Here is a 72089-nt window from a genome sequence, read left to right as displayed (position 1 = left end):
AAGTTTGATAAAATTATATATATGTATATTAATAAATATTTAATACAAAAACAGTGTTATTAGATTGAATGCGAAAAATAGTGAATTTTGAAAAGAATTTCTTACTGGGAAAATAATTGGGGTGGGTGGGGGGGTAAGGGTTATGTCGATAAAAAAAACAATGTTTTTGCAGAAAATATATAGTCAACATTAAATTTAATAACACTGTTTATTTAAATTTGATATTATTTTATGTATAAATATTTAGTATAAAAACAGCGTTATTAGTTTGAACAGTGTGGATGAAAAACAGTGATTTTTCAATAGAATTGAAACTTCAATAAGGGTTGTGTATAAAAAATAATGTTTTTGCAGAAAATATGTATATAAGGTGAGTTGGGGCAAGTGCGGCCACTTTTTGTATTATTAACACTTAAAGAACCAATATTTTTTTTTTAATATTTTAAATAGGGCAGATAGTTTTTTTTGTATATTTTTGGAATGTTTGTAATCAAACTAACAAATATTAAATAAAAACCAAACATTTTTTAATAAATGCAATTTTTTCATTGTCATGTCCAAAATCGCTCTTGCCCCCTAAAAACGGGGCAAGTGCGTTTTTACATGCTGCCGACATATCTAATGCTGTGGAACCTTTGTTGGGGGAAGACCGTTTTTCTGCACATTAAGTTTTTATGTGGTTTTTACTGCTTAATTTTATCTTTTACTGTTACCATTTTACAAACTTTAAAAAAATTAAACTAATATTTTTTTTTACAAAATTAACAATTTTATTTCTAAATTCACAAAACTTCAGGAACTAACAAAAATAATTAAGGAACGTAAAAATTATTTCTAAAAATATATGTTTTTTTTAAACTATCAGTAAATGGTTAATTTATTGAATATTGTAACTGTCAAACGAAATAGCAAAACTTTACTTCACCCCTTCGATCAAATACTGGAGCAGGCTAAATCGAAATAATATCAGCCTTCTGAACATCTGAAATATCCTCAAGTATTTAACGGTAACCTCATCGTGTTCTACCTTGATTACCTGAGCCACATAATGTTTAATAATTTTTTTTCCTAAAAACTTTACAAGCACCCAGTCATTAGCTTCTACACTAGAAATGACTTTAGAAAAGGTAAGCAAGTCCTCATCATTTTGTAAAAAATCTTTAAAAGATTCAATGTCATCCAAGTCATCTTCACTTAAAAGAGGAACATCACTTAGGTCTTCTTCAGAAGAGGTATCACTTAAAGCACGTCTTTTTTTTTCTTAAAGTCTTAATATTATTTTTTTTTGTTTTTATTTGCAGGTACTCTTATAAACTTGGAGAGTGGAAATTCGTCTTCAGCGTCGAACAGTTTCTGAGGTGGTTCTGATCTGCTGGTTTTTGTTTTTGCTTTGTCTTTTAGACGTCTCAACACCTGCTCACTTGTTATAACTTCTGCACTATAACAAACTTTCTTTTTTCTCTTTTTTTCACCTGTAGTGAATTTTGAAGAGAATTTCTTACTGGGCAAATGTTTGGGGTGGGTGGGGGGGGTAAGGGTTATGTCGATAAAAAACAATGTTTTTGCAGAAAATATATAGTCAACATTAAATTTAATATAACTGTTTATTTAAATTTGATGTAATTATATATATGTATATTAATAAATATTTAAAACAAAAACAAAAATTTACTAAAAAATCGTTGAATAATTATATATTTAATGATATCTTGATCCGTCCCTGTTTGCCAGTAATAAATGGTCAATGGAATAAATTCGAAAATAGATTATTTCTAAATTTGACAATTTTATTAAGCTACATTAATTAAATAAATATAAAATATCATTAGGAACATTATTTTTACATATATTAAACTAATTTAACCTAATTGGATTATCGTCCAGGAAGTACACCAGCCTGTGCGGCAACACCGGTATATCCAGCCACGACATCTAAATTTTCTCGTGCCCTATCACGTACTCTCCTTACTCCCTTTTCCTAAAATTTATTATAAAAAAAATATTTTTTTAAGATGTTTATGACATTTTTGATAAATAAAGACACATTAAATAAATAATAAAAATTGTTTACATATATCTCTAAGTGGTGAAACAATAAACAACAAAATGAATATACAGCTGTTAAAAATACGTCCGTAAATAATGGATAAAAAATGTTATAAAAGTGATTGGCATAAATTATTTTCAATTGTCATAATAAATTTTTTTGTGCATATTTTACCATATGACTAAGATAATAAATTAAAGAGTACTTACTGCTTTTTTAAGTTGCTTCTTTAACCAACCACCTTCCGTGATACCAAACATGGCAGATAAAGCAACAAGCACAAACAAAAATACGACAAACAGTTTCATCTTAATGTCGATGGATAATCGATTGAATTATCACTGTAGTTTGTTGTAAAGAAGTCAAATAGAGAACTGATACAAACAGCATCGGTCTTCTTTATTTTATACTTACTTAGGCCCTCGCAAAAATTGCAAGGAAGTACCGAACAGTCGTCTGCAATCCCATAATAAGGTACTTCCCCTTTTCTTCGAGCGTAATTATTAAGCGCTAGGCATTTATTAGCATGGCTTATCTTTCGCAGTAAATAACTCAAAGTAGTGTTACAATAATCGTAAGGTTTTATGTCACGATACTAACAAAGCGGATAATTCCAATAATGTATAAATAAGTCAAGGTTGGGCGCCTAAAATTGGACTATCAATGAATTGGTCTTTTCGTAGCTTATTTCAATTATTAGTTAACAAATAAAATAGGGGAAATAACTTTTTTGAAATGAAACACTTTTTCCTTATACGAATTTTGCTTAGGAAAATTCTTTGTAGTTTATCTAGAAATTACGCATTTGTCGCACACAGAATATATGAATATTGGATAAAAATTTAAAAAAAAAATTACATAAAATATTAATATATGCAAAAACGAAATAAATAAAATAAAGACCCAAAATTGATTTGAACTTAGAGAATAATAGCGTAAAAAATCAATGCATGGAAAATACCTTGCCTTGTCGAAAGAAGATTAATTAAAATTAAGATTAAGTCAGGAAATATGTATCTGGAAAAAGAGGGTATTAAATGTGCTATCCAGGATCAGGAAATCCTGATGAAAATTTATCAAGAAAATTTAAGAGAAAATTTGCTTTAAACCAATGAACGAATATGCAAGCAGATGAACACGTAATAGTTGGATGTTTAGAATTTTCACCAAAACAATAATTGTGGAAAGCCATAATAAGGTTGCATCTAAAATAAAAGACCCATACTACTCTTAAGAAGCGTTATCAGTCCAAGAAAGTAATGATTGCTGTATTTATTTGAACCGAAAGATAATTACAAATAAATTAATTCTAAATAATGTTCATGATGTTGTTTTGAACTTGAGAGCTAAAAAACGGGTTTTTACTATAGATATAACGGTCCTTTTAAGATACAACATAAAAAAAAGGATATTTGCTATAAAAAGTTGTACAACTATTGCATTTTTTTCTTTGGCAATTATTTTTTGCAAAAAAAACCGTTTTTTATTAACCCTACCCTTACTCCCCCACCCACCCAACACAACTTACCAGTAAGAAGTTGTTTCCAAGAATTTTTTTTTTTAAATACGCTGAAAAATAACTGGTTTCGTCGTTAATATCCAATCTAAAAACACAGTATGTTTATTTAAATTTGATATAATTATATATATGTATCTTAATAAAAATTTAATACAAATATAGTCATATTAGATATGAAACGAAAAACAGTGATTTTTCAAAAGAATTTCTTACTGGGCAAATATTTAGGGTGGGTGGGGGGTTAAGGGTTGTTTTTATAAAAAACAAAGTTTTTGCAGAAAATATATATTTATTTAAATTTGATATAATTTTACATATGAATGCTTACTATAAGACAGCATTATTATATTGTATAACATAGACTAAAAACAGTGATTTTTCAGAAGAATTTCATATATAAAACTATTATTATTTGACAAATAAAATAGAGAAATTTTTTGTTTGTAACTAAAACACTTTTTCCTTATACGGATTTTTCCTAGGGAAAGTCTTTGTAGTTTTTCTAGAAATTACTAGAATATTTTTTTTTAATTCTTTGATACCTGATGTACCTCGTTTGACTGGTGATTGAGCTGAACCTTGAAATATTTTAGATTTTAAGGTTCACTCACCACGGTGTCAATTATTGTACTCCGATTATGAAGACTAAATTTAAATTCCTTAACCAAGTAGCGACTTACTACTTCAAATAGCGACATTTTAACCACATTTAACAAAAAAACATCCAATGCACTACTTTATTGTCCATAAAGTGACTTAAAGCAGCATGCTGTTAGAATGAAATGGCAATCTATTTGAATAACACTTGACGCGTACTTTAAATAATGGTAGTTTAGGATAGCATTTATAACTTCTTATGTGTGCGTAGATTTTAATATGCATACAAATTCATGTGATGGGTATTTAGGAAAAAATTTTTTTTAGGTAATTTTACAGTAGCACTACTGTCAAATGCTTCTAAAAAATCATTAAAAATACTTTGCTTTATATAATGCAATTGATTTCATATGTTTGTCTTTAATAGTTCCTGAGGTATTTAGGTTCTAGTGTTTTTCTTGGAATCTGGATTGGAAGCCAGATAACATGGAATGTTTTAACTGAATTGTTTTGTATCTTATATAGTACTCTAGGGAATTCTTTTTATGATGTTGTGCTGTTAGTTACATATTTTTGTTTTTATTAGTTTTTTAGATATTTGAGTTTTAGTAGAAGTAGATCAGGCAAACCCCTCTTCGAATCTCATCTGGAGTAGGAGTTGGATAACTCGGAAAGTTTTACTTGGATTATTTTTTGTTCCAAACAACATTTTTAGAGCGTTACTCCCTTAATCTAATGCTAAAAGTTTCATAATTCTTTCTTTGATAGTTCTTGAGATATTTAAGTTTTAGTAGAAGTTGGTCGGGGGTAGGGCTACTTCACCTCAATTTGGATTAGAAGCCAAATAAGTTTGGAAGACTTACTTGGATTTTTCTTTATCCTGAATAGATTATGTAGAAAATTCTGTCGATAATAAAATTTTATTAGTTTCATAATTTTATTCTTAGTAGTTTTTAAGATATTTCACTTTTACTAGGCATAGGTCTATTATTGAGATATCTCTTTTAGACTTTCATCTAGATTAGGACCCGGATAACTAGGAAACTTTTATTTGTATTGGTTTTTACCCAGAATAAAATTTATAGAAGGTTATTTTCTTAAACCAATGCCAGAAGTTTCATGTTTTTATCTTTAGTAGATTTGAGATATTCCAGTTTAAATAGAAGTTCGTTGGAAGTAAGGATACTTCACTTCTGTCTGGATTAGAAGCCAGATAACTTGTATTTTTTCTTTATCTTGAATAAAATATGTAGATGATTATTTTTTTTTAATTCTTTAATTTCATGCAGATTTTATTTAATTTTGACTATAAAAAATTAGCAATAACAAGATATTTAGGCGTCATATCCATTAGTATTATGTTTTTTATACTTCCTTTATAAAATGGAATTTTTGCTACAAGTTCATTCAATTTAAAAATTTGTTGCTTTTTTTTTAACTTTTAATGATAATAATAATTTTTTATAACATTTAATTTAAAGAGAATAGAATAAAATGCGTGCCATGTAATTTTACTTAGACATTTCCTTAATTTATTGCTAGATAAATTAAAAAACATTTAAAGCATAAAAAATTATTTAAAAAAAAATATATAATTTTATAATAAACAAACAAAAAAAACTGTACATTATTCTTATCATTTAAATACCTTAAAATAAATGAAAAACTATTCAAAAATTAATTTAATATTTAAATAATTCATACGTTTAAATTGTGTTGACAAAACTAATAACATAATTTAAATGAAAATATACAAAAAAAAACAAACGAAAAGCACAACACAGAATATAATAAAAACATAAATTATAAATACATACAATTAATGTTTGTACGTGGACAAAATACAAATGAATACATAGTTTTAGTACAAATAAAAAAATGTCTATTTTATGTTGCATTTGAACCATAAAAAAACTATATTGTGACGAACAATAAAAATATAAACCTGTACATTATTAATATTATTTAAATGCGTTATTATTAATACGTAATTACTAAAAAATGTCCATTTAAATTATGCATAAATTATTAGAAAGTTCATAAAATTTTATGGTATAATTAGGTTATGCATGAAATTACGGTCATAATTAATTTTTTGCCCTAAATAAAATTTGTAGAATGTTATTTTTTTGATCCAATGGTAAAAGTTTTATGTTTTTATTTTTGATAGTTTTTCAGATATTTTAGTTTAAGTAGAAAATGGTTAAAAGCCAGATAACTTGAATACACTTACTTGGATTTTTCTTTCACTTGAATAAAATATATAGAAGGTTATTTTCTTAGTTCTTTAATTTCATGATTTTATTAAATTTTGATAAAAAAAAATTAGCAGCAGCATATAATTTGGGTATTACTATACTTTTCATACTTTCTTTGCAAAATGCGCTACAAGCTTTTGCAGCAAAAAATTAGCAATTTTTCTTTAACTTTTAATGATAATAATAATAATAACTTGTTTAATAACTTTTAATTTAAAGAGATTAGATTAAAATGAGTATCATGTTTATTTAACTTATGCATAAATCATTATTAGTAAGTTCGTAATATTTAAATTTCACTACTACTAATTACAGATATCCCAATAATTAATACTAGTAAACTAGTACTTGAAATTAATACTAGTAAATAGACATCTGTTGTTATTGATTTTTCACCTACATATAATTTATTTAATTCAAACTTTTGACTACATGTAAATCTCTAGTGAGAAATCTCTTCGTGTAAATTTTTTGTTGGGCGCCACAATTGTGCACTTAATAAAAATCGTTTTGTTATTAATCAAATTGGTTGCGATAGTGCTATCACTTCCACTCTCATACTCGACCGTACGATATCAAATTCATCAAAATTCCAATAAAGGACAATTAGACAGAGTGCAAACGAGTAGAGAAGAAGGTATATTTTTTCTATTAATTAATTAGATTGAAAAATGTGAGCCAGTTAAACTCTTTGAGTTAAAATTTCATAGGAGTATTGGTAGTTGATTACTCACCTTGCAGAATGAAGATTTGTTAAGTATATTTAATTTGGGTTAGTTGTAGGTACTATCTGTAAAGCACGTATGATCATACTTCGTTACTAAGGGGTGCAACAAAGTAAAATTTAATAATTTAATAATTAAGCCGTTTTTGCATATGTACTGCATGAGACACTATGAAGTAAACCAAAGATTTTAGGTAATTTGATTGTGATTCCTATTCTGTACATTAACTTCTTTAACGATTTGGCTGCAAAGTATTGAATCTTGACTTACTTTACGTAATAAACTTGCCCCTAAGTAGAGTTAAATATTGAGTAATTGAATATCTAATTATGTAAATAATAAACAATCATTATGCTTTAAAAGTTAAAGGTTTAAGTATTAAGTATATATTAAATATAGGTATTTGTGAAAAAAAAATTGCGCAACTAGTGCAATTTTTATAGTTATACGTCTTGCTTTCGAGAAATAAAATAGGATCTCTCACATTTTTCTCGAAAACCTTAAGGTTATGTGAGAAAAGTGTAGACCCAAAATTATAGATTTTTTTATCACCTATAAATTTTCTAAGAAGGATTTATTTCTTAGGCAATTATTTTTTGCAAAAAAAAAAAACATTTTTCAATAACCCTACCCTTAGGCCCCTCACTCACCCTACACAATTTACCATGAAGAAATTGTTTTTTAAAATAACACGCATGAATAATAGCTGTTTCGTCGTTAATATCCAATCTAATAACACAATTTGTTTATTTAAGTTTGATAAAATTATATATATGTATATTAATAAATATTTAATACAAAAACAGTGTTATTAGATTGAATGCGAAAAATAGTGAATTTTGAAAAGAATTTCTTACTGGGAAAATAATTGGGGTGGGTGGGGGGGTAAGGGTTATGTCGATAAAAAAAACAATGTTTTTGCAGAAAATATATAGTCAACATTAAATTTAATAACACTGTTTATTTAAATTTGATATTATTTTATGTATAAATATTTAGTATAAAAACAGCGTTATTAGTTTGAACAGTGTGGATGAAAAACAGTGATTTTTCAATAGAATTGAAACTTCAATAAGGGTTGTGTATAAAAAATAATGTTTTTGCAGAAAATATGTATATAAGGTGAGTTGGGGCAAGTGCGGCCACTTTTTGTATTATTAACACTTAAAGAACCAATATTTTTTTTTTAATATTTTAAATAGGGCAGATAGTTTTTTTTGTATATTTTTGGAATGTTTGTAATCAAACTAACAAATATTAAATAAAAACCAAACATTTTTTAATAAATGCAATTTTTTCATTGTCATGTCCAAAATCGCTCTTGCCCCCTAAAAACGGGGCAAGTGCGTTTTTACATGCTGCCGACATATCTAATGCTGTGGAACCTTTGTTGGGGGAAGACCGTTTTTCTGCACATTAAGTTTTTATGTGGTTTTTACTGCTTAATTTTATCTTTTACTGTTACCATTTTACAAACTTTAAAAAAATTAAACTAATATTTTTTTTTACAAAATTAACAATTTTATTTCTAAATTCACAAAACTTCAGGAACTAACAAAAATAATTAAGGAACGTAAAAATTATTTCTAAAAATATATGTTTTTTTTAAACTATCAGTAAATGGTTAATTTATTGAATATTGTAACTGTCAAACGAAATAGCAAAACTTACTTCACCCCTTCGATCAAATACTGGAGCAGGCTAAATCGAAATAATATCAGCCTTCTGAACATCTGAAATATCCTCAAGTATTTAACGGTAACCTCATCGTGTTCTACCTTGATTACCTGAGCCACATAATGTTTAATATTTTTTTTCCTAAAAACTTTACAAGCACCCTTCATTAGCTTCTACACTAGAAATGGCTTTAGAAAAGGTAAGCAAGTCCTCATCATTTTGTAAAAAATCTTTAAAAGATTCAATGTCATCCAAGTCATCTTCACTTAAAAGAGGAACATCACTTAGGTCTTCTTTAGAAGAGGTATCACTTAAAGCACGTCTTTTTTTTTCTTAAAGTCTTAATATTATTTTTTTTGTTTTTATTTGCAGGTACTCTTATAAACTTGGAGAGTGGAAATTCGTCTTCAGCGTCGAACAATTTCTGAGGTGGTTCTGATCTGCTGGTTTTTGTTTTTGCTTTGTCTTTTAGACGTCTCAACACCTGCTCACTTGTTATAACTTCTGCACTATAACAAACTTTCTTTTTTCTCTTTTTTTCACCTGTAGTGAATTTTGAAGAGAATTTCTTACTGGGCAAATGTTTGGGGTAGGTGGGGGGGTAAGGGTTATGTCGATAAAAAACAATGTTTTTGCAGAAAATATATAGTCAACATTAAATTTAATATAACTGTTTATTTAAATTTGATGTAATTATATATATGTATATTAATAAATATTTAAAACAAAAACAAAAATTTACTAAAAAATCGTTGAATAATTATATATTTAATGATATCTTGATCCGTCCCTGTTTGCCAGTAATAAATGGTCAATGGAATAAATTCGAAAATAGATTATTTCTAAATTTGACAATTTTATTAAGCTACATTAATTAAATAAATATAAAATATCATTAGGAACATTATTTTTACATATATTAAACTAATTTAACCTAATTGGATTATCGTCCAGGAAGTACACCAGCCTGTGCGGCAACACCGGTATATCCAGCCACGACATCTAAATTTTCTCGTGCCCTATCACGTACTCTCCTTACTCCCTTTTCCTAAAATTTATTATAAAAAAAATATTTTTTTAAGATGTTTATGACATTTTTGATAAATAAAGACACATTAAATAAATAATAAAAATTGTTTACATATATCTCTAAGTGGTGAAACAATAAACAACAAAATGAATATACAGCTGTTAAAAATACGTCCGTAAATAATGGATAAAAAATGTTATAAAAGTGATTGGCATAAATTATTTTCAATTGTCATAATAAATTTTTTTGTGCATATTTTACCATATGACTAAGATAATAAATAAAAGAGTACTTACAGCTTTTTTAAGTTGCTTTTTTAACCAACCACCTTCAGTGGTACCAAACATGGCAGATAAAGCAACAAGCACAAACAAAAATACGACAAATAGTTTCATCTTAATGTCGATGGATAATCGATTGAATTATCACTGTAGTTTGTTAGAGAACAAAGTTAAATAGAGAACTAATACAAACAGCATTGGTTTGCTTGATTTTATACTTACTTAGGCCCTCGCAAAAATTGCAAGGAAGTACCGAACAGTCGTCTGCAATCCCATAATAAGGTACTTCCCCTTTTCTTCGAGCGTAATTATTAAGCGCTAGGCATTTATTAGCATGGCTTATCTTTTGCAGCAAATAACACAAAGTAGTGTTACAATAATCGTACGGTTTTATGTCTCGTTACTAACAAAGGCGATAATTCCAATAATGTATGAGTAAGTCAAGGTTGGGCGCCTAAAATTACACAATGAATGAATTGGTTCATTTTGTATACATATAAATGAAACATAGTTCATTTGAATTGATCATTGACAAATGAAAAAGGGGAAATAATTGTTTTGAAATAAAAAGTAAACTACGATTAAACAGTTATTCTAGAAAAATACCATTTCTAGGACATATGTATAGGTAAAGGATTAATTAATTAATCACCATAAGAACACTTAAAAAATATATTTTTAAAACATTAATATTTTATGCCAGGTATTTAGATCATAGATTTCCAGGTCAATGGATCTGAAAGAGAAGATGTATTGAGTGGTCCCCTGGTTCGCCTGATCTAACTCGTTTAATTTTTTTTTAATGTTAAATTATTCAATATTACTGGAAGATCTGCGATAGCAAATGATTAATAAATGTCATCAAATCATATCATAGATACTTCTAAAAAGTTAAAAGCATTTTTTCAATTTTTTTCCAATTAGATTTCAGTGATGAATTATTCATTATTGTTGTAAGTAATAACAAAAACATATGGTAAATCAATTAAAATCTTATGTTTTTAATACACATGTACACAAATATTATCTGAACATTTAGAGCTTGTTCGTGTTTTTAAAAATTATCGTCTTCCCGGAAGTAAGCCGGCTGCAGCTGCGACCCCTGTGTAACCAGCTACAACATCCATGTTTTCTCTCGCTCTGTCTCTAACTCGTCGAACATCCTTTTCCTAAAAAAACAATGGTTTAATTTTTTTTTCTGTATCCTATACAATTACCGCACATCTTAGTGTGAATATTTCTTAAAAAAAAATCACTTACCAATTTTTTAAGCTTTTTCTTCAACCAACTCGCTTCACTACTTCCGAAAATAATACATAGCGCAAAAAGAACAAATAGAAAAATCTGAAGTAGTTTCATTCTAAATAATCTGGTATCTTAATAGTAAGTACAACCTACATTGGTTATCCTTTATATATAATGGCTTGGTATCTTAAAATCTAGATTAAGGCCAAAATACTTATGTATGCTTAAACAAGACAAAGGATATAAATATTTTTTTATTGAAGACAATCGTTTGTTGAAAAACATATTATCAGTACTGCAAATCCTCTCAGGAAAGTTGACGTACAAAATCATTATTTTTAAGTCAATAAACATAAGTGAATCTGAAGAAAATGAAGGCTTAATTGGTATAAGCTTATATGAAGGCTTTATAAATGGTAGATGCAGATTAAGAAAAGGGTAAAAGAGTATTATACTGTCACCTTTAATATTTATTGTGCACCCCACTAAAATTGTCGACAGTTTCAAATCATAATACCTCGTACAGTTCCAGTAAGGTTTAGATAAAAAGACTATTAGTTGTAATGGGATGGTATATACCTAGAGCTTTTTACTAACATGAATTAATTTGATGTCCCCTTGTTTCATATTATACAAAACGAGGTGATATGAACCAAATACTCAAATAATAATTACATGATAAACGTATTCCTTTTCTGTCAAAAATTTCAACTTGATAAAATTGGGTGGAACTTTGGCGCCCAACATGTGGGTATTTCCAATAAACCATATTCCACGAATATCCTAAACAGTATGAGAAAGAAATATTCAATTTTTGATTTTGAAACTATGGGCGATAAACCCTCTCTTCCCAGATATTGGATATCTTAAGGACTAGATCCATGCATTAAAGGACAGACATAATAAAAGTGGAAAACCTTTAGGCTGGTATATTAAAGTTACTGTACAACCATCGTCGACTTACGACTACCCACTTTTCACTAGTTCACCTAATTACCTAATTTCTTACTGCTAAGTTATGTGGGGGGTGGGGGGGGGCAATGCTAGGGTTAATAACTGCTTGAAAAAAAAATGCTTTTTAAGAAAATTATAGGTGATAAATAAATCTATAGTTTTGATATCTATATTTTCTACATAACACTTGACAAAAGTGGGTGGAACGTTGGCGCCCAACATGTGTGTATTTCCACTAAGAATGGTCAAGTCATTTATCATAATCATTTTCTGATAGAGCTTGGTGCCACGATACATGATATGAATGAAGTTTAAATTCTTTTTAAAAAGACCAATTTCTAGATAAAGCGAAATTTCTCTCGTGCTTAAATGCGGTACAGCTTCAACGTATGTAAGAACGTTCAACACGTCATTGTCTTCATGGTTTCTTACCACACGCCTTCTAGTTGGAGTATTAAGGGTTTGAACACTTTCCGTTATCCTTAGACCTATTGTTAGTCGTCGAAACACTTTTCTGCTGTAATGCCTTCATTTAGAATAATCTGTAGCATAATCATGTGCCTTAATAGAAGCATGTACATTACACAAAACATTGAAAATATACGGCGAGTTTTGGCACTGGTGTTATTTTAACAATGTAATATCTTGAATATCATTTATATTAATTCAAGGTATATATGACACAAACCCATGTCACATTTAAGTGCCTGAAAAAAATTAAAGTGGCCTCAAGTATCTGGATATAAATTTTAAAATTTCTCCCAGGCAGTTGGATAATACTCACTCACCATGGGTTGTAACTATCTATAAACTACTTTTTTTAACAAAAATTCGATATGAACTGTATTTATGTAGGGATATCCTTGGGAAATAACATTTTTTTCTGGTTAATCCTGAGATAATAAATATATTTCGTTCCTGGTAAAAATTCAAAATTGCTAAAACTGAGTGGAACTTTGGCGCCCAACATGTGATTATCTTCAATGAACCACATTCCAGGAATATTCCAAACAGTTTGTTTAGCAGAGTTTGTTTTACTTAAAATTCATGTTATTTAATACTAATTGATGAGTACGAAATTTGAAGGTAACCTTTTTGTTTATAAAAGGGATAAAATGATCGATGACTACACCTCAAATATTTGATAAAATTCTCCTGAAAAAATCACTGTTTTCTTGTCCATATTATCTAAACTAATAACGCTGTTTCTATACCGATTATTTATTTATAAAATTATATCAAACTTAAATAAACAATGTCATTAAATTAAATATTGCATATATATTTTCTGCAAAAATATTGTTTTTTTGTCAACACAACCCTTAACCCCCCACCCACCCCAAATATTTGCCCAGTAAGAAATTCTTTTGAAAAATCACTGTCTTTCGTCCATAATCCAATAGCACTGTTTATGTATTAAATAATTATTAATATTCCTATATATAATTATAGAAAATTGAAATAAACAAACTGGGTTATTAAATTGAATATTAACGACAAAACCAGCTGTTATTCATGCGCATTATTTTGGAAAACAGTGATTTTTGAAAACAATTTCTTACTGGTAAGTTGCGTGGGGTGGGTGGGGGGGCAAGGGTAGGGTTAATAAAAAACGATTTTTTTGCAGAAAATAATTGAATTGATAAAAAAAATCTATAATTTCTATATCGATACTTTTTTCACATAACATTTGACGAAAGTGGGTGGAACTTTGGCGCCCAACAAGTGAGTATCTGCAATAAGCTATATTCCACAATCATCCGAAATAATATGAGAGAAGAATATTCAATTTTCAATATTAAACCTACAGACTATAATCCCTCTTCCCCGACTCCTATTTAGCATCCTTATTTTATTGAAGAAAAGTAATGTTTTACATAATTAAACCTACTACAATAAATTAAGCAAATATTTGGACTGTATATGATATATTCTTTTCTTGCAAAAATTTTAATTTGACAAAATTGAGTGGAAGTTTGGCGCCCAACATGTATTTACAATGGACCATATTCCACGAATATCCCAAATGGTATGAGAAAAACATAATAATTTTCGATATTTATAGTATAGGCGATAAACCCCCTTTCTTCAGGTATTGGATATGTTAAGGACTAGTTCTACTTATTCAAGTCAAAATACACCCATCGTCGATACATAACTACTTTCTCTTCCCTACTTTACCTAATTACTTAATCCTATTATGTATACATCTATATAATCTTAAATACCATTTGAGTTTACTTCATATACTTTAATATTAATTTTATTTTTAAAGCTTCTCTTTTCTGTACCCACATTCTCTGATGCATCATGTTCAATCTGTTCCTTTAATTCTTTCATTTCTTCCATTAAGTTAAATATAGATTGTGCCGAACTCATTTACTATTTAATAGGGATATTTTTAATATTCGCTCAACTTAGACTCTTACAATTTGTTCTGATATAAAGATACTCGACCTAATTTGAAGTTCTTTGATAATCATAATTATGATACGAGAGCTAGGTGCAATAGGCAAATTAAACTACCTCTAAGTACTGATAATCTTATTCTAAGATATATAAATTATTTTGGGTCTAAGCTGTATAACTTGTTGCCCAGTAATGTTAGAAGTTGTACCTCCATAAAAAATTAAATTGGCATGTAAAAATATAATCGCTAAAAGCACTCACTAATTTCAAGGGTTTTTGGTCCTAACAGAGTAAAATATCAGTTAGTTATGTCATAATTTTCGACACTAGTGTCATTTTAATAATGCATTGTCCTAAATTATTATTAAAAATATTTGAAAGTATATATGATACTTAGCCATGTCATATTTAATTGTCTGAAAAAAATAAAGTGGTTTCAAGTGCCTGTATATAATTTTTTAAATTTGTTTCAGGCAGTTGAGTAATACTCACTCACCATGGGCTGTAACTACCTATAAATTACTTTTTTTAATAAAAATCCGATGCGAACTGTATTTATGTAGGAATATTCCCTGAAGAATAACAATTTTTTCTGGTTAATCTTGAAATAATAAATATATTTCTTTCCTGGCAAAAATTCAAAATTGATAAAAGTGATAAAGGTGGAACCTAATTCATTATTTCGTTCCAGATGACATAGAACGGGCTTCTGAAAGTATAAATAGAGACCTAAGCTTAATCATGCGCTACTCCAAAGAACCCAATCTTAATATGAATGCCAATAAGACTAACGTTTTACTTTTTGCCAATAAAAATCGTCGTGCTAACGTTGAAAAAATAAATACATTCAAAATGATAATAACCCCCTGGCTTTTGCTAAGAGCGCCAAGATTCTAGGTTTAACTATTGATTCTTCTCTAAGATTCCAAGGACATATTAGTGTTGTCTTGCAGAAGTGCTATTTGTGTATGCGTTTACTCTATGCTAACAAACATATTTTAAATTTTAAGACAAGAAAAAAACTCTCAGTATCGTTAGTGTTATCGATTTTAAATTACTGTTTTATCGTTTTCTATCCTTGTATTGATAAAATAACCCAGCAGAAACTGCAACGTGTATAAAATACGTGTTGTCGATTTGTGTGTGTCATATACATCTATCGATTGCAGTGGCTAAAAATGTCATTTCTTTTTAAGTTTCATTTTCTTACATTTATGTATCGGCTTTATAAAAACCAAAAGCCAAAATATCTGTTAGAGAAATTAATTCCAAGAAATGCGATTCATGATAAAGATATAAGATACGAGACTCTGCCATTGCCACACCATAGCACAGCTCTTTTCTCACGTAGTTATACTTATATTGCCGTAACAATTTATAATTGATTTAGAGCTAATTTTTCAATTCCAATATCTCTCTTTAAAAATTATTTTAAAAGGTTGTTCTTGGAGGAACAATTGCATAATTAATTTTGTTCTCTGCGGATTTACAAATGTATTTAAATAATTTTATTTCTCTCAATTTGTTCTTTAGTTAATTTTTATATTACTATTACTGCTTGTTTGTCAAAACATTTGTGATTGTTATTAGGATTAAGAGATAAAAGTAGCTTTAGCTAATCTTCGCCTTTTTGGGCAAATGTAATGTAATGTGCATTTGATACCAAATAAAGACATATTAATTAATTAATTTATTTATTTAAAAACATTGGCGCCCAACATGATAGAATTCTAAAAAATTACTGTTTTCTTGTCCATTTTATCTAATCTAATAACGCTGTTTCTATACCAAATATTTATATATAATATTATATTAAACCTAAATAAACAATGTTAATAAATTGAATATTACATATATATTTTCTGCAAAAACATCGTTTTTTATCAACACAACCCTTAACCCCCCACCCACCTCAAACATTTTCCCAGTAAGAAAATCTTTTGAAAAATAACTGTTTTTCGTTTATAGTATCTAATGTAATAGCACTGTTTTTGTATTAAATATTTATCAATATACATATATATAATTATAGAAAATTGAAATAAATCATAAAAAATGTTTTTTTATTAACTGGAGTAAGGACTGTATATGATATATTCTTTTCTAACAAAAATCTCAATTTTACAAAATTGGGTGAAACTTTGGCGCCCAACACCAAGTGAGTAACTCCAATAACAATGGTCGAGTCATTTGTCAAAATCGTTTTTTGATAGAGCTTGGTGCAAGGATACATGATATGGATGAAGTTTAAATTCTTTCAAAAGACCAATTCCTTGATGAAGCAAAAATTTCTCTCATGCTTAAATACGGTAGGGCTTTCACAGTTTCTTGCTTGACGTATTCCAATCGGAACATAAAAGGGTTATACACTTCTCATTGTTCTTAGACATATTACCAGTCATTGAAATACTTTTCAGCTGTAATGCCTTCATTTAGGATATTTTTCAGCATATTCACGTATCATAATAGGAGCATTTACATTTCACAAAACACCGGAAATATATGGCCAGCATGTCAGAAGCTTCAACACTGTTGTCATTTTAACAGTTTAATTACCTAAATATTATTGTCAATAATTCAAGGTATATACGACACATAGCCACGTCATATTTAACTGCCTGTAAAAAAGAATTAAGTTTCTTCCAGGCAGTTAGAGAACAGTTACCCACCACTGGCTGTAACTGCCCAAAGACTCCTTTTCTTGAGAAATGTTCCATGTGAACTCTATTTCTATTACTTTAGACTCTATCATTTATTTATTATAGGAAATTAATCGTACAGCTTAACTATAGCCCAAAACTATATTATTAGAAGTTATTTATAGAAAAAAATAAACGCTATTCTACCAATTTAGTTTACTGTAGAGATGTATTTGATGTGCGGTCACTCTATTGTCTAACCGTGCATATGTTCACAAATCTTATAAATTTAAAGACTTCAAAAGCCATAACTACCAGACGAGGATAAATATCAACAAAAGCTTGGTGACACTGCTGCTTTAACTGCAGGAAATTAGAATCATTTTCGTATCTTTCACCGAAAATCTACAACTTATTACCACTTCAAATAAGGAAAATAAACAATTTGCATAAATCGAGTGTAGAACTTAAATACATGAATATTTTAATATCTTTATCACATAAAGTTTTTGCTTTTGTTGCAAAACATGTTTTTTTTTCTGTCTTTTTATGGGCGAAAATTTATTTTTTTTTAGCCAATTAAATAAATTTCAATACATTGTATTCCTTATTCCTAAACTGACAACTACATTGTAAAACGAATTATATGGAGTTACATTGTAACAAATTGTATAACCTTGTGAGCATGTATCAAATCAATATTTAATATATTATTATTATTAATATTATTAATATTACCGTAGAAATGGGTGGAACATTGGCGCCCAACATGTGAATATCTCCAATAAACCATATTCCACCAATATCTTAAATAGTAAGAGAAAAGGATATTCAGTTATTGATATTGAAACTATTGCCAGGTATTGGATATCTTAAGGAGTAATTTTTTACATAGTTAAATGTACTATACCCTAACTGGAGATCCTCTCCCAGATTATAAATCATTAAAATAAAGTTTCAAAGCTTCCCGTTGTTCAAGTATTCTACTTATGATTTTATTTAAAATAAGCCACCATGTTTGAAATGGGTGTAACATTTTATGACTTTTAGATCTAAAAATATATGAAATTCCTTAAAAGTGTACTATCTTTTTCCACTCCACTTAATTTAAAATGACCATAGATATTTCTTGCTAGATCTTCACAACGACGTGGAAGTTGCTTCCAAGCTACTTGCACACAAATGGGCAGAATGACAAATATACTTCAAAATTTTAATGTCTGGATGACTTACTTTAAATTTAGACGTTTCACTAATATTGCAACCCATCATTTCCAAATCGGAAAATGTTTTCTGGGGAATATCATATATAGTTTGAATTATCAAATTGTCTAGATGCACAGCACTTATAGCTGCAAAAAACTGCCAAAATTTGCTTTACATTTTTTTACTACATGTGTCAAAATCTAATGTAGTATACATGCAGTTTTTTCACTACATCAGTTGATTCATCAAAATACTAAATTTAGTAATTTCAAATTTCACTAAATTTTTGGAATTTACATTTCAGGCCATATCCTGTAATAATACATATGTTATAAATATATTCCTTTTCTAGCTGAAAATTTGAATTTGACAAAATTGGGTATAATTTTGGCGCCCAACATGCGATACCATTTTACTTGGAATTCATATTATTTAATAAATAAATAAATATAATAAAATGACACGAGATTTACATATCTAGTTTTTAAATTCGATTACTACACCTCATATATTGAATGAAATTCTCCTAAAAGAATCACTGTTTTTTGTCCATATTATCCAAACTAATAACGCTGTTTCTATACCAAATATTTATATATAAAATTATATCAAACTTAATTAAACAATGTTATTAAATTAAATATTGCATATATATTTTTTGCAAAAATATCGTTTTTTATCAACAGAATCCTGAACCCCCCACCCACCCCAATCATTTGCCCAGTCAGAAATTCTTTTGGAAAATCACTGTTTTTCGTTTATAGTATTCAATGTAATAGCACTGTCTTTGTATCAAAAATATGAATTAATACACATATATATAATTATATTAAATTTAAATAAACAAACTGTCTTATTAGATTGGATATTAACGAGGAAACCGGCTGTTATTCATGCGCATTATTTTGGAAAACAATGATTTTTGAAAACAATTTCTTACTGGTAAATTGTGTGGGGTGGGTGGGGGGGCAAGGGTAGAGTTAATAAAAAACGTTTTTTTTTTGCAGAAAATAATTGCCTGAGAAAATAATGCTTTTTAAGTAAATTATAGGTGATCAAAAAATCTATAGTTTTTATACCTATACTTTCCTTACATATCTATGTTTATATTTATTTTTATGACTAGGTTCGGAAATTTAAAATCGTCCTGAGGGAGCAAATATATTTTACGAAACGTCCACCCAAAATCTAAACCGCAAAACCCAAAATCTTACCAGACAACTGACAAAACTTGGCTCATTAAAAGACAAACCAATGATACCTAAAAATATCTGAAAATTAAAAAAAAATTTGCATTGGTAGTAAAGTTATTTTAAAAAAAGTGTTCATCATCACATCTTGAAGATATCACTAAATATTCAATGTTTTATTGATCGTAGGTATATTAAAGTGTAATTATAAGTTTATTAAACGCATTTTTTAACGTCTTTAAATAGAGAATAAAATACCATACTTTTATTAGCATGATTGTAAGCCTAACGCTGATAACTCTCGGGAGCTCATTTAAATGGAATCTCTCGTGGTGCTCGCATCGGTGATTTTAGTACGGGTGCATAGTCAGTATATATTAAAGTCTTTATAAGTGTAACGCACCGCTTTTTAAAGATAGACTGAACATAAACACAATCATGCGCTGCGCACGTGATATGTATAAAACAGAGGCGAGCATACCCAAAAATATAAAAATAAAACATAGTTTTGACCTACCTTTGTAACAGCACTGCACTTGCAATTAAATAATAAAAAAACTGCATAAATAAGCACTTCGAGTGTCCTAAATAACTAATTTTATTGCAGCAATACTGCCGCTACTAAATACACGTGCTAACGAAATCAACATAACCACACATTTACCACAATGCATATTGTAGGTACACTGCGGAAGCCTGATACACCGGACCGGTACACATTTATACCAAATAAAACGCTTTATTTTACAAAGAGGAATTTTTAAATTTGCCTGGAACATATATGTACCGTTCGGGACGAAAGGGTTAACCAATCAAAATTATTTATTTTTAGGTTCAGGAACGTGTTGCTGCAGCAACAGATGTTTCTATAAGGAATATACGAAGAATCAAGAACGAAGCAAAACTAGTCGAGACGTACGACAACATTTTTAACCCCCAATAAAAAGCCACCTGATCGAATACTTAAAACTCATCTGAACGAAGCGGACTTGGGAGTTTTAAGGAGAACCATTATCAACCACCATTTAACCGAAAGGGAGGTTCCTGCTTTAAAGACAGTCCATAAAAAGTTTATAGAGGTCATGGAGTACCAAGATTGTAAAGAAAGTCTAAGAAAGGAACTACATAAAATTGGGTTTCGATGGAGGAAATTGAAAAACAACCGGAAAATTCTTATGCAACAATAGCCCATTAGAATGCTGCGGATTGAGTTTCTTAGAAGGATGCGCCAATATAGAGGAGAAAATCGACCTATAATATATATGAAGGGATGGAGTGATGAATCCCTGGCAGGACTTCAAAAACCAATAAGCAAGGGGCCGCGCCTTATTATAGTACATGCCGGTGGCGAAAATGGATTTGCCCCTAATGCCTATATTAGGTGGAAATCGACCAGCACGAGTGGCGACTATTATCAACAAACAAATTGATAAAGCGCCGACAACATGGACCAGGAAAGCGGAGATGGAGGAATGGTTAAGGCTACGAAATATCGATTTCGACAAGAAACTGTTGAAACCTCAGTTATACAACATCATAAAAATGTACTAACCTAAATACAAGAGGTATGAAATCGATTACCTTTTTAATAGAAATGGTCACGAGGTTTTACGGCTATCCCCCTTATTACCCAGACCTAAATCCTATTGAGCTGGTTTGGGCAGAAATGAAGGAGTATGTGGCGAAAAGAAATGTAGATTTTAATTTTAACGAAGTCATTGAGTATTGTGACAATTTCTTTGAGGAATTTCCAGTGGAAAAATGGAACGCTCGATGTGAGCGAGCCAAAAGGTTTGAGCAAGAATTCATTGACAAAGAACCAATAATGACTCTGAAAGTGATTTGTATGAATAGGATGATGATGACGACCATGATGATGTTAACGATGGCGACTTATCTGGAATCGAAGAAATATAAGTTTTTAAAAATTAAATTAAGAAATAAAAAGTTTTCAACTAATTGGTCTTCGTCATTTTCACCAATTTTATGTTTTCTTTTTCTTAGAATTTCTTTACATCCTTGGTACTCCATGTCCTCTACAAACCTTGGGTCGACTAGTTTTGCTTCGTTCTTGATTCTTCGTATATTCCTTATAGAAACATTTCTAGCTGCAGCAAAACGTTCCTGAATCTAAAAATAAATAATTTTTATTGGTTAACTGAAGTGCTGCTTTTTGCCTTTTGGGTAGGATTAAGGGTCATTGCCATTGCTAATCCATTATTCCTAGAAATTTCAGATCAAGACATACCTTTGCGAGAGGAATAACTTCTTCACCATTGCCAGGAGCCACTGATTCTGCTTGCATTAACTTCAATACGTTGCTAACTATTTCACGACTTTGTCCACTTAACACTTTACGATACTGAAATTCCTTCAAACAAAAAATTTTTCTCTATCATGCAACAATAAAAGTAAACCTTCGTGTTTACTCCATTCTCCAAGACAAACTAGGCTAACTAGGAGACCCAAATTAGTTCCGTTGTGACCGCCTTTATATCTCGAATCGACTAAAAAAACCTGATGGTTGTAAGTTTATTGGTTTAAAAGTTATCGCGTGGTATGTGTAAAATAAAACATAAAAATATAATTTTCATAAATTCTGGGCATTTTCCGGGATAAAAATGTCCTACGCACGGACTAAGATTTTAATAAACCGCCCGTCCTCTGTTTCTGTTTAACACTGACTCTCTCATTCGCACGTTCGCGCATCTCAGAGGCCAAGCTAGAATGGTCAAGCCGTACATCCGGTGTAAACCAAAAATAAACGTTTAATTAACTATCGCGTGTTGCTTGGGATGTCTTTAAATGACATTGATCAATATTGCTTATTTTGTAAATATCAGATGGTCTAAAAATCTTCTTAACATTTAAGCAAGTATTAATTCAGAAAAATGTCATTATACACTTTGGTAAAAAACCAGTTTACTTCATAGGAACTATCGATTTTAAAAAATTTTTATTATTATAAATTGTTTAGGAAAATAAATATACTTTCAAATACTACTAATGTAAGTTAGCCGAACTAAAAAAACTAATTTATGATACTAACAATATAATTAACAAAAGAATTACACTACGTAGCAATAAGGGATTTTCAGCTCAAGTTTACTAAGTAATTGGAATTTGTATAAGCACAGATTAACCAAGACGAAACCAGCAGGAGATTTCTAATTATTTGTTATTGGCTTGTTCCTTAAAGCCCCGTAAATACTGCACCCTCTTTTTCCCGAAATATAATGCCCTTATTATAACGAAAACCCCTTATAAACATAATATATAAGGATATGGTCCCGAGTATTGGCCTCGATAAAGGGATTATTATGAAAATTGGAAAGTATATAGATTTAAACAACTTTATCCCATGCAAAGTGGCGTAGTCGTCTAGATGTCGCCAGAGGCGGAATTTCTGCCTGGAGATTTCCTCGGAAAGTTATGTACTTACGCGGGAAAGCATTGAAAATTGCCGATTATAGCGACCTAAGCAGCATATAAATATGTTAAGGCCCGTTCCGGATCGGCTTTACGGATTTTAGATGTTCGTAACGAGTTTTAGGTAGTTCGCCGAGGAAGTTTTAAATTAATCTGGATGTTATTGCGAATTTGTCGTCAAGATGATATTATGCTTCCAGACTTCGGGGATTATATTAAAGCATTGCACTTTAAATTAGTTAGTATATATGATATATTCCACTAGAAAAACTAGGCACTTATTGTGTTTTGTGATATATATACGTGTATAAAAAGTATATCGTATGTTATACAGTGGCATATATGTGAATATATATGAAGTGATTTAACTATCTTAATAACCAAAACGCCTTTTTAAAAAATATTATTTTATTTGAAAATTAATTAATACAAATTACATGCTAATTGTCTTAGCGACTTCAATTGACTAACTCGATAATATACAATGAAACAGTTTTGTTGTAATAAAATGCAGGGTCAGCAGCTAGTGGCTTCCATGGTTGTACACGGTGGCTCGTCACATAACTCCTCCCTCCTAAAATTTAACTTCATGGGCTAGGGTGGAAGTTGAACATCTCCAACATTGGCAGCTTCTGGATTGGTCGATCTTTTCGAACATCTGGTATACAGGAACTTCTTGTAGCAGAAATAACTAGTTACAATTATTAATAATAAATAAATAAATATCGTCCATAAACTAGGGCTTCCAATTATTGATTGTTGTTCGATTAGGTGAAAGGGCGGATTTTGCAAAATTTGATGTTTTACAGCATGAAGTTCGTCCAATCTGATGTCGTCAAGGTGGATTTTGAAACTTGAAGATTTTTCTTCGAACGTTGGTTCCACGATTCTTGGAAGTATCATTGATTGGATGCTTACAATTGGCTTATCGATCAGGAACTTCGCTTGATTGGTAACAATTTCACAATTTTGAGGTACGTTAAAAAGGAAACTGCCTTTTAAACGAATTGACTCAATTTGTTTATTACAGTTAAGTTTAATGACCTCTTGATTAGGAAGAATTCCAATAAACTGATTGGATTCTTCGATGCGCAGAATCTTGGATTTGGTAGCAACTATTTGGACCTTTTTGCAGGTGGAAGTATTTTTATTCTCCAAAAGCAAGATCTCACAGGGTGCTTCGTCAAAAATATCTTCAAGTGTCATCTTCTGGCATATATATTGTTGTCTGGTAGCTTTCTTGCAAGGGTCGCTCGTGAAGGAATAGTATAGCTCATTTTTAAGCAAAAATTTATTTCGTGGTACAATCGCCTTAAATTGACTCCCATTAAATATTGGTGCAGAATATAAATGATAATATGTAAAAGTAAAAGGTTGCATAATTGGTATTTTTAGGAAATATGTTATTTTATTATTTACAATGTAACATTCTATATCGATAAACTTTTGAATTAAAAATGTATTTTCTAATGTTACTGCAAAAGGTAACTTTTTATTATTTAATTGTTTTTCGAGTTTAAGGAGTTCATGATATAAATCTTTTGTTTTTATAATACTTGGATGCATCACATTTATTTTTGCAAAAGAGATAGAATTTTCAATATCTTGTAAAACAGAATTAATAACTTCATATAGATTAATTAATTGATCTAAATAATCTTTGATAACCAAATAATGTCCTTCAGATTCTAAAATCAATGGGTAAATATCATTCATTTTATTTTTCAATATTTTTTGATTATTTATAATTTTGCTTATTATCGTAACATTAAATTGATCAATAACATTTAAAGATATTTTATATTGATTATGCAAGTTATTTGCTAATTTCTCTTGGTTTTGTTCTAATTGTTTTATTAACGTATCATACCGCTCTCCATCTGATGCATCTAAATTACCACTAATTGATTTAAATATTGACCCTTGTCCATTGATTAAACCTCTTTTTACTCTGACATTAGGTAATATTTCATGAAGCTTTACATCTACCTTATCTTTAATTAAACTTAAAATTTTAAGCTGATTAAGAGAATCATTTTTATAAAAATTCTTATCATTTTCTAATACTAAGGTTAAATTATTAGTTTTCTTATCTAGTTGTCCTATCTCTAAAATTAACGGATTAAGGTTAAAATAGTGTATTAGATTATAACTTGATTCTTGAATTTTAGCAGATCCTAAATTTATTGGAAATAAGCCAGCACGGCTACTTAGGTTTCTAATTTCTATATCGTCGTTTCCTTGCATTCCCACGATGAACGTGAGCAATCTAAAAGAAATAAGATAATTGAAAATAAACAACTCTAGTCGTTGTTATCAAAGGAATAAAGTTTCTTACGCGGTCTTTTTAAATTGTTCATGTGAATCTTTTTATCAAGTTCTGTGGAAACCGTTTTTTGAACATATTCAGTAGTTTTAAAAATTGTCGGTTTTTTGTCTTATGTGTTTTCTCACATATGCTTGCTGATCAGGTGCAAATATTTCAGGGTCGTCACGATTTTTATTGCGGGTTTCAATTACAGTTTCTTTATTATGATGTAATTTTTCGTTTATTTGGGAATAGAGCAATTTAACTTTTTCTTTATGCGAATTGACATAATCGTTTATCAATAGTTGCTCAAGTTTTATATTAAAAGGACTATTTTCCGTAATATGGCCATTAACTATATCAATTGGTTTAAATTTTGTAGATGACTGGATCGTATGATTATATGCGAGAACAGAGTAAATCATTTTTTTATTAGTGGGTGTCTTTAAAAATCCAGTGGTATTTAGAATTCGAATATGCTCTAAAATAGTTGAATGAAATCTTTCTATCATACCATTTGGACAAATGAAATGGATTTTAATTTTGTGTATATATCAAGTAATTCTGAAATTAATGAATTTTTGAATTCGGTTCCATTATCGGTAATTATTTGTTTCGGTACAGAATGGTGGGAAAAGAAATTTAATAAACAATCAGCTACTTCAATAGATTCGGCTGTAGAAATTGGGTAAGCTTGCGCATATTTTAAAAAAGAATCAATTATAGTTAAATACTTATTTTTTTCAACAGTAAAAACATCAATATGGAGAATTTCAAATGGTCGATTAGCTGTCGGTGTAACATTCATTTTTACTTTGACTGGATGGCGTTCATATTTACATTGTTGACAGATTTCACAATCATTTATAAAAGTTTGTACAGAATGTTTTAAATCAAGCCAATAGTATTTTTCTTTAATCCTTCTTTCAGTTTCATCCATTCCTCGATGGTTTGTTTTTGATTCATGATAATTTTTTATAATTTCTTTTATATCGTCTTTGTGTGTGACATCTATTAATTTAGTTAAACAACGCTTTAATTTTAAAGATGGCCATTTAAACGTTTTTCTGATGACTTCACAAAAAAGTTAAAAAAACTCAGGATTTTCGAAATATAAGTGATATTGTAAGCCTGGCTTTACATAATCTTTTATTAATAATCAAACGAACTTACCTGGACGTGAAGTTCGATGTTAATTATATGAAGCGTCCATTCCGAATGTATCACTTATTCACCACGTAGTACGCCTCTGTCGTGCCCACGTCACTAAATTGAAAGTTTTTATGTCGTTCCCCGACTCTCCGGCCCACTTGCTGTAACTATTTCTCATTTATTTAGATTTTTAATGATAATCGCAAAAACCAAAAGGGGAAAGTGAAAAAGGGGGGGCGGGAAGTGATACATTCGGAATGGACGCTTCATATAATTAACATCGAACTTCACTTCCAGGTAAGTTCGTTTGATTATTAATTATATTTCAGCGTCCATTCCTCTATATCACTTATTCACCACGTAGTTGTTTAGAGTATTGGTTGCGATTATCAATATTTTGTGGCTTAGGGCGTGTGAGATTTTTTTTTAGTATATAATATAAGCATTATTTTTTATTAATCTATTTATTAAGGGTTTAAATTATAATTAATAGTATCATTGGTTATAACAAACTTAGATAATCTAAACCTATTTTTTATTTTAACAAAAATAAAATAATAAATGAAAACACTAATTCTGTCCCTGTGACGATGCTAAGATTATTTTTGCAAATTGGGTGTTATCGCATACAGGTTTGTTATAGAATTTGGTAAACGTCGTTTGTTCAGTCCACCCCGCTGTTTGCATGATGCACTGAACAGAGAGTCCCTGTCTATACGCACTTGATGTTGAAGCGTGTCTAACTGAGTGAGGTTTGAATTTATTAATATCGATTCCCGCTTCTTCCAATGAATTTTTAATCCAGCGGCTAATGGATTGTTTTGTGGCGACTCTATATGGACTTTTGTACGTTAAAAACAAAAAATCTTGATGTGGTTTTCGGTAGCTCATAGTTTTATCCTTATAGGTTATTAATGTTGATGCCACACAAAGAACAGGATTATCCGGAGAAAACGGTATTTTTAAACATGGTTGAATTTTATTGATGCCGGAAGTTTTAATTGCGTCAGTTATAAAAATTTGTAAACCTATTGAATTCTCTAAAATATTTGATATTCTGATTAAAGATATCGTTTGCACTCTATGGCCTGTTACAAGTGATAAAAGTATGACTAATTTACACGTTAACTGTTTGATTGTTAGTTTTTCGTTTGGGCCCAAATCTTTAAAATAATTTATGACTTGTGCCGGGTCCCAAGTGTTATTGTATTTAGGCGCCGACGGGTTTATTTTTGAAATTGCCTTCATAAAACGTGATACCCTTGAGTCGGTTTCAATATGATTTTGCAAAATTAGGCTTAAAGCCGATTTATGTGAATTCATTGTGCCGTATCTGTAGTTTCTTGTTTCAAAAATGTTTTGGAAAAATTGTATGACGTGTGGAATTGTAGGATTATAGAGTGATATCCCGTTTACTTGACAGAATTCCCACCAAAGTTTATACGTCGACTCGTATTGTTTTATTGTCGATGGAGTTATTGATTTTAACATTGTATTTATTGCACATTCAGGTATTTGCTTTTGCTTAAATCCCTCGGTGATAATTTCGCAGCCACCAGGATAAGGCTTTTTGCAAGGGGATGTTGATCTCTGGAAGGAGAAACCAGAAGATTATTATTTGGTCCCAAATACATTTCTTTTTGTTTTAGTTTTTCAAAAAGAGGATACCACGGTTGGCTAGGCCACCATGGCACTACTATTATTCCTTCGGCTCTATCTGCTATAATTTTATTGAGTGTTCTAAGAATTAAAGAAAAGGGTGGAAATGCATAAAAACATGTAAACTTATCCCATTGTAGTGTAAATGCATCTACTGCTAAAGAATCAGGGTCTTGTTTCCAAGACACATATTTTTTACATTTGTGGTTAAAACATGATGCAAAAAGGTCAATGTCTGGGTGTCCGAATTGCGATGTAATTTGGTTAAAAAATGATTGAGATAAGGACCATTCGGTGTCTGATGACATCAGTTTTCTAAATGCTTTGTCAGCCTCATAGTTTTCTGATGATGCAATGTATGATGCGAACAACCAGATATTGCGTTTTTCACACCATTGCCAGATTTCTTTTGCAAGATTCGCAAGGTTTTTATATTTAATGCCGCCCATTTTGTTTATATACGATAAAGCCGTTGTATTGTCTGTCCGTATTAAAACTGATATATTTTCCATATTTTTGGCAAAACATTTTATGCCACAAAAAATTGCTGATAACTCTAATTCATTTATGTGTTTATTTCTATGCATTTCATCCCACCAGCCGTTGGCTGTTACATTATTTGAATATGCGCCCCAGCCTGTTAAAGACGAGTCTGTAAAAATTACCATATCGAAGAAATCAAATTTTACCTTATTATTGGCGCCTAAAATATTATTAAACCACCAAAGAAGATCTTTAAGTGCCTCTGCACCCAATTTCATAGTGGCATTATAATTTTTGTTATTTGCCTCGAGAGCGATGTATTTGTCCCTTTCAAGTGCCTTGGTATATAACCAACCATATTTTATGGCTGGACAAACAGATATTAATATACCACAAAGTCGAGCGACATCTCGAATTTTATGAACCTTATTAATTATTTGAAATCGTTGTAATTTTTAATTTTAAAACGCTTTTCTTCTGGTAATTCAAGCAACATTTTTTCACTATTATAAATAAATCCAAGAAAGGTTTGTTTAGTTTTTGGCGTTATACTACTTTTCTTGTAATTTATAAGAAAACCTAATTTTCCTAAAAGCTTTATTGTGTAAATGGTATTACTTTGGCACTCCTCATAGGTATTTCCAAAAATTAAAAAATCATCTAAATAATTTACACAACATATTAGCCGTTTTCTAATAGTTTTAACAACAGGTTTAATTAATTTTGTAAAACAATAAGGTGCAGAAGACAGGCCAAATGGTAGACAAGAAAATTCATACAGTTGATTTTTATATGAAAATCTCAAATATTTCCTGTGTTTTTTGTTGACGGGAAGCAAAAAATAGGCATCTTTTAAATCTATAGTTGTCATAAAGCAGCCATTTTGTAGTAATTTCATGGCTGTTCTAAAATCCTCCATTTTAAAATGCGATGCCTTTACGAATGAATTGAATTCACGGAGATTTAAAATAAACCTTTTTTCTCCATTTAGCTTGTCCCTGAGAAAAATTGGAGAAATAAATTGATTTCTTGTTGTAATAGATTTTTTAATAGCCCCCATGTTAAGTAATTTTTCTATTGCTAGATTTATAAAATGCTGGTCTTGCTGACCAAATTTTTGCATAGGGATTTTCCCTTGATAAGGCATTTTTGCAAAAGGGATGGTATAACCATTTAGCCAAGATAATAATAATTTACTTGACGTAATATTTTGCCACTGTTGTCTGAAAAATTTTAAACGGCCTGCCAAAACAGTAGTACTTACGTTTATTTCCTCTTTCTGTATTGTCGGTTCGGAAAATCTGGGTTCGAGAAGTGTCCCTTTTGTGATCCCATCGGCTCTCGTCGTCGATAGGATGGGCGAGCCCTGTTTAAAGGACCGGTGTTAGTATTGCGGCTAGTGATGTTGACCCCCCCCCCTTTTCTTGGGGTATTTATTATTATAGGCTGTGGGTGTATATTGTACTTTACTTTGGGATGTTGTGGGTATCAATCTTAGATCTTTACTTGTCCTTTCCAATGATTTTGCCTCTTTAACCTTTTCTGTCAGGTCTGAGCCAAACAGAAAATTTAATGGTTTGGTTTTTTCCACAGCCTCCTTGACAGATTTACTTAAGCTAGGGGTTATTAGATTGCGTCTAACCATTGTTATATTGTATTGTAAGTCCGTCAATATGCGCCCAGAATCGCTTAAGTACTCTAGAAGAGTTTCTTTTATTCCCTTTGGAATCTCTTTATCTGCCAATATAACCTCCATTCCCTTTGAAAGGGCAACTAGACCTTTGGATAGCTGGGTTTGTTGGCCTTGTAAATTTTTATCCCTATTAGAATTAGAATTAGACAGAATATTTAATATTTCTGGGTTAACTTCCGGTGGAGCCATCGCTTCACAATTAGAAGGAAGCACATATTTGTTTAGCAACGTAAGCTTTTCTTCCTTCTCTAAACCATTTATTAAGAGATGGCTCCATCTAGAAGTTAAGGCTGGATGAAGTACAGCATTTGCCTCAGGATTTTGCTCTGGATCCTTTCCTAAGATCTTTATAAGGTCATCTGATATATCCACATCGTTATGAATTTCTAATTCTGGCGACGCAGGTCTAGGTTCAGTAAGGTTAGGGGGTTCAATGGAAGTCACATCTCGCAGACTGTGATCATCCAATTCAAGAATGTGATTCGCCGAACCTTGAGAGATTCGATCTTCACTATTTTGTCGAGACATCGAGCCTCTCCGGCTACGATTATCTCTTTGTCGCCTTAGGCTGTTCGATCTAGACCTTGATCTGGTTCTTGATCTACGTTCAAATACGGATCTACGGTCAAATGATCTGCGATCATTTGACCCTGAACGCTGTCTGTGTCTACGTTTCTTTTTATGAATTTTCCGTTCTAGTTTTTTAATTTTTTTGAGTAACTCCTTGTTCGAAATTTCATTTTCGGAATCGCTAGACTCGGAAACCATTTTTACTAAAAAAAAAAAAGGCTAAAAACCAAGAAACAATAATTGTAGAATTTGTACTTACATTTTTTGATTTTGAAATATTTATCCAAATAAAAAATACACACCTTGTTCACATGTACACACACGCCACAGGGTAAAAGTCTTGAATCAGCGGTTTAATTCCCGCGCCGCGGTATCGATGAAATTTAATCCGGTATTATAAGCGGAAGCACTAAAAGGCGAATGAGAAATAGTTACAGCAAGTGGGCCGGGGAGTCGGGGAACGACATAAAAACTTTCAATTTAGTGACGTGGGCACGACAGAGGCGTACTACATGGTGAATAAGTGATATAGAGGAATGGACGCTGAAATATAATAAAATTTATTATATCATTATCGAAATTATTTTGGGATATTTGTAAATTAATTCGTTTCTTTTTTTCAAACAAAATTTTAATTTTGGGAATTGCCGGGGAATGTAAAACAACAGATATTATTATTTGGTTTAACCCGTAATTAACTGGTGTCTCAACGATCGGTATACCTACAATAGGATTTTGTTCAGCATTGGTATGAACAGTGTCGTCATTAGGAATATCAGGTTGCACTATATCGTCTGTGTTTTCGACGGGAAGACTTTCAGTGCCTTCGTTTGTTTAGGGGCATTGATCTGTAGGGTCATGTTGCACAATCATTGAAATATTGTCTTGGTCAGGGTTTTCATTTTCTGGGTTTAAATTTTCGGAATTTTGAAGAGACTGATTAAATTCCTCAATATATTTACTTAAATTAAAATTAGTATCCGTATCATTGGCGTGGATTTCTATACGTGAAAGGGCGTCGGCATTTGTATTTAGTTTACCCTTTTTATAATAAATCGTATAATTATATTCATCTAATTTAATTCGCCAACGTAGTAATTTTGATGAAGGATCCTTTAGTGAGAATAACCATTGTAAAGGTTTATGATCCGTAATTATGTTGAATTTTCGTCCGTAGAGACAAGGCCTAAAGTACTTCGTAGCCCAGACAATACAAAGAAGTTCTTTTTCTATGGTTGAATAATTGACCTCACTATCATTTAAAGTACGTGATGCATATGCGATGGTAGGTCATTACCAATTGGTCCTTGAGAAAGCACAGCACCTAGTGCTATATTGCTTGCGTCCGTTGTTAAATTAAAGGGTTTGTTAAAATTTGGATATTGTAAAATAGGGTCGTTCATTAAAAGATTTTTACAGGTTTCAAAGCAATTTATAAATTCAGCGTTATGTTCTATAGTGGCTCCTTTTTTTAAACATTTGGTTAGAGGTTTAGTCAATTTAGCGAAATTATCAATGAATTTCCTGTAATAGCCTAATAATCCTAAAAATCCCTTAATTTGCTTAGTAGTTTTTGGAATAGGATAATTTTTAATGGCTTTAATTTTTTCGGGGTTTGGTTTGACACCTTAAGGGGTAACAATATGTCCTAAATATCCTACTTCTTTTTTTAAAAAATCGGTTTTATCTAGCTGTAATTTGAAATTGGTTTCACGAAGACGTTGGAAAACGGCGCGTAATTTATCCATGTGTTCTTGTAAGGAGGTAGAGTAGACAATTATATCATCAAGGTAAACGGCACACTTTTCGTTTTGCATTCCACGAAAGACATTGTCCATTGCGCGTTGGAAGGTCGCGGGGGCATTTTTCAGGCCAAAAGGCATACGCAGAAATTCGTAGTGCCCATTCTCACAACTGAAAGCAGTTTTCGGAATGTCCTTTTCGTTCATTGGAATTTGGTGGACACCACTCGCTAGATCGAGGGTTGAAAAATATTGACATTTACCTAGCTTATCGAGAAGATCTGTTATATTGGGTAGAGGATACCGCATATCGATGGTGATTTCATTCAGTTTTCTGAAGTCTATTACGCATCTCCATTTTTGTTTTCCGCTAGAGTCAATTTTTTTTGGTACTACCGAAATTGGCGAGGACCATGGGGATACACTGGGTCTTATAATATTTTGCTCCAACATCTTTTTTATTTGACGCTCAACTTCTTGTTTGTGAATAAAGGGATATCTGTATGTTTTCGAATAAATGGGTGTTTCAACTGTGGTTTTAATTTCGTGTTTTACCTGACTTGTGAACGTAAGAGGAGTATTTACATCAAAAAATATCAGAGTATTCTTTACATAATTTTTTGATTCATATGATCTGTTCTGATTAGTTTTTCCGGTTTAAAATTAGGAGATATATTGGTAAAATTATCGATTAAGTTAAAATCAATGGATTCTAATTCTTTTCTTTCAAAGGGTTCAACTTTTATGGGTTCGGAAAAATCTAATAGAATTTGATCAGTAGAGCTATTTAAGATAGTGGTGAGGGCTATGCCAGAGACTTTCTGTGATTTCACAATTTCCTATTTTTTGATATGGAATAATGATTTCACCATTTTTGATTGAAGTTTTAATTTTTATAACTTGTTCGCATCGGGGTTCTACACTTATTTGATTTAGGTTTCGTTTTGTGTTTTGGAAAAGTAATTTTATTTCAGCATAAGGAGTACGTAAGTAACCATTGCCAAAATCTAAATTTGTTTTTAAAATTTCAAGATTATCTACTCCTATAAGACCATCAAAAATGTCATGGAATTTAAATAAAAAGAATTTTAATTGTAAAGGTTCGGGTAAGTTAAAAATTCTGGATGTTGGTATAAGAGTACTAAATTTATGAGCTGACATTTATTTTCCACGAGATACAATAAACGGGTCTTCTATTATATCCTTTTTGTAAAATTTGTTTGCGAAGTTAGGGTTAATGAAAGATCGAGATGAACCGCTATCAATTAAAAATTTTAAATTATGTTCTGGAAATATAATGTAGGGTAGTTTACTGGTAGTAATTAAATTGAAGCTTATTATAGGAGCTACTAAGGATTGGTCTCCTCTGGAGGCTGTTTTGTAAAATTTTCTAAAGTTTCGGGTTGATCGTCATATGCTTCATACTGAAATTGGGAATTATTTTGATGAACCTCATCATCAAAAGTTGTGGGTTCTTTTGAATCGCAATAATAATTATCATCATAATCATCATAATATTGATTAGTCTCAGTATTATATAATTCTTCTGATACAAAATTACGAGGACCTGAGGGCACAAAGTGATTTTGTCTAGTTTGGAAGTTTCGTTGTGATTGATTAGGGTTATAAGTTTGCATAGATTGATTATTTCTAGAATTATGGGACAATTGTCTAGAAGTTATGCTCATAGGCGTCGGTCGAGGAAGATCTTTTTCTCTCATTTGATTTGGCCTAATAACGTTTCGATTTTGGAGTTTGTTGGCAGAGGACGTTGAGGTAAAATTCTAGGGCATATAGGAACTGGTTGAGATGGAAAAACATTTTGTCTCATGAATAGATCATGGGGTGTACTTGAGTTAAAATTATGATTATTTAAATTTGGTTGGATGTAATTGGGTTGTTGTATAGATTTATTAAAACTTTGATTATACTGAGTTATTAATTTTATTATTATTCTGAAAGTATAAACTATTGTTTTCTTGATTTACAAATTGAGAAGCTTCGGCTAGGGTTCTTCGGCCCTAAAGGCTAAAGGAGTACATTGTACGTTTTAAATTTTTAGCAACATCTGTAATTTCATGACTATCAATATATGAACAAAGTAAATTCAATAAATGCAGTACCTTATCATAAAACTGATTGGGATTTTCATTTGAATTTTGCCTAAGCATAACAAGGTCGCGATTGAGGCAAGCCTCACCTCTTTGATCAGCAAAATTTCTTTCAAGAGTTAGTTTAAGATCATTCCAAGTACTTACATTTTGAATATTTACCACAATTTTAGCATTTCCAATTAATTTACCTATTAAGCAATTAAGTAAATAAACATTTTCAAATTTATTAGGATCCGTTTGATCATAAAAGTGCTTAATTAAAGTTTCACAGTTTACGAGATATCGGTTAAGATCATTAATTCGGGACACAATTTAAATATTCCGGTTTAAAAGTGGGCATCCTAGTATTTAAATGTAAATTTTCTAAATTTAAATTATTATCTAATGGTGAGTCAACTGAAGAGATTTTAAGATTATTCAATATAATGCATAATTCATTTATATTGGACATTAACTTAATGAGCTGTACTTACATAAAGGCGATGATCATTTCTATAAGGTACAGTCTAATATTCTGTCTCCTTGCGTAATTAGATGATTTGTATCTAATTACCGATGAATCTCCAATAGTGGTCTTCTTGTTTCAGCAATTTCCGATAAATTCACTGCAGATACCTCCACCGAACTTTCATCAAGTTTCGTATAGTCCGATTAATCGTTAAAACGAACGTTCGATAAACTACCGATCTAACTCCGGACTATCCTACCGACTGCGCCATTTAACTATCTTAACAACCAAAATGCCTTTTTAAAAAATATTATTTTATTTGAAAATTAATTAATACAAATTACATGCTAATTGTCTTAGCGACTTCAATTGACTAACTCGATAATATACAATGAAACAGTTTTGTTGTAATAAAATGCAGGGTCAGCAGCTAGTGGCTTCCGTGGTTGTACAGGGTGGCTCGTCACATAACTAGTGTCGAGTTTAAATTTTAGACATGTAAATACCGTGTAAATTTTTTTAAGGAATTTTCTCCTATTTGTAAACAGAATCCTATATAATATACGTATATTCTCACCTATATTTCTCTTTAAGAGCATTTTTCTTTCAGGTAATTATTTTCTGCAAAAAAAACGTTTTTTATTAACCCTACCCTTGCCCTCCCACCCACCCCACACAACTTACCAGTAAAAAATTGTTTTTCAAAAATCCTTGTTTTCCAAAATAATACGCATGAATAACAGCTGGTTTTGTCGTTAATATCCAATCTAATAACCTAGTATGTTTAATTAAATTTTGTATAATTATATATATGTATATTAATAAATATTTAATACAAAAACAGTGCTATTAAATTGGTTACTATAAACGAAAAACAGTGATTTTTCAAAAGAATTTTTATTATGTTGGGCGCCAAGGTTCCACCCTATATTTAATATTCCAGGATTAACCACAAAAAAATTGAATATTCCTACATAAATACAGTTCACATCGGATTTTTGTTAAAAAAAAAGTAGTTTATAGGTAGTTACAGCCCATGATGAGTGAGTATTATCCAACTGCCTGGGCGAAATTTAAAAATTTATATCCAGGTACTTGAGGCCACTTTAAATTTTTTCAGGCAGTTAAATATGACATGACACTTAGTCATATATACCTTGAATTAATATAAATGATATTCAAGATATTGCATTGTTAAAGTGACACCTGTGCCGAAGCTTGCCGTATATTTGAAGTGTTTTGTGTAGTGTAAATGCTTTTATTAGGGCACGTGAATATGCTACAAAATATTCTAAATGAAGGCATTACAGCAGAAAAGTGTTACGACGACTGACAATACGTCTAAGGACAACAGAAAGTGTTCAACCCCTTTATATTCCAACTAGAAGACGTCTAGAAGACGATGTTGAACGTTCGTACATATGTTGAAGCTGTAACGTATTTAAGCTTGAGAGAAATTTCGCTTTATATAGAAATTGGTCTTTTGAAAGAATTTAAACTTCATCGATATCATGTATGCTGGCACCAAGCTCTATCAAAATGATTATGATGAATGACTCGACCATTGGTATTGAAGAAACACACATGTTGGGCGCCAAAGTTCCACCCAATTTTGTCAAATTGAAATTTTTGCTAGAAAAGGAATATACTTATCACATATTTATTATTGCAGGATTTGTCCTGAAATATAAAGTCAAAAAATTTGCTTAATCGATAGTAACTATGTAAAAACAGTACTTTTTTTAGTAAAATAAGAATGTGAAATAGGGATGAGGAAAGAGAGTTTATCGCCTGTAGGTTAAATGATTAAAAATTGAATATTCTTTTCTCATGTTATTTAGGATATTCATGGAATATGGTATATTGCAGATAGTCACATGTTGGGCGCCAAAGTTTCACTTAATTTTGTCAAAATTTTGTTTTGTTAATTTTTTTGCTAGAAAAGAATATATCATATACAGTCCAAATATTTGCTTAATCTATACTAGGTTTAATTATGTAACAAATTACTTTTCTTCAATAAAATAGGTTTATAGGTTTGATATTGAAAATTGAATATTATTTCCTCAGCATATTTCAGATAAACGTGGAATATAGTTTATTGCAAATACTTACATGTTGGGCGCCAAAGTACCACCCACTTTTGTCAAATGTTATGTAAAAAAAGTATCGATATAGAAACTATAGATTTTTTATTACCTATAACTTTCTTAAAAACCATTTTTTTCTCAGGCAACTATTTTCTGCAAAAAAAAAACGTTTTTTATTAACCCTACCCTTGCCCCCCCACCCACCCCACACAACTTACCAGTAAAAAATTGTTTTCAATAATTGTTGTTTTCCAAAATAATACGCATGAATAACAGCTGATTTCGTCGTTAATATCAAATGAAATAACCTAGTTTGTTTATTGAAATTTTGTATAGTTATATATATGTATATTAATAAATATTTAATTCAAAAACAGTGCTATTGCATTGGATTGTATAAACGAAAAACAGTGATTTTTCAAAAGAATTTCTGACTGGGCAAATGTTTGGGGTGGGTGGGGGGTTAAGGGTTGTTCTAATAAACAACAATATTTTGGCAAAAAATATTTATGCGATATTTAATTTAATAACATTATTTATTTAAGTTTGATATAATTTTATATATAAATATTTGGTATAGAAACAGTGTTATTAGATTGGATAAAATGGACAAAAAACAGTGATTTTTTCAGGAGAATTTCATCAAATAGTTGAGGTGTAGTAATCGAGTTTAAAAACTAGATATGTAAATCGCGTATCAATTTATTATATTTAATTATTTATAAAATAATATAAATTCCAAGTAAAATGGTATTTAGGATAGTGTGCATGTTTTGTATGCATCATAAAATTAGATATTTAGGTGAACTAGAGAAAAGTGGGTGACTGTAAGTCGATGATGGTTGTATATTTAATTGAATATACCAGCTTAAAGGAACTCCACGTTCATTACTTTTTTTCTTTAATATATAATACTGGTATTTAATGTATCCAATACTCTCGGAGAGAGGGTTTATCGCCTAGTTTCCCAGTTTCAAAATCGAAAATTGAATATTTTTTTTATGTTGTTTGGGATTTTTGCAAACTGTGGTCCTTTGAAGATAGTCACATGTTGGGCGCCAAAATTCCACCCATTTTTGTCAAATTCAAATTTTCGGCTAGAAAAGGAATATATTTATAACATATTTATTATTTTAGGATATGGCCTGAAATATAAATTCCAAAAATTTAGTCAAGTGTATAGTACATTTAACTATATGTACTATGTAAAAAATTACTTTTTAAGAAAATAAGGAAGTTCAATAGAGGTGCGGAAAAAGGGATTTTTATCTGTATTATTAATAATAATAATTATAATTTTTGTATCATGTATAATCTTCTTAAAACGCATTTTTCTTCAATTATTTTCTGCAAAAAAAAAGTTTTTCATAAACCCTACCCTTGCCCCCCACCCACCCCACACAACTTACCAGTAAGAAATTTTTTTCAAAAATCCTTGTTTTCCAAAATAATACGCATGAATAACAGCTGATTTCGTCGTTAATATCCAATCAAATAACATAGTTTGTTTATTTAAATTTGATATAATTATATATACGTATATTAATAAATATTTAATACAAAAACAGTGCTATTGGATTGGATATTATGGACGAAATAGTGATTTTTCAAAAGGATTTCTTACTAAGCAAATATTTGGGGTGGGTGGGGGGTTAAGGGTTGTGTTCATAAAAAACGATGTTTTTGCAGAAAATATATATGCAATTTTTAATTTAATAGCACTGTTTATTTAAATTTTATATAATTTTATATATAAATATTTAGTATAAAAACAGCGTTATTAAATTGGATATTACGGACGAAAAACAGTGATTTTTCAGAAGAATTTCATTAAATATTTGAGATGTAGTAAAAATGTCTAGAATCAAAAAAAAACTGATATTTTTCAGAACCCAATAAATTATCCTTAAAAAAATGAGAAATAAAATGGAGTTTTTTCAAGTTTTACTCGAAAACGTTAAGGTTAAGTAAGAGTATAGTATAGATTTTTATTATCACGTATAATTTTCTTACAGAGCATTTTTTCTCAGACAATTATTTTCTGCAAAAAACTGTTTTTCCTTAATTCTACCCTTAGCCCCCCACCCACCCCACACAACTTACCAGTAAGAAATTGTTTTAAAAAATCATTGTTTTACAAAATAATATGCAAGAATAACAGCTGGTTTCGTTCGTATTAATATATAATCTAATAACACAGTGTGTTTCATTTAAATCTAATATAATTATACATATGTATATTAAGAAATATTTAATACAAAATCAGTGCTATTAGATTGGATATTATGGATGAAAAACAGTGATTTTCAAAAGAATTTCTTACTAGGCAAATGTTTGGGATGGGTGGGGGGTTAAGGGTTGTGTTGATGAAAAACAATGTTTTTGCATGAAATATTTATTTAATAGCACTGTTGATTTAAATTTTATATATAAATATTTAGTATAAAAACAGCGTTAATAAATTGGATAATAGGGACGAAAAACAGTGATTTTTTCAGGAGAATTTATTCCAATATTTGAGGTGTAGTAATAGAATTAAAAAACTAGATACATAAATCCCCAATTTTTGTCAATTTTTTTTTAAATTAAGGGCTTACATAAGCTACGTAAATTACTTTTGACAGATTTTTAATATTGAGTTCGTGATCACGTGACCAATATAACTTTGTCCCTATTGGTTAGAACTCATTGAAGTTATGTATTTGAGATTTAGGCAATTTATAAAAAATGATTTATTTCTGAATACAGCTTTCGTTTGAAGGTTATTTCTGCAAATCTTTTTTACTACGTACGACTATATAGTCGCTTTAAGTGAGGCGCTTAAGTGAGGCACATTATAGTTCTTTCAAGCTTCATACCCCAAGGACATATCCTCTCTTTTCTTTGCATATAAACTTGGACTAGTCAGACCTGATAATTTGAACTACATCTGATAATTAGTAGTTTTTTAAAAAATTCCTTTAAAGCTGTTTACTTACAAGACCTATAGGTTCCAAACTGAGTCATATCTATGACTCTGACGTAATAATACCTGTAATAATTTCACATGTCTATTTATACTATTAATATGATTAGTCGCCATTATTCTTATGGTATATGCGTATAAGCGGTTGTTTCAAAAAAGTATGTTGGCAATTAAAAAAATTATAAATTAGAATAAAATACCAAAATTAAAAATTATTTACAAAGAGATTCTTTAAAAAAAAAGGTATCTATTATTATTTTTTATATATCATATCCGACAATTCAACAATTATTAAAAGCCTCATAGGATTTTTTTATTTTATTTCAGTCCTGCCACTTATTAACAATAAGCAGACATAATTACAAAATAAAAAAAAACATACAATTGTCCTAAAAGCTCGTTTATGAACAATCAGGGCTTTCCCTGTGCAAAAAAAACGCCCATCTTTCTTTAAACGTCAACCGTCATCATACATCATACATCTTCGCAAATACGGGACTTCACAGCAGGTTTAATAATATAAAAGACGCTCAAACTATGGTTCAATATATCAGTCAATAATTATTATTGAAACCTCCGAGAAGCAACAACCTCGATTATAAAAAACTATTTAACATGAGGTTCTTTACAGTATTTTTGTTTGTTCTTATCGCCACATCTGCAATGTTTGGTACAACAGAAGCTGGATGGTTAAAGAAACAACTTAAAAGAGCTGTGAGTATGTCATACAAATATTAATATAGTCTTATAATAATGTTTATGAAATTAAATTAATGCTATATAACGTATACTATTTATATACGCTTTTATATAAAATATTTATTGTCAGTTTTTACCTATTTATGGTAACGCTCTTTTAGTAAAGAAAGATAAATATATTTGCACTAAAGCCATGCAAACTTATTAGTTAAAAATTGTACACTAATGATATTTTTATTACGTTTTAGGAAAAGGGAGTGAGAAGGGTACGAGATAGAGCGAGAGAAAATTTAGATGTCATCGCTGGATATACGGGAGTTGCTGCCCAGGCCGGTCTACTTCCTGGAAGATAAAAATTTTGTAAAAAAAAATAAAAATTACTGATTTACTCACTTGTTATATGCAGGGTGTCCTTTGTTAAGTTAAATTCTGAAAAGATATTAAATGAATCTCAATAGTCGATGCGAATTTATTAATTATTTTAATAGGGTCAGGTACATATTTTGATTTTTTTTATAGATAGAAACAAAACGAGAATGGCTCAAGAGGAAAGAAAGTTACACTATTGACCGCTTAATTTAAAAAACAATTAAATTGTCAAAAAAGCGGTGGCGTACCATAATTTTACTTATAAGTATCAAACCCCCTGAAACACCGCTGGAATTAATAAATTTATTTTATTTCCACCAAAGGAGGGCCTTTATGACGACAAATAAGCCTACTAAATGTTATTTAAATCGGCTGAAAGTATTTTGAATAATAATTGATAAAAAACCGATTTAATTAAAAAACTTTTACATTCTGTATCTAGAAAACGGAGCAAGTTAGGACATACGCTTATATGAGGAAAAGTTCTTATTTTTGGCTGGTAAACTCGATTACTAGACCTTAAATTTGATGGTTGTATGATGATTCTTCTGAAAAATCACTGTTTCTCGTCCTTAATATCCAATCTAAAGTCCAGTAAAATTTTTTTTGGAAAAATCACCATTTTTCGTCCATAATACTCAATCTAATAGCACTGTTTTCATATTAAATAATTATTAATATACACATACAGGGTGTCCCAAAAGTATGGGCGCTAGAAAAAATCTTTAAGTACAAAAGTTTTGGGGAATCAATCGATGCATTTGATGGTGACCTTAAACTTGACCTTCAGCTTGACCTTTAAGGTTATTTAAAGGTCAAAGCGATTTTTTCAAATGGGAATCCCCATTTTTGACACCGGATTTTGAAAGAGCGGAAAATTTTACGTCCGGGTATGTGTTGAGGTATGAGGTTGAAGTAATCCCGAGAGGTCAAATAATGACTTCTTAAAAATCTCGCGAGTTTAGTGGTAAAAGAAAAGAAATAAAGGTCATACCCTAGGTAAGTCTTAACGACGAACCCAACGGTGACCTTGGATTTGACGTTGAACCACTGTTTTTCGTCCATATTATTCGATCTAATAGCATTGTTTTTGCATTAAATATTTAATGATATACATATACATAATTATATTAAATTTAAATAAACAAACTGTGTTATTAGATTGGATATTAACGACGAAACCAGCTGTTATTCGCGTGTATAATTTTGGAAAACAATGATTTTTGAAAACAATTTCTTACTGGTAAGTTATGTGGGGTGGGTGGGGGGGCCAGGGTAGGATTAATGAAAAACGTTATTTTTGCAGAAAATAATAACCTGAGAGAAAAATGCTTTTTTTATAGGTGATAAAAAAATCTTTAGATTTTATATCTATTCTTTTCTCACCTAGCCTTCAGGTTTATTATTAACATGTGATAAACCTACTTGTTAATCGTGAAAACGATAAACATAATATTAGATTCCTCAACGTATATCATGCGGACCTTTTATCTGATATTAGTAAATCAAGTTCAACCGAAAATGTAAACCAAAAATAAACGTTTATTTAACTGTCATGTGTTGCTTGGGTGTATAACTAGCCTTTGTGCCATACCTTGTTCTGCCATTAATGTTTCCTTCTGGCTTTCGATAATCCCATGTACCGCATTTGTATTTAAATATGCAAAAATAACGAAATTATAAACCCAATACGGCTCATCCACGTTTCAGCAATCATCCAAATACTCGTTCGACGATCTTTGCTCACAGTTTCATTGAATTTAGTTACTATTTACGAAATTGCAAGAAGAAGTAAATTTTCTTGTACGGTATTCATCTTCGACACACTATCGACCTTCAGAAAGCCGTTGATACCTTTCGAAAACATGATTTTAATATCGGGAATTCTCATCTAATTACCAGAACCTATAGCACTGAGTTGGAATTTTTTTTAAATTCAACAAGACATTTCACATTGATCGTTCGCTTCTAACCTGTATAGAAGAAATACTAATGCAGCTAGCAAAACATTCTTTATTACTGGAATTGTAAACACTTCGACCTATCCAACACTGCACCTCTTTCCCTCCTACCAATCTAGGCTACCTAAATGCGCAGTCGCGCAGTCTCGTGACCTTGTGTGTAACAAATGACATCATCACGAAATCACAGTTTGATCATCACAGCATTGAGTAAATATGGTCTTTCTGTAGTAGATCTTCGCATCATTTTAAGATGACTGCTAGTCATAAGAGACGTATTTTACAGAGTTATTAACTATTTTGGTAGTGTATAGAAATATCCTCCTGGTTAAAATATAACTAGGGTTTCATTGCGTTAACACGACACTGAGTATCTCAAGAAAGGCCTTGTATGAGAGATCAGAAAGTGGTGTCAACCACCTTGTTTGGACTGATAGATGACGACGATATCTGTTTATTCAAAAGAATTTGCTGTTTAACCAGAACAATTACACCCTATAGGGGAAAAGTTAGAAACACATCAATCATAAGTGGGAAGAGAGCAGGTAGTTTACGACTGAACTATATTTAATAAGTTCTTGGGTAATGTATATATTACGGGTAAAGTTAGAATAACGGTTAAACTTAGGTTTACCCGGATAAACTGCACAATACCCAGAAAACATGCGTAAAGTCCGAAATTATATTGAAATTACACATATTTCGGATTTTACCCGGGTAAACCGCGTTCTATCCGCTTTTGCGTGGGTAAAGTTGGATGTAGGAATTATTATTCACCACGTTCAGTTCAGTTCTAAAATGGCAACCGAAGAGAGTGGACGTGCGCGTTTAGCACAGCGTTCTTATGAAGTTTTTAACGAGTTGGTGTCTACGAATGAACAATACCAAGAAATGTTAGAATCAGTCAAGTTGGCAAAAAACTCTATAACTAAGACTACGCTACAATATCGGCAGTTAAAGAGGTTTGACATATGTTCTGTTAGAGGTGTTGAAAAGCTTATTACTCGTGTATCGTCAGGTGAATCTACCATTAAATATTACGTTACAAACGACGAAATGTTTGACATTTTGCATGGTGCACATTTAGCTATAGCATGGCGGTAAGCACCGTATGGAAAGCGAATGTAAAAAAAAGTACAAGAATATAACTCAAGATGTTATTAAGCTATATCTGCGTTTGTTTGAAGGGTGCCAAAAGAAACTGAAATCTGCCAAAAAAGGACTTGTGGTTAAACCAATGGTTTTTTCGGAGATGAACAGCCGTTGTCAAGTGGATCTAATTGACATGCAATCCCATCCGGATAGAGAATACAAATTTATTATGGTGTATCAGGACCACTTAACTAAGTTTGTGCAAATACGTCCATTAACGTCAAAAAGGGCTGAGGAAGTAGCTAAGAGCCTGGTAGACATATTTTGTATTTTCGGCGCCCCATCTATACTACAATCGGACAACGGCTGGGAGTTCGCCAACCATGTCATTGAAGAGTTATGTACAATATGGAGTGGCCTTAAAATAGTCCATGGGAAACCACGTCACAGTCAGTCACAAGGTAGCGTGGAAAGAGCAAATCAATCAATATACAGAACATGCTTATGACGTGGATGGACCATGAAAACTGCACGCGATGGTCAGAAGGTCTAAGATTTGTTCAGTTAATGAAAAATAGGGCATACCATGATGGGATAAAACAAGCTCCTTATACCGCCATGTTTGGGCATGATATTAAAGTCGGCTTATCCACATCAGCTTTTCCAAAAGAAGCTATTGAAAATCTACGAACCGAAGAAGAGCTCGAGAAAGTGGTAAGGGAATTTGGTTTAGGTAAACAGCCTCAACAAGAAATAAATATAAACCAGTCTATGGATAGTGAGCCAGAACCAGACAATTTGCAAGAGGATATTACTGAACATATGGAAAATGGCAACAATAATTATCGAGAAAACCCTAGTAATACAGAAACTTCAGAAAATCAGAGCAAGTGTGTAGAGTGTGAAAATTGAAATACATCAGGGAATATAAGGTGTGAACTTTGCTTGTACCAAAGGAATATACAGTCAAACAGACTAGACGCAAAAAGAAATTTAGAAAATCAAGCAAAGAAGATGAAAGCTTTATCTAATTCAAAGTTTCCCCTATGTTCTGTTGGAGATACCGTGAGAGTAAAAATTCCGAGGAAGGGGTGATTTTAGAAACTCTCATGACAGTTATCGAGAAAACTGACGATGATTTGTATAAGCTAGCGAACAAGAGGGGAACTATCGAAGAAATGTTTTCCAGGAACCAATTTTCTGTGTGCAGTGAGAAGCTTATTGAGATGGAAAATGTATCACCGGAAAAGAAAATTTAAGACAACTTGCAAACGAACAGTCACTTTCAGAAGGTCAAGGTTATAAACGATGCAACTGTAAAACTAAATGCATGACCAATAAATGTAAATGTAAAGCTATTGGAAATCTTTGTAACTCGCAATGTCACAGCAGCTTGTCTTGTTTGAACAAATAGATTATGTTAACTTTTACTTTGTTAGGATACAGTTTTAGTGTAACCTTTGATTTGTAAAATCTGTTTTTTTAATTAAATAAATTTCTCCTAATATTTATGGCGTTATTTTTTAACATTAACCACGCCAAGGCGGATAGAACGCGGTTTACCCGGGTAAAGCCCGAAACGTGTACAATTTTATTAATATTTTGGACTTTACCCATGTTTTCTGGATATTAAGCAGAACCGTAATTCTAACTTTACCCGTAACACATTATATACTCTTCTACTCATCACTGAAAACGTCTTACATGTACTTAAAGTAATTATATTTTTATCGTATTTTGTGTGCTGCTCTATCTTTTTATTGTTGTATATCAGTGTTCGTATAGCATGTTATTATTGTAATACGCAGGCACATCCCGCCAAACCGCAGATGCTATAAGTTTATGTATTTATTTATTCTATGTATGGTATGTAAAAATCTAAGCATATTATATTAAAAAATATAAGATAAAGTTAAAAAAATAATGAACCCGTTGATTTTTTTATTGTTGAAGACAATGGTTAGAGCCACTAGTTGTTATGTATTTATGGTTTTTTCAATTTTCTTTCTGGAAATACAAAATTCCAACCTATTATGATTTTTCATGACTTGCGCGATGTGTTTCTTTTTCTTAGTACAACAATCTCTGTTTATCAAAGTAGTAATAGATTAAATAAAGAGACAGAAATATTTGATACAATTGCTAGGGTCAACTGTTGTGATGATAGGATTATTGAAAGACGTATGTTAAAATCCGACCACATTTCAAATAAATAAAAATAATTAAATTCTCGTTGCAATATCATATGATCCTCTTTTGATAAATATGGTCAAGGATTGTTTTATAATTTGAGTGTCACCCCAAAGGCTATGGTACATAAGGATTTAAATAACCTATATGATTTCTGTGAAGAACTACATTAATTTAGCTCCTTATTTCGCAAAAAGTACAATCAATCTGAAAGTCCAATTTCCAATTTCACCACTCCACCCCAAATGTATTCGGATAATACATTTATCGTTATCGGAATTGACGTAGGAGAACTTGGGTTTGACAATGGTCTTTCAATTTTCGGCACCAAGTTTCTTGAGTCTATGTTGAGTCTTGAGATATGGTGAAGCTGTAGATGTTCTCTTAACTTGTGACAAATGTTTTTTGATTTCTAGCTGTGCATCGCTAAAGTTTGTATTAAGAGTTTGGAAGTGTAGGTATTTTTTGATGATCCTTTGTATTAATGGTTTTTTATACAGTCTCAGCTAATACAGTTGCGGCTTTTCTATTTACTTTTGATAATGATTTCTTAACAGTTGACTCTGCCTTGCCTAAGCTTATAGATGTGCTGGTCTGAGATACGCAACACGCTTCTCCGTTAAAGTTGTCGGAAGCAAGTTATACAAAAGCCCTTCAACTGTTTTATCCTTTTATTGAAGTCAAACCCATAGAACTATATAATTTTGTACCTCTCTTGCTTATACTATTAACTAGTAATTGGAAACGCCGAAAATACCAGCTGAATGTATCAAGTGGCACACCGCACGACGTCTCGAAGGTCGGCGAATCTTCCGGAACTAAGGTCAGCCGAGTATATAAGGAGCCGCGTCACCGGTGGAAGTCAGTTCAGTGCAGTGAAGTTTGAAATACTGGCGCGATATTTAAATCCGACATAAATAATACTAAATAAATACTAATTAATTTTTTGTTTTAAAAGTTTAATAAATTTAAAATATATGCCAAAAGTGAATTTAACTTAACGTAGTTTTATTTTATGTCCTAATTGAGGAGGAAACTATTACTAACAGAATTATCTAAAATACTAGAGATAAATTTATTAAGTAATAAAAGTTCACACCTTTAAGGAAAGAAATGTTTAACCTGCATGCCAAATATTAACATTAACTAGTAATAAAACTTGAAAAATATTACTTTTCGAATATAGGTAGGAATGGTTTAATCAATAATTAAACATGATAAAATAACTCTAAAGTGGGATAATGAGTCAAGATAAAAGTATATATACTAGCAAGGAATTTGCTAATATATACTCAATATATTTTAGTAAATATATCCCGTAATATACAAAAATGAGGTTTTTCTATTTGGCTCTACTACTGGTTGCAGTAATTATCTTATTTTCGGCAAGTAACGTAGAGTCTAAACTTCTTAAGAAATTCGGTGTTTTTGATGCCATAAAGGTAAGTTATTATTTTTTTATAATACAAAATTTAATTTTTATTGAATAAAATAATAATTTTCAGTGCAAAAGTATAAAGATATCATCGAATTTCTGAGTATGTGATTGAATTTTTTATTGTATTCAACAGTATTTTATGATTTAATCTTGTAAGAATATTTTCTCATGATTTTTGCTCATTGCCTGCAAATTTTGTATGAAAATATTTCAAATTAGGCTTTTTTTATCAATGTGTTCAGTCCAAAAGTTATTTTAATACAACTTAAAAAAATTCATAAGAAATTCAAATCAAGAGCAATTTACTTGACACTTCTTGCAATTATCAAGAGATCGATTGCTAATCGACGCAAAAAGGTTCCAAGTTAATTGGTCCATTATTCTTGCAAAATTTTCCCATTAAGAAATTCTTCTGCAAAAAACAGTCCAAAAATTATTTTAATCCAACTTTAAAAATTCATAAGAAATTCAAATCAAGAGCAATTTACTTGACACTTTTTGCAATTATTAAGAGATCTATTTCTTATCGATGCAAAAAAGTTCTAAGTTAATTGGTCAATTACTCTTGCAAAAATCCTATTTTTATTACCACCACACTTACCCCCCCACCCACCCCAAACAGTTTTCCGAGTAAGAAGTTCTCCTGCAAAAACAGTCCAAAAATTATTTTAATCCAACTTTAAAAATTCATAAGAAATTCAAATCAAGAGCAATTTACTTGAAACTCGTTGTAATTATAAAAAGATCAATTGCTAATTGATGCAAAAAGGTTTTAAGTTAATTGCTCTATTATTTTTTAAGTAATGATTTTTTTTTAAACAGTCCGAAAATTAGTTTAAATAAGCTTTAAAAATTCATAAGAAATTCAAATTAAGAGCAATTTACTTGACACTTTTTGCAATTATTAAGAGATCTATTTCTAATCGATGCAAAAAGGTTCTAAGTTAATTGGTCAATTACTCTTGCAAAAATCCTATTTTTATTACCACCACACTTACCCCCCCACCCACCCCAAACAGTTTTCCGAGTAAGAAGTTCTCCTGCAAAAACAGTCCAAAAATTATTTTAATCCAACTTTAAAAATTCATAAGAAATTCAAATCAAGAGCAATTTACTTGAAACTCGTTGTAATTATAAAGAAATCAATTGCTAATTGATGCAAAAAGGTTTTAAGTTAATTGCTCTATTATTTTTTAAGTAATGATTTTTTTTTAACAGTCCGAAAATTAGTTTAAATAAGCTTTAAAAATTCATAAGAAATTCAAATTAAGAGCAATTTACTTGACACTTTTTGCAGTTATTAAGAGATCTATTTCTAATCGATGCCGAAAGGTTCTAAGTTAATTGGTCAATTACTCTTGCAATAATCCTATTTTTTATTACCACCACACTTACCCCCCCACCCACCCCAAACAGTTTTTCGAGTAAGAAATTCTCCTGCAAAAACATTTCGAAAATTATTTTAATCCAATTTTAAAAATTCATAAGAAATTCAAATCAAGAGCAATTTACCTGAAACTCCTTGTAATTATACGGAGGTGTAATGCTAATCAACGAAAGAAGATTATAAGTTAATTGGTCTATCATTTTTTAAGTAATAAATTTTTTATTAAAAACAGTCCGAAAATTAATTAGTTTAAATAAACCTTAAAAATTTATCAGAAATTTAGATCAATCGCAATTTACTTTAAATTTCTTGTAATTATAAAGAGATTAATTTGTATAATTTTTTCATAATAATAAAACGAATTATCTGAGGATCAATTAAAGGGTAAAAACGTCATAATGGGTTAAAAATTCAGGTAGCTAGGGCCGTTTTAGTTGGGGTAGTTTTTTCTGGAGAAATAAATAAAATCTTAACTGCCTAAAATAAACACACAATTCTTTCACTCATTTGAGACCAACAATTTCAATTATTCAAGCAGTATTGGACCATCACACCAACCACACTATTGGATTTCCATGCAGTTTATCTGCAGCAATTTGACCTTCAAACCGATCCATTAATTTCTAACAGGTTTGCAAAGACAGTCACTCGTCTTCCATGCAGTTTGTCTATGACTTTCTCGCTGTGTTAAAGTAATTTGCGGCTATACAGGACAAAGACACACTTCTAACAACTATGATATTTCAGTTGGCCCGCTTGTTCGCTCGATCTGTCACCCATTGCAATAACTAATAAAAGTTGTTTCAAGAGTAACACTTTAGGCTGTCCGAAGAATTTGGTCAAATTATTTTACTATTCCAAAGAGTTTTAGTGAGGAATATGATTAATTAACTCAATCGGGTCTGTCTTTGTTGATAACATTCGACTTCTTAGATAATACTGCTATTTGCTTCAATAACATCACACCCATACCTTCCAAATATAACCAACAAAACCATACAGACAGGAAGAAGCCAATGCGCAGAGCAACACAGTCAAGAGGTCAGTTGACAGTTCAGTGCAGTGCAGTTTGGAATATTGGCGCAATATTTAAATCGGACATTTCTAGTAGTAGTCAGTGAATGTGTTTAGTAAATTTTTTGCATCGAGTATGTTAATGTAACGAATGGGTAAAAGTGCAATATAAATATATTATATATAGTTCAAGAAATTAATACACATTATTAGTTATTATAATATTTTAAACATTATCAGAAATATGTAGAAAATGGTTCTTTATCATCTATATAAGTTTCTTTTTTTTTTAGGGACTGTTTGGTTCTAATGCATCGACCACCCGACCACCAAGGGCATACTCAAACATACTTCCTGCTTAATATAATTTATTCAGACCAAAAACAATATAAAATATAATAAAACACTTTTATTACACTTAATATTAATAAAACAGAAAAAATGACTAACAATTTCCTAATCCAAAGCATCCAAATTAAGAGTCTGGGCATTCATCGCTTCAGAGAGTTTGATGGGAGCTTCGTCAGTGGCTGCACAAAATCCAAATTGACCGACATGGCATACAGCAGCCAGAAGGGGTACGACAGTCTTAACAACTTCGCAGATCTTGTCAAGAGCAGCGGTTATTTTGCTGGCATGACCACCCATTGCGTTGCCAATTTTCGAAGCCATCTCTCCGAATTTTAGCAGGGTCTTTCTCTATAAAAAAATTACATTAGTTTATTATTGAGTAATATATCATGAGTAAATATGTAGTTTGATTTAATAGAAGTCTATCCTCAAGTTTAATGAAATGCAGAAGTGCTCAATTTCGAGAAAAATTGAGCCTTTAAGAAAAAATTGACTCGGGATTTACATAGCTAGTTTTTAAATTTTATTGCTATACCTCAAATGTTTGATGAAATTCTTCTGTGAAATCACTGTTTTTCGTCCATATTATCTAATCTAATAACGCTGTTTTTATACTAATTATTTCTATATAAAATTATATCAAATTTAAATAAACAGTGGTATTAAAAAATAAATTTTCATTATACAACTCTCCCACTTACCCTCGACATTTGCCTAGTAAGAAATTCTTTTGAAAAAACACTGTTTTTTTATTAAAAATTTATTAATATTCATATATATAATTATATCAAATGTAAATATACAAACTGTGTTATTAAATTGGATATTAACGACGAAACCAGTTGTTATTCATGCGTATTATTTTGAAAACCAATTTTTTTTTTTTATTTCTTACTGGTAAGTTGTGTGGGGTGGGTGGGGGGGCAAGGGTAAGGTTAATGAAAAATTTTTTTTTGCAGAAAATAAATACCTAAAAGAAAAATGCTTGTTAAAAAAATTATAGGTGGTAAAAAATCTATAGTTTTTGCATCTATACTTCTTTCACATAACCTTGAGGGTTTCAGTAAAACATAAAAAAATTCTATTTTTATTTTTCGAAAACAAAGCGTATGCCTATGAAAACTGCTGTAGTCCTTCAATTTTTTGTCGTAAAAAAGTAAAAATTTAGTTTTTTAAGATAAGTCAATTGATTTGAGGAATTTTAAATTTTTTTTTGGTTCTAGACAACTTAACATTATCTGGGCTCAAAAATACAGTTTTTTACATTAAAACTATTGGTATATTTATCAACCGTATATGTACAAGCTATGTTTATTAAACTGTAAAATATACGTATAACATATACTATAATGTTCACAAAAGGGAGAAAATTTCGGCATTATATAAAATTGACACGGGATTTATATATCTAGTTTCTAAACTCGAATACTACATCTCAAATATTTGATAAACCTTTTCTAATAAATCACTGTTTTTCGTCCATATTATCCAATCTAATAACACCGTTTTTATAATAATTATTTCTATAAATAATTATATTAAATTTAAATAAACAGTGTAATTAAAATAATTTTTCATCACACAACCCTTGCCCCCCACCCACCCCAAACATTTTCCCAGTAAGAAATTCTTTTGAAATAACACTGTTTTCCTATTAACAATTTATTAATATTCATATATATAATTATATCAAATGTAAATATACAAACTGTGTTATTAAATTGGATATTAACGACGAAACCAGTTGTTATTCATGCGTATTATTTTGAAAACCAATTTTTTTTTTTTATTTCTTACTGGTAAGTTGTGTGGGGTGGGTGGGGGGGCAAGGGTAAGATTAATGAAAAATGTTTTTTTTTACAGAAAATAAATACCTAAAAGAAAAATGCTTGTTAAAAAAATTATAGGTGGTAAAAAATCTATAGTTTTTGCATCTATACTTCTTTTACATAACCTTGAGGTTTTTGAGTAAAACATAAAAAAATTCTATTTTTATTTTTCGAAAACAAAGCGTATGCCTATGAAAACTGCTGTAGTCCTTCAATTTTTTGTCGTAAAAAAGTAAAAATTTCGTTTTTTAAGATAAGTCAATTGATTTGAGGAAATTTAAGTTTTTTTTTGGTTCTAGACAACTTAACATTATCTGGGCTCAAAAATACAGTTTTTAAATTAAAACCACTGGTATATTTATCAACCGTATATGTGCAAGTTATATTTATTAAATTGTAGAATATACGTATAACCACAGATATAACGCAACAGATAAATATTCGAATAGCAAAGCTTGTCCCCCGTAAAATCGACGATCGCACCTGACCGAGACTCGAGCGCCTAATAGAATATACTGAAATGCGGCGCAACGTTGCCGTATGTTATAATAAATCCGCATTTAATACAAAAAGCCTGTGTAAGAAAAACATTTGTATATATTTCAATAAAGTACATGGAGTAGTTACAAAAGAAAAACAAAATTATATATCGTGTATAGTTTCTTAGAATAGGAGGTATATAAAAGTACATTATAATACATACAAAACTATAAATTACTACCTATTTAATACAAACTTATGGGCAAAATAACAGAAGAGGCACAATAAAACTTTTAGCATGGTGGTTTAGTAAGTGTTCAAAATTTAAGTAAGTGATCATTTTATATTAAGTAAAGACGTAAGGACGATATGCTGAATCAAAGAAAGCGAATTTTGTTTTATATTTATTAACCTACCTAACATTTTATTTACTATTACTTTGGCATGCGTTATGAAAATATTTACACTTAAAACCCTTGCAAAATTATAGTGTAAAGATAATCAAAAATATAAATATACTTAAAAAATAAACAAGATTTGTGTAATATTATACTAAAGAAAGTATAATATTACACAAATTAACTATAATTATATTTTTTATAGTCAAAAACAGTTTGACTGGCAAAATAAAGCTAGAATGTAATTTTTGTTAGAAAATAACTGGAGATTACGGAAATAATTTTTAATTAGAAAAAAAATCAGTGTATCGTTTTTTTTGTCCAATTAAAATGGTTTTCCCTTTTAACACCCCTGTACTAAATGTACCAATCGAACCATCTCTGAGCCTAGGTTAATGTAAATTTCTTTTCTTTTTGCAAGACCTAATAGTTGCCGTTAGAGTTTGTGCCTTTAACCTGAAATGCGCTGTATAATTTATTGTTTTTTATTTATTATTTATCTTTAAAAATTTTAATTTTTTGGATTTTATTGTGCAAATTTTTTTGGTTCCATTTACAAAATTTATATAAATTAGTATATACAAGTTTTGTTAACAAAAATACCTTATGCTCGTAACAATTATGATCAGATGGTCCCAACCACTTCATATTTTTAGTTAAAATTTTGTTTTTTATTTTGGTACCCACAAATTCCTGATGCTTAATTTTTTCAAACTCGTTTGCAAAAATGTACATACATTTTTCTACAACATTGGTAACATCTGCAGAAGGACTTATCAGATAGTTGTTTTCGTGGCCACTGTAATTCTTATTTAGTATAAATATTTCGGATGGATCGGTTAAATAAGAATCAGATTTTAAAATAGAGGCACAATTTTTGCAATTAAATTTTTTCAAAACTTTATTAACTAAGTATCCGGCATAATATGAATTTGCAGACTCTTCCAAAGCATGGTGTTTGATAATGGGCTCTTTGCTTTTAACTGTTGGAATGTCATTAATTTTTTCGGAATCTAAAATTTCAATATTATTTTTCGATGTCGTTTGATGTGCCCCTTTTTTAGGGATATTATTTAAAATTAATTGTTTGTCGACATCATTCTCACAATTGGATAATTTTGAAGGAGTTAGTAAATCTGTTTACACTTTTAATTCTAAAAAATAATCGAAAAGATCTGGCCGTTGGGTTAAGATTACAACCACCGCTTTGTCGAGCTATAAAAAAGAAATTTTCCAAAAAATCTTGGTTTAATCTGTTAGTTAATAAAAAATTATTATTTTCTTTTTTTTGGTCTGCATAAAGGATTTCTATGGCATTTATAGTTTGAACTAACCCTTTAAAACATGGTGGCTTACTTTTTGATATTTCTTTTAATTGTGTTTTTTTATTTAAAACCTCGCTAACTTTTATTATGGATTCAAAAACCTGTTTACCTTTTTGCAAAACATCTATAACTATTGAGTTTTTAAAACTCACTCCACAGTTATAAGGATTTTTAGTATATAAACGTTTGCTATTAAGAGCATCAAATAAATTGTTCATCATGGTTATAAAATTTGAGGTATTAGTACCAATTTTTTCATCAACTATAGATTTTTGAACGGATGTCTTTACAGCTGCAGCCATAGTATTTGAGAATAATTGTAGTGCCAATTTGCAGGACATCTTTTCAAAGGCGTCAGGATTTATATGCTTATCTGTTATTTTTGGAAGCATTCTGGCTGATTGTGATGCTTTGTCAATTTCGTATATTTTTTTAATAACATCAAAGCAGATACTTTCATTTAAAAGTTCAAACCTTATTGAAGAGTGCCAGTTATTCCTGACGCTTTTGAAAAGATGAGGGACATCATATAAAGAAATGTTCTGTTTTTCTTTTAAATAAAAGTAAGGCTTTTCTGCTGTAACACCCAACAGTTTCATTGCGCCTCTATTATTGGTACCCTGATCACAAACCGTGGCCAGTAGTAAAAAGCTCATTTTGTCTAGAACAGTTAGAACGTACAAAATAATATTTTTTAACTTTTCTTTACAGACTGCATTTTTTGAAAAAAAATATCCTAGTGGAAATTTCCAGGAACAATATATTCCTCTCGTGGAAAAAACGAGAGCGTGGTTGGCTTTATTTTGAGTCCTACCAAAAGGGCCCAAGTCCTCAAACTCTCTATTAAATCTAATTTTTTATTAAATTCCAAATTTTCTTTGAAACTTATTTCATCAAATGCTACAAGACATTTTTTTTTCATTTTTTGTCATTGCCTGGGCCTTTTGCTGTGAAAAAACTTGAATATCTTCATCAATGCCTGTTTTAAAATCATTTTTTGCGACCACTTTTGAATTGTTGAAATAGCTGGTAAGATGATGCCTTTTTTTTCAGAAATAAATAAGCGGACGGAGATTTATAATAAAAACATAAACAAAATTCTCTTTCTTTTTGATTCCAAATCACACGTTTCTTACCTCTTAATTGCATTTCAACAAAAGTTTTTGCCACTGGAGATAACAAACTTAAAAGCGGTAAGGGCGACGACATTGCAAGTTTGGATTTTTCTGTGTAATCTAAAAATTATTTTTTTTAAATTCTTATCCTTTTTAGTAACACGTGTAATTTTTCTTTTTAATTTTAATTTTCTTGGAGTCACAATTTTGTCTGGTAACGAACATAAATTTCTGACAAACTCGGATTCTACACTGTTATTATGTTTTCTTCGTTTTGTTGAAGAACTTTTTGGACTAAAATCGAGTAGTGATGTTTCCAGTTCTGCATATGTTCTTTTTGGAGTCAACATTTTTAGACTATCTGGGCAGTCAGTAGCAAAAGGACTGGTTTCATTAAGCGCATAGTTTCTGGGAACGGCATCTTTTTTCAGGTAAAACTGCTTGGATGTACAAAAGTCCTCACTCGTGAAGTGGTCCATACAAAGGTATTTATTGCGTAGGATTTCTTCGGAAAATGTAGCCAATTTAGCGTTTCCTATATAAAGCAAAGAAAAAATATTTTTGTATTTAAAGTAAATTATTTGTTTACTTTTGGGATTCAGGGTAGCCAAAAGACAAGTAAAAGATAACTTTTTGCTTTTTTTTATTTTTTTCCATCTTTTGTTCGATTGTTAATATTGAGAAAAAAATAACGTTAATATATTAAAGCAGTTTTAAAAATGCAAAAAATAAATATGGGGCCAATATGAATTTGATTGTAGTGGCCAAAACACGAAGCGTCGCGTGAAAAGAAGATCTTCAAATCTTCATCCTAATTACCTTTTTTTTAATTTATTTAGTATTGCAAAATTTGCTAAATTAGAGTTTTGTATTAGGACGGTAGTTTCTAAGTTTCTAGGTAGCTGTTGAACAATTTGAAATGTCAAAAAATACATTTTTTGGTTGTATAAGTACTCACGAGTTAATTGAGTTGTTATTATTGCTTAACCATTATATATTTTTTTAACTATTATTTAGTTTAGTAAAACGTAAGTAAAGGTGTTAATTCAATTTAGTTTAGTGTAAAAAAGAACTTAATAAAGTAATGTCGGGAGTAATTATAAAATTTACTTACCAGAATTTATTATCCATTTATCGCATAAATCCTTTATTTTCACTGGAAACCTAAACATTCTAATTGAAGAGTTTCTTCGTGAATTTCGACAATTAAAATATTCACATCTAGAACCACCAGTTCGTTTTTTTGGAAGAGTCTCTATCATTTTAATATAATTTTTTAATCGAAAAACATGGAGTTTGGTAAATAATAAGTCTTAAATAATAAAAAACAACGCATTAACAGAAATAAGAAACTCATTCGATCAGCGCTAAACACTTAACCACAACGGCAAAGTCAAACTACCTTTAAGTCCCAAAAGCGTCCTATTTATTTAAATTTTTACTCGGCTGACCGCGGTCTGCTGCCTGCTTCACCTAAATTTGATAACAAGGGCTGCGTAATTCCTCGATGGTCAGCCCGCTCAAAAAGCCGGCTGACATTTCGGGGCCCGCATTTTTACTATTGGAGTATTTATCTGTTGGGTTAGCTAGTTATATCTGTGGTATAACATATACTATACTGTTCACAAAAGGGAGAAAATTTTAACATTTAATAAAATTAACACAGGATTTACGTATCTAGTTTTCAAACTCGATTACTACATCTCAAATATTTGATGAAATTCTTCTGAAAAATCACTGTTTTTCATCCATGTTATCCAATCTAATAACACCGTTTTTATACTAATTATTTTTATAAATAATTATATTAAATTTAAATAAACAGTGTAATTAAAATAATTTTTCATCACACAACCCTTGCCCCCCCACCCACCCCAAACATTTTCCCAGTAAGAAATTCTTTTGAAAAATTACCCTTTTTCTATTAAATATTTATTAATATACATAAATATGATTATATCAAATGTAGATAAAAAAACTTTGTTATTAGATTGGATATTAATGACGAAACCAATTGTTATTCTTGCGTATTACTTTGAAAAACAGTGATTTTTTTAAAACAATTTCTTACTGGTAAGTTGTATGGGGTGGGTGGGGGGGACAAGGGTAGGGTTAATGAAAAACGTTTTTTTTTTCAGAAAATAATTACGTGAGAGAAATGCTTGTTAAGAAAATTATAGATGATAAAAAATCTACAGTTTTTGTATCTATACTTCTTTCACATAACCTTAAGGTTTTCGAGTAAACATAAAAATTTCTCGAAAACAAAGCGTATGACTATGAAAATTGCTACAGTCAATTGATTTGAGGAAATTTGAGTTTTTTTTTTGGTTCTAGACAACTTTACCTTATCTAAGCTCAAAAATACAATTTTTATATTAAAACTTTTGGTATATTTATCAAGCGTATATGTGCAAGTTATTTTTATTAAACTGTAGAATATACCTACGACATATACTATACTGTTTACTAAAAGGAGAAAATTTCGGCATTTAAAAAATTAACATAGGATTTACATATCTATTAATCTGGATTACTACACCTCAAATATTTAATGAAATGCTTCTGAAAAATAACTGTTTTTTGTCCACATTATCCAATCTAATAACGCTGTTTTTTACTAATTATTTCTATATTAAATTATATTAAATTTAAATAAACAGTGTTATTAAAATAATTTTTCATTACACAAACCTTACCCTCCCATCCACCCCAAACAATTTCCCAGTAAGAAATTCTTTAGAAAAAACACTGTTTTTCTATTTAAAATTTATTAATATTCATATACAGTGTAATGACTTTAACTGGAATAAATTCAGTTAAAACTAATCAAAATTTATCTCGCCAAATTTCTGCGACCCGTCGATTTTTGTTTATTTTATTTACAAACTTCTAATTTTTTTTCAATATTCTAGGCATTTGAAATATAAACTGTAAATGCAATATTATTTCAAATGTCTGGAAGATTTTAAATAAATATTCCAAAATCCTTGAATATAGGTGGAATAATTAATTAAAATTTCGTTGACTTTAATTGAAACGATTATTGAAAATATCAGGAAAACAAAAGAAAATATTTCAAATGCCTAAAATATTTTTAAAAAATAATTCCAAAAGTCTGAATATTTATAAAAAAATATTTTAGGCATTTAAAATTATTTTTTTTTATATTTTTGACAATTTGAATAATCCATAATTTTATTTAAGACTTCCAGAGAAAGCATTTGAAATATAAATTAACTGAAAAATAAATATTATTTTAAATGCTTGGAATATGAAAAACGTGCGTTAAAAAGCATGAAATAGATCAAAAATTATTTCATATTAATTGATTGTTTTAATAATTACTCCATGCATTGCAAATAATTTTTGATTTTTTTTGCCACGCTTTTTGGAATAATTTATTTTGATTCTTCAGACATTTGAAATCATTTTTGATTTTATTCTAGACTTTAATACATAGTAATGTTATAAAATGAATATCATTTCAGATGCCTGCAATATGAAAAAAGTGCGTTATAAAGCATGAAATAAATAAAAAAATTTTTCATATTAATTGATTGTTTTAATAATTATTCTATGCATTGCAAATAATTTTTGATTTTGTTTGCCATGCTTTTTTGAATAATTTGTTTTGATTTTCAGGCATTTGAAATAATTTTTTTATTTACTCCGGAGTTTCGTAGCAATTTTAAGTGTTTTTCGGAGGTCATTCGTTGATAAATTTGATGGTGTTGATATTAAACATCATTTTTTAAAATCTGAATAGTCTTGATCCTGTTCCAGGCATTTGGAATATTTTTTTTAATATTCTACGCATTTGAAATAATTGTTTGTACATGTTTCAGTCATTTGAAATTTAAATCAACTGAAAAATAAAAATTATTTAATTCTTATTTTCCAGGGGTTAACTAATTTGATTTTGTCGGCATTAAATGACGTTTTTTCTAAATCTGAATAAGATTAAGTTTATTCTAAACTTTTAGAATATTGCTTGAAAATATTTCTGGTGTGCGTAGTCGTTCCTTTAATATTCCTGAAATTTAAAACATTAATTAATTTCATTTAAGAATTTCACAGTAAATATTAAAAATTTTGCAAGCATTTTGAATAATTTCTAATTATATTACAGACTTTTAATTTTTTTTCAATACTCCAGGCATTTCAAATATAAACTGTAATATAAATATTATTTCTAATGTCTGGAAGATTTTAAATAAATATTCCGAAATCATTAAATATGAGTTGATTAATTACTAATTAATTAAAATTTTTTTGACTAAAATTTAAAGAATTATTGCAAATACTAGGAAAATCAAAAAAATTACTCCGAATGCCTAAAGTATTATATCGTAAAGTAAAGTAAAAACATCATTTCTTTAGATCTGGATAATCTTGATCCTATTCCAGGCATTTGGAATATTTTTTTTAATATTCCACGCATTTTAAATAATTGTTTCCATAATTCAGTCATTTGAAATTTTAATAAACCAAAAACTACACATAATTTGACTGCCTGGTATATGAAAAAAAATGCCTCCAAAACGCATTAAAAAAAACTATTTCATAAATTAACAACAACAATAGTTTCTTATAATAATTACCCATCCTAGGGATAAAAAACGTAATAAATATAATTTTTCATAAAAAAAAACTCGTGTAAATAAACTTTGCAGTAGACTTAACTGACTCACTAAAGTCTCAACAAAAGAAATAAAGGAAATGGAAAGATCTCACTGTTCAATTTGAAAACACATTTTCTCGCTTAAGAAACTTAATAACATTGTCGACAACATCTTGGACAAAAATGGGTTTTATACGTATTTGTTCCAAATGCACTTATCATGTTTGTTTTTTAGTGGATCGATAGGACTGATATTTTCACTGTTTCTTCTTTATTATAAAGTGAACAACTGTTCCAACATCATTATTGTTAAAATCTAAAAAACTGGCACTAAAGTACCACGCCACAGTCTACTGATGTCCGCAACGACACATATGCATAAATATTTTTATGAATATACTATGCTTAATGCAAATATGCCCTTTTCCCCCTATATTACTAAACAATAAAATAATATGGACGCAGTGATGTTTCTGCATAATAAATTGAAAGAGCTTGGCTTGCTTCCTATGTGTCATACTTCACTTATGGCAAACGTAATTGCCGACGATAGAATGGAGTCTATTTTCATAAAATTTTTGAAATTGTCCAAAAGGAAAATATAACTTGAACGTATATGCACTAGTTAATAATTTCAGTTACTTAGAGATCCCTTTGTTTCTTTCCTATTGTTTACCTATCTATCCGAGCCCCCCTATGTTCTGTTTTAAAAAATGTCCTGCATTGGCTCCAGGACGAGAAGCGTGTGACCCTGTCTAAGATCCCTAGTATTAATCTTTCTTGCACTATTCCTTTTTTGGTACTCTTTTTATTAGATACAATGTCATACTACCCAATAGTATAATTATTTAAATACTATATTAGCAACCTGTTCTCCTATTATGAATGAGTTCCTATATTGGAACACGTGGATAAATGTGCCAAGCACAAGGCCAAAAAACGGAAAAAAAAAAAAATTACTAAACAATGGTTGTAATTTTAATGCCTAAGTTACTTACCATTAGCCCTGGTTCTTCAGTTCCTTGGCCCTGTTTTAAGCTCTTGTCATTTTCTATTAACTCATCTTTGACAGTTGTGGGCCAATTGGTCACAATAACATCGCTGTGATAGTATCCTTTAGGTATCGATTTAGCATTGCAGCAAGCAAATAAGGCAATCAAAAGTAATAATTTCATTTTTTGTACTTTAAAATTTAGCTATTACTTAATATTCTACTTTTTCAGTGAATGTTTAAGTGTAAATAAATTTGTGTAATATAAGTTTTCATATCAGTCTTGTTGCGGTTTTAGAGAAAAACATCGAAAAACCACAAGTGGCCCTATCTAGCTAGAAGTGGGTGTCTGATTTGGTAAATATATTTTTAAAATAAAGGGTGTTTCAATAAAAACGCAAACGATTTGAATGACGCGCCATGTTTGACAGTCATAAGGTCACTAGATTATGACGTTGAATAAAAAAAAAATAAAAAAACTATATAATAGCCAACATATAAGAGCCAAGAATAACCAGCTTATTCTACATCATTTCGAAATGACACAAGTAGCATACCGCATGAATCATGGTCAGCCGAGTATATAAGGAACCGCGTTTCCGCTGAGAGTTAATAATTGTCAGTTCAGTGCAGTGCAGTTGGGGATATTGATGCGCTATTTTAAATCGGACATAAACAGTAGTAAGTAAATAGGGTGAAAGTAAATATTTCTAGTTGTAAGTGATCGTGTTTAGTAGTGTAACTGTGTAAATAGACTAATTTTTAATTCTAACCTAACGAAGAGTAAAAACGCTACAGTGCTATTGTTGTTGTATGCAGATGATGGACTAATATGTTCAATTAATTCAGAGTTAAATCAATTAATACTTAATAAGTTACAGTCAGAATTTAAATTGACAGTTTTTGTACCTTTGTCTAAGTTTTTGTAGGTCCTCAAGAAATTTTTTCGTCCATACAATCCAATCTTCTTAACCCTATTTTTATACTAAATATTTATACAGGGTGTTCATTTGAACTCTTCCCACCACGGATTTATCGAAACCTCGCCTATGTTTTGCAGCTACGTTTATTTTAGGCATTCAATGTTCTAAGGTAGAACACTTTTTTTTAAAGGAATTAGGACTACTTTGACTGCTCCTTCACCCTCAAGATTAATCAATATTTCTTCTTCAGAGCAACTGGCATCCCCTAAGCACTATTTCTAACACCTTAGGATTGTTTCGACATTTAAAGAACTAAACATAGACACCACAAAGGAAATTAGGGAACCTCGGGGTGGCTAAGTCTGAGACTAAAGAGTATCTCATTATTAGCCTCTTGAGGGGTGAAAAAATTAAGTTTATTTACATTTTTGACCTTTACTAGGATCCAAAGGTGCTAAAGTAATTTTCAATTTAATTCAGGTAATTTTCGTGATTTGATTTGAATATTTGAAAGTGTTTCGTTCACCTGAGTTAAACACATAACGTGAAGAATATATATATTTTGTCAAACGGAATATACGCGCATATTAATTAATGAAATGGGAAAATCGTGTAATAAACCATTTAAAGTTTCAAATGCCTGAAGAGTTTTCCCGTAACAGGGGGTTAAATGACATTTCTACATATTTGCATATATCACGACCCCCTCCTGACAAACACGCGCAATAATTTATTCCATTAAGCCGGAACTTGATTAATTATTATTCATATGAGAAGATTTTATTTTATTTTATAATCTAATTTATTCAATTACCTATGTACGCTTTTGAATATATATCGTATATGTTACAAAATGGAAACGGTGAAATACGAAGTTCTTAAGGCAAAAATTGAGATTATGTTAGGTGTATAAGTTATTTTATATTGAAATATAAATGTGAATTACAAGATTTCTATTAGGTAATATATTATGTAAAATTTCATGCAGAACATATACTTAGACGAGTACACATCTGTACCACAATAATTGCAATACAATATTTTAATGTGCTATAAGTCAATTTGGAAGAATATTCTAAAATGTTGGATCCAAATATGTTATAAAACTATGCCCTAGTTTTATTTAAAGTATGGTATTTTTAAGGTTTATATTGTTCCTATATGTGATGTTCGTGATTTTTATATATATATTGTAAAAGTATTTGATTTGTGTGTATAAAACTTATGGATATTACGGGATGTTAAGTAAAGTATATGGACAAACTTTAACCATCGAAGACATAATGTTCATATGAATCAGCAACAGATCATATATTATTATTGTTAAATATATGTTTATTCAATGTATTTTTTAGTAAAATTTTGATTTTGGTATATTTATCAACCGTATATGGTCAAGGTATATTTATTTAACAGTATATATTATATACTATTTTGCTTACAAAAAGGAGATTATTCTCGAATTTAAAAAAATTGACATTATTTTTACATATCTAGTTTTTAAATTCGAATACTACACCTCAAACAATTGCTCTGTAAGAAATTCCTTTGCAAAATCACTGGTTTTGTATTAAATATTTTTTTAATTTTATTTATTTTGTATTAAATATATTTTTTTGTTTTTGAAGTAAATTTACAAGTTGAATTTAAATTTTGTGAAATAAATCTTAAACATTTTCCGGATTTCTGTGCATTGTATTATTCCAGGCATTTGGAATAAAATCTCTTTTTTTCCTAGACTGTAGGGTCATTTTCCACGTCTTTTAATTATTTTTATAAATATTAATTTTTCCTTAAATTTTAATGCTTAGGATAAAGTTTTGCTTTTAATTTTTAATTACAGAATCATCGCAATTTTTAACATTTTCCAAGTATTTTTATAATTTTCCACCTAAGTATACTTAATTAGTACACCTAAAATATTGAATTAAATTCTTCTGAAAAATCACTGTTTTCGTCCATATTATCCAATCTAGTAACGCTGTTTTTGTGCTTAATATTTATATATAAAATTATATAAAATCTAAATGAACAGTGTTAATAAAATAAGGATTATGGACGAAAAACAGTGATTTTTCACAAGAATTTTTCACTAGTAAATTATGTGGGGTGGGCGGGAGGTGTAAGGATTATGTTTTTGAAAAATAATTTTTTTATAGAATACAAAAACCGTTTTTCAAAAACACGACACAGGGTCACATTGGGTCACAGTCTATGTTCCTCTGGGTTATTTAGTTTATTTAATTTTTATATATAAATATTTAATACAAAAACAGTGTTAATAAATTAAGGATTATGGACGAAAAACGGTGATTTTTCATAAGAAATTTTCACTGGTAAAGTATGTGGGGTGGGCGGGGGGTGTAAGGGTAATGGTTTTGAAAAATAATTTTTTTATAGAAACCGTTTTTCGAAAACAACACCCATACACCCCCCACCCACCCCTTATAGTTTACCAGTAAGAAATTTTTGTGAAAAATCACTGTTTTTTCAAACTAATACTTGCCTATGAATAATTTCGCTTATAATATCCAATCTAATAACACTGTTTATGTATTAAATACTTATATGTCAAACTATGGCAAATTTAAATAATATATATTGGGTCACAGTCTATGTCCCTCTGGGTTATTTAGTTTATTTAAATTTTATATATAAATTTTTAAGACAAAAACAGTGTTAATAAATTAAGGATTATGGACAAAAAAAGTGATTTTTCATAAGAATTTTTCACTGCTAAAGTATGTGGGGTGGGCGGGGGGTGTAAGGGTGATGTTTTTGAAAAATAATTTTTTTATAGAAACCGTTTTTCGAAAACACCACCCATACACCCCCCACCCACCCCTAATAGTTTACCAGTAAGAAATTTTTGTGAAAAATCACTGTTTTTTTCAAACTAATACGTACCTATGAATAATTTCGCTTATAATATCCAATCTAATAATATTGTTTATGTATTAAATATTTATATGTTAAACTATAGCAAATTTAAATAATATATATTGGGTCACAGTCTATGTTCCTCTGGGTTATTAAGTTTATTTAATTTTTATATATAAATATTTAATACAAAAACAGTGTTAATAAATTAAGGATTATAGACAAAAAAAGTGATTTTTCATAAAAATTTTTCACTGCTAAAGTATGTGGGGTGGGCGGGGGGTGTAAGGGTGATGTTTTTGAGAAATAATTTTTTTATAGAATACAAAAACCGTTTTCCGAAAACACCACCCATATACCCCCCACCCACCCCTAATAGTTTACCAGTAAGAAATTGTTGTGAAAAATCACTGTTTTTTCTAACTAATACGTACCTATGAATAATTTCGCTTATAATATCCAATCTAATAACACTGTTTATGTATTAAATATTTATATGTCAAATTATTGCAATTTTAAATAACATATATTGGGTCACAGTCTTTATTTTTCTGGGAAATTTAGTTTATTTGATTTTTATATATGAATATTTAATACAAAAACAGTGTTAATAAATTAAGAATTATAGACGAAAAACGGGGATTTTTTAGAAGAATTTCATACTGGTAAAGTGTGAAATGTGTCCCAGGGTCAAGATAGCCCAAAATGCAAAATATCTCGACAAAAAATGGATTACTTCTGAAATAAGAGAAATGATGCGTGAAAGGGATCTATTATACAAAAGAGCTGTTATGAGTGGAAGTGAAAATAATTAGCAAGAATACAAAGGGAAAAGAAATATCATTGTAAGTAAAATAAGAACAGAAAAAGAAAAATTTTACGCAGAAACAATAGACTTAAATAAAAGTAACCCTAAAGAACTGTGGAAAAACTCTTTTACCTAATGAAGGAAATGGTAAAAAACCTTAAAAATGTGGGTGGGGGAGAATGTGGCATCTCTAAGCAAGTCCTTTGTGACGTAGATATGCGGTTTGTAATCGTCTTTTAGATGTTATTAACACATCAGTTAGCAATGGTGTTTTTCCAGAATCTTGGAAATTAACAACTATCATTCCTGTTCCTAAGGTAAATAACACAAAATTATATAATGAGTTTCGTCCAATAAATACGGTGCCAATATATGAGAAGGTTTTAGAAGTTGTTGTTAAAGAACAGTTGCTAAACTTCTGTGATACGAATCAAATAATTATTCCTAACCAATCAGGTTTTAGAGAGAACCATTCTTGCGAGTCTGTTGTTGTTGGTATGTGTGATGATTTTCTTAGGGCCGTCGACTGTGATAACTATTAATATATATATATTAATTTTTAATTACAGAATCATCGCAATTTTTAACATTTTCCAAGTATTTTTATAATTTTCCACCTAAGTATACTTAATTAGTACACATAAAATATTGAATTAAATTCTTTTGAAAAATCACTGTTTTTTCTTTATAATATTCAATATAATAGCACTGTTTTTGTATTAAATACTTATAAATATACATATATATAATTATATCAAATTTAAACAAACTGTGTTAATAGATTAGATATTAACGACGAAATCAACTGTTATTCATGCGTATTATTTTGGAAAACAATGATTTTTGAACTTTGAGTTTTTACTGGTAAGTTGTGTGGGGTGGGTGGGGGGGTAAGGGTAGGTTTGATAAAAAATGTTTTTTTTGCAGAAAATAAATGCCTGAAAGAAAAATGCTTTTTAAAAAAATTATAGGTGATAAAAAAATCTGTAATTTTTGTATCTATGTTTTTCAAATAAACTTGAGGTATTCAAGTAAAACGTAAAAATACCCTAAAATAGGGTTTCTCTAAATGTTGAAGAAATTTCAGTTTTGTTTTTAATTTTTAATTTCAGAATCATCGCAATTATTAATATTTTTCAAATATTTTTATAATTTTTTAGGCATATGGAATAAAATATCGATTTATTCCAGTACTTCGATGTGATTTTTTGTATTTTTTCAAACATTTTAAATAATTTTTATTTTAATTTTAAAATTTTGGAATAAGTTTTTTATCTTTCGAAATTTTGAGATTTTTTGAATAATTTTCGGCAATTTCCAGATGTTTCCTGCATTGTTTGATTATTCCAGGCATTTCAAATAAATTCTCTTATTCCAGGATATTACATATCTAGTTTTTAAAATCAATTAGTACATCTAAAATATTTAATTAAATTCTTCTAAAAAATCACTCTTCTCCTCCATATTATCTAATCTAGTAACGCTGTTTTAATACTTAATATTTATATGTAAAATTATATCAAATTTAAATAAACAGTATTAATAAATTAAATCTTGCGGATATATTTTCTGCAAAAACATTATTTTTTATCAACACAACCCTTACCCCCCCCACCCACCCCAAACATTTGCCCAGTAAAAAATTCTTTGAAAAAATCACTGTTTTTCCTTTATATTATTCAATATAATAGCACTGTTTTTGCATTAAATATTTATAAATATACATATATATAATTATATCAAATTAAACAAACTGTGTTATTTGGATATTAACGACGAAACCGGCTGTTATTCATGCGTATTATTTTGGAAAACAATCATTTTTGAACTTTGACTCTTTACTGGTAAGTTGTGTGGGGTGGGTGGGGAGTAAGGGTATGTTGAGTGCATGAAAAAATGTTTTTTTACTGCAAAAAAACTCATTTTTTAATAAACCTTCCCATACCCCCCACCCACCCCAAACATTTGTTCAGTAATAAATTCTTTCGAAAAATCATTGTTTTTGTTTATAATAGTTAATATAATAGCGCTGTTTTTGTATTAAATATTTATTAATATACATATGTATAATTATATCAAATTTAATAAAACTGTGTTATTAGATTGGATATTAACGACGAAATCAGCTGTTATTCATGCGTAATTTTTTGGAAAATAATAATTTTTGAATTTTGATTTTTTACTGAAAAGTTGTGTCGGGCGGGTGGGGGGGTAAGGGTAGGTTTAATAAAAAAGGTTGTTTTTTGCAGGAAATAATTGCCTAAGAGAAAAATGATTTTCATGAACATTTTAGGCGATAAAAAAATCTATAGTTTTTGTATCTACACTTTTCTCTTATATCCTTAAGGTTTTAGAGTAAAACGTAAAAAAGCTTTATTTTATTTCTCGAAAACAAGGCGCATCGCTATAAAAATTGCAGTAGTTGTGCCATCTTTTATTGCAAATAAGTAGAATTTTTTTAAATCTTAGCGTTTTAAATTAAGTAATTTTTTTCAGTTTTTAAAGTAAGAATTTTTAAATTTTGTGAATTAAATTTTAAACCTTTTCCCGATTTCCGAGCAGTGTATTATACCAGGCATTTTGAATAAATTCTTTTTTTTTTCCGAGACTGTAGGGTTATTTTCTACGTCTTTTAATCATTTTAATAAATATTAATTTTTATGTAATAAGTTAAGTTTTGTTTTTTTAATTTTTAATTCCAGAATCGTCGTGATTTTCAATATTTTCCAGCTTTTCTATGGAATAAAATATCGATTTATTCCAGTACTTCGATGTCATTTTTTGTGTCTTCCAAACATTTTAAATAATTTTTCTTTTAATTTTAGAATTTTGGGATAAGTTCTTGTTTTTAGGTTTTATTTCTCGAAATTTTCAGATTTTCTTGACTAATTTTCAGCAATTTCCAGATGGTTCTTGCGATGTTTTAATATTCCAGGCATTTAAAATAAAATCTCTTATTCCAAAATATTACATATCTACTTTTTAAATTTAACGTAAAATATTGAATTAAATTCTTCTGAAAAATCACTGTTTTCGTCCATATTATCCAATCTAGTAACGCTGTTTTTATACTTAATATTTATATATAAAATTATATCAAATTTAAATAAAGAGTGTTAATAAATTAAATATTACAGATATATTTTCTGCAAAAACATTTGTTTTTATCAACACAACCATTAGCCCCCCACCCATCCCAAACATTTGCCCAGTAAAAAATTCTTTAGAAAAATCACTGTTTTTCCTTTATATTATTCAATATAATAGCACTGTTTTTGTATTAAATATTTATAAATATACATATATATAATTATATCAAATTTAAACAAACTATGTTATTAGATTGGATTTTAACGACGAAACCGGCTGATATACATGCGTATTATTTTGGAAAACAATGATTTTTGAACTTTGACTTTTTATTGGTAAGTTGTGTGGGGTGGGTTGGAGGGTAAGGGTATGTTGAATGCATGAAAAAATGTATTTTTTTTACTGCAAAAAATTTTTTTTTATCAAACCTACCCTTAACTCCCCACCCACAGAAAATATTTGTTCAGTAAGAAATTCTTTTGAAAACTCATTGTTTTTTGATTATAATATTCAATTTAATAGCGCTGTTTTTGTATGAAATATTTATTAATATACGTATGTATAATTATATCAAATTTAATAAAACTGTGTTATTAGATTGGATATTAATGACGAAACCGGCTGTTATTCATGCGTATTATTTTGAAAAACAATGATTTTTGAACTTTGACCCTTTACTGGTAAGTTGTGTGGGGTGGGTGGGGGGTAAGGGTATATTCAATGCATGAAAAAATGTTTTTTCTTCGTGCAAAAAAAACATTTTTTTATTAAGCCTACCCTTACCCCCCCACCCACCCCAAACATTTGTTCAGTAAGAAATTATTTTGAAAAATCATTGTTTTTGTTTATAATATTCAATATAATAGCGCTGTTTTTATATTAAATATTTATTAATATACATATATACAATTATATCAAATTTAAACAAACTGTGTTAATAGATTGGATATTAACCACGAAACCAGCTGTTATTCACGCGTATTATTTTGGAAAGCAATGATTTTTGAACTTTGACTTTTTACTGGTAAGTTGTGTGGGGTGGGTGGGGGGGTATGGGTATGTTCAATGCATGAAAAAAATGTTTTTTTCTCTGCAAAAAAAAACATTTTTTATTAAACCTACCCTTACCCCCCCACCCACCCCAAAGATTTGTTTAGTAAGAAATTCCTTTGAAAAATCATTGTTTTTTGATTATAATATTCAATTTAATAGTGCTGTTTTTGTATTAAATATTTATTAATATACATATGTATAATTATATCAAATTTAATAAAACTGTGTTATTAGATTGAATATTAACGACGAAACCAGCTGTTATTCACGCGTATTATTTTGGAAAACAGTGATTTTTGAATTTTGAGTTTTTACTGGTAAGTTGTGTGGGGTGGGTGGGGGGGTAAGGGTAGGTTTGATAAAAAATGTTTTTTTTTTGTAGGAAATAAATGCCTGAAAGAAAAATGCTTTAAAAAAAAATTATAGGTAATAAAAAAATCTATAGTTTTTGTATCCATACTTTTCTCAAATAAACTTAAGGCATTCAAGTAAAACGTAAAATACCCTATTTTATTTCTCTAAATGTTGATGAAATTTCAGTTTTGTTTTTATTAATTTTTATATTCCAGAATCATCGCAATTTTTAATATTTTTCAAGTATTTTTATAATTTTTCAGGCATATAGAATAAAATATCGATTTATTCCAGTACTTCGATGTGATTTTTTGTGTTTTTCATATATTTTAAATAATTTTGTTTTAATTTTAAAATTTAAGATAAGTTTTTGTTTTAAAATTTTCTTTTTATCTCTCAAAACATTAAGATTTTTTAAATTATTTTCGGCAATTTCCAGATGTTTCCTGCATTGTTTTAATATTCCAGGCATTTAAAACAAATTTTCTTATGCCAGGATATTACATATCTAGTTTTTAAAATCGATTAGTAAATTTGTAAATTCTTCTAAAAAATCACTGTTTTCATCCATATTATCCAATCTAGTAACGCTGTTTTTATACTTAATATTTATATGTAAAATTATATCAAATTTAAATAAACAGTATTAATAAATTAAATCTTGCGGATATATTTTCTGCAAAAACATTATTTTTTATCAACACAACCCTTACCCCCCCCACCCACCCCAAACATTTGCCCAGTAAAAAATTCTTTGGAAAAATCACTGTTTTTTCTTACTTTTTGTTGGAAAATCACTCTGGAGAGTTTGTCAATAGTCGGTAACTTTAAGGTTAAAGGTTTTATACTGGTTTATTATAACTAAATATTCAATGTTTTGTTACTGGTTAATATATTTGTTTAGAAGCCCATTCCATTAAACGCATCTTATAAGCGTCTTTGAATAGTGTACAATATACCATAGTTAAAAGTTTCCTCAAAAGTTATCACCACAAATTCTTACAGAATCTGTATTTTCGATTTAATCATTCACTAAAATCAACTTTAGAGATAATTAATTGCCAACCCCTCAAGACCATAAAATAAAATGAAAAAGTAATAGTAAAATAATAAATAGGAAAAATGGAGTTTTTTGTTTATCGGTTTGTTTGTATTTTATTGAACACTTTAAACTAATTTTTAAGGAAAAAAAATATTCTCTTTATGATTTTTATACATATTCTTACTAGTTTTATCACAAATATTCCTCCTTGTGTTATCCCAATCCAATTTTCACTGATATCCTATA

General features: G+C 29.7%; 3 protein-coding genes and 3 long non-coding RNA genes across 8 annotated transcripts in view; 2 read left to right on the top strand and 4 right to left on the bottom strand.

Moving 5' to 3' along the window:
• LOC126747850 (uncharacterized) overlaps positions 1–10577 on the bottom strand; it is a 16718-nt gene extending 6141 nt beyond the window's left edge. Inside the window, exons 1-2 of one of the 2 annotated variants that reach the window (XR_007664445.1) lie at positions 10150–10577; positions 1586–1978 (exon numbers count right to left, since the gene is read on the bottom strand). This is a non-coding gene — a long non-coding RNA (uncharacterized LOC126747850). Of the gene's footprint in view, positions 1–1585; positions 1979–10149 lie in introns of those variants that run through there. The other variant, XR_007664446.1, reaches the window with a different exon arrangement.
• Positions 10578–11115: 538 nt separating this feature from the next.
• On the bottom strand, positions 11116–11522 carry LOC126747931 (uncharacterized). The gene is made up of 2 exons (XR_007664531.1): positions 11395–11522; positions 11116–11303 (listed from the first exon to the last, which is right to left on the bottom strand). It is a non-coding gene; the product is annotated as an uncharacterized LOC126747931 (long non-coding RNA).
• A 16600-nt stretch (positions 11523–28122) lies between these two features.
• Positions 28123–31463, bottom strand: LOC126747856 (uncharacterized). 2 transcript variants are annotated; one of them, XM_050456758.1, is made up of 3 exons: positions 31331–31463; positions 30073–31274; positions 28123–28256 (listed from the first exon to the last, which is right to left on the bottom strand). In XM_050456758.1, the coding sequence occupies exon 2, from the start codon at positions 31267–31269 to the stop codon at positions 30205–30207; it is 1065 nt and encodes a 354-aa protein (XP_050312715.1). In that variant the 5' UTR covers positions 31270–31274; positions 31331–31463; the 3' UTR covers positions 28123–28256; positions 30073–30204. The 2 variants fall into 2 exon arrangements, with proteins under 2 accessions (XP_050312715.1, XP_050312716.1); XM_050456759.1 differs by having other exon boundaries at positions 30073–31452.
• A 12794-nt stretch (positions 31464–44257) lies between these two features.
• LOC126747947 (KRAB-A domain-containing protein 2-like) lies at positions 44258–45810 on the top strand. The gene is made up of 4 exons (XM_050456926.1): positions 44258–44477; positions 44647–45012; positions 45099–45441; positions 45612–45810. Exons 1-4 carry the CDS (start codon positions 44258–44260, stop codon positions 45808–45810), a joined length of 1128 nt encoding a protein of 375 aa, XP_050312883.1.
• A 2238-nt stretch (positions 45811–48048) lies between these two features.
• Positions 48049–51331, top strand: LOC126747855 (uncharacterized). Its single transcript, XR_007664447.1, has 2 exons — positions 48049–48183; positions 50874–51331. It is a non-coding gene; the product is annotated as an uncharacterized LOC126747855 (long non-coding RNA).
• Positions 50932–61929, bottom strand: LOC126747853 (uncharacterized). The gene is made up of 2 exons (XM_050456757.1): positions 61701–61929; positions 50932–51279 (listed from the first exon to the last, which is right to left on the bottom strand). The coding sequence occupies exons 1-2, from the start codon at positions 61875–61877 to the stop codon at positions 51037–51039; spliced, it is 420 nt and encodes a 139-aa protein (XP_050312714.1). The 5' UTR covers positions 61878–61929; the 3' UTR covers positions 50932–51036.
• Between the last annotated feature and the right edge of the window lie 10160 nt (positions 61930–72089).

This window comes from Anthonomus grandis, chromosome 20 (assembly GCF_022605725.1).
Source record: "Anthonomus grandis grandis chromosome 20, icAntGran1.3, whole genome shotgun sequence".
In the NCBI taxonomy this organism is placed as follows: Eukaryota; Metazoa; Arthropoda; class Insecta; order Coleoptera; family Curculionidae; genus Anthonomus; species Anthonomus grandis.
The sequence above is the reverse complement of the archived record's forward strand: the minus strand, read 5'-3'. Positions and strand labels throughout refer to the sequence as shown.

Excerpts from the sequence above, each read along its gene's own strand:
- LOC126747856 (XM_050456758.1), bottom strand. The coding sequence starts at position 31,269 with ATGGTTTCCGAGTCTAGCGATTCCGAAAATGAAATTTCGAACAAGGAG.
- LOC126747947 (XM_050456926.1), top strand. The coding sequence starts at position 44,258 with ATGGCAACCGAAGAGAGTGGACGTGCGCGTTTAGCACAGCGTTCTTAT. Across the intron at positions 44,478-44,646 it reads TATTACTCGTGTATCGTCAG|GGTGCCAAAAGAAACTGAAA; the intron begins GTGAATCTACCA and ends GTTTGTTTGAAG. Across the intron at positions 45,442-45,611 it reads ACTTCAGAAAATCAGAGCAA|ATACCGTGAGAGTAAAAATT; the intron begins GTGTGTAGAGTG and ends GTTCTGTTGGAG.
- LOC126747853 (XM_050456757.1), bottom strand. The coding sequence starts at position 61,877 with ATGAAATTATTACTTTTGATTGCCTTATTTGCTTGCTGCAATGCTAAA. Across the intron at positions 51,280-61,700 it reads CTGAAGAACCAGGGCTAATG|AGAAAGACCCTGCTAAAATT; the intron begins GTAAGTAACTTA and ends ATTTTTTTATAG.